Source organism: Labeo rohita, chromosome 14 (assembly GCF_022985175.1).
Source record: "Labeo rohita strain BAU-BD-2019 chromosome 14, IGBB_LRoh.1.0, whole genome shotgun sequence".
Taxonomy (NCBI): Eukaryota; Metazoa; Chordata; class Actinopteri; order Cypriniformes; family Cyprinidae; genus Labeo; species Labeo rohita.
In genome coordinates, this window is record NC_066882.1 from 21922434 (window position 1) to 21994522 (window position 72089).

Below are 72089 nucleotides of genomic sequence, written 5' to 3' on the forward strand. Positions count from 1 at the left end.
AATTGCTTTTAAAAAAAAAAAAAAAAAAAAAATTTTTTTGCATTATAAAGTGAAAGTTTGTAATCTCTGACTACAGTTGTGGTTATTGGGTAGTCTTCACAAACCATTAATTGCTTTAGAAAATGGTTTCTTCCGGTAAGAACAGGTGTGGCCATTTGTAAATTTGATGGGTCTGGCTTCCGGTGTCATCCGTGTCCAGCTATTTTTAGCTGTACAAAACTCGTTTTGCTGCTTGATATTGCAAATCGTTGTGTCTTGCTATGTTACTTTAATGTATTATCTTAATTATTAAAAAACACTGTTTTGTAGTGCAAACAGTTTTACTGTTTACGGCACATTTGTTATTCCTTTCATTATTTCTCTATAGCAGCTAATGAACCGGAAGTCTCACCCATTGTGTTACTTCCACGTTAACGACCAAGGTGGATACAATGTTTCTTTTTTAATTAGCATTTAGAACCATTGGTATGTCTTACCATACTATTTTAATGTACACAAAAAAAGAACCTTTTTTGTCTTAATGGTTACATAAAGAACCATTAATATCTGAAGAAACTTTGTTTCACAAAAGGTTCTTTGTGGCGAAAGAAGGTTCTTCAGAGGGTAAGAAATAGATGGTTCTTTAAAGAACCTTTGAATGTTTTTTTGTGGAACCATAAATGGTTCTTCCATGGCATCCCTGTGAAGAACCTTTTAAAGCACCTTTATTTCAAGAGTGTATTATCTTAATTATGAGCACACTGGTTTGTAGTGCAAACAGTTTTACTGTTTACTGTCCATTGTTATTCTTCTCGTTATTTACTTATAGCCGTTAATGAACCGGAAGTCTCACCCATAGGCTTACTTCTGCGTCAAAGCATAAGGTGGATAGGTCCCATCCACAACAGTTGCTTCATATAACATATGTTAAGTAAATAACAATATAACATAATATGTCAGTTAAAATTGTAAATGGGTATCATTTACACGTACTCACGTCTTTCGAAACCATGTTATTTCCTTACATTTTGTGGAACAAAAACGTTGTTTATAGCAAAATGTCCAAGATGCTGTTTTCCATACTACGAAGTGAATGGTGACATGACTGTCAAGCAAGATTGTCATGGTAAGATTGTTATTTTTTTGTAAAATTAAATCAAACCTATCGTCAGAATATTTAGATTTGAGATTTCCCTTTAAATTCCGTCCTTCCGCAGGAAAATATAGTCCCGGTTGGCATAGGGTCTCTGGGCGCTGCGCAGTGATATAGTAACTAGGTGAACAGGTGTTTCGCGTCATAGCCGTTTCTACAATGTAAAAATGTTTTGTATGATAACCTTCAAGTGTAATTCACATGTTAACTGGTTTGATTCGAGTCAAAAATATTAATAAACATGACGGAATGGCCTGGACCACATTAGCTTAGACATACTCAGGTGAGATTTAGCTTCTTAAAGAAATAATCTAGCAGTCTTAATTGTTTATCGCCGCTATGTATCAATGAATCCACACCCAGAAACGAAACTAGCCGTTTTATAATGATCATCCTGTCTGCTTTTTTACATGAGAATGTCTCCTTTATAAAAAGAACCCAAAACAACTTAAGAGGGAAAGCACTCATAAACAGACAGGGGGAGTCGGTTAATAATTGTCTACCTCGCGATGCGCGAGCATTACACCTGTGCGGGTTTGCGCGCGAGCAAAGTCTGCGCGTCAGGAGGAAAAAAAGAAAAGTTCCACGAGCGCGACGGTGACGCGCACCGAGAGTTGCGGAGCGTGTGAGTCCTGAAGGGCAAATAAGAGACTGGAGAAAACGACCTTATCCAAATCAAGGTGCATTTCTCTCATTCTAATTTCATATAGGCGCAATAGTATTCCATTGCTCATGTTGACAGTATAGATTATGCATATGTCGAACATTTTAATTATAAGATCTTGTCTCTGACAAGCAAAGCGTCATCATGGGTTTTGGTGGGCATGATTTCACTGGTGACCTACAGTAGCACGGGATGCGCCGCACAAAGCTGGTCTGAAATGCCAGACGGGAGACACAGAGACCTTCAGGAGGCTCATAACATCGATTCTTGAGGATATATTTATTTGTTACCGGATATATTTCAAAGGACCGTAAGGACGCACTCTAGTGCCGCCGGGAATTTTCCTGCGAGGGAGCCGGTATAAATGAAACGCACGGAATGCATGGAAAACTCTCCTGTGAAATAACATATATTGTGATTTATTTTAGCTAGTTATTTATAAGAAAAACGCCCTACGACTATATAAGCCTCTCAAAAGCCTGATTTTTATCTCAAAGAGTCCGCGTTATGTCTATTTGTTCATTTACCTACTTTAAAACTTGAGATATTTCATTTTTGCCGTTTTGTTTTCTCGTTAAACCATGACAGGTATGACAATTGCCTTGTTTTTTGAGAATCTACTGAGTAAATTGTCATTGCTTGGATTAAAGATGTTGGATTCGGATGTGAAAGTGGAATAATCATTCATTGAGAATTGACAACTGTAAGGACTGGACGTTGGACCTGCTATATATTATTTACGCAACTATTTCTGACTTTTCTTGGTGAACTCAAACAATGGGGATCAAGCTGAGAGTTATTCTGGGAATGTTTCAGTTCGTCTCACTTACCAGAATACCAACACAGTGTGCCAAAACACCGGTAAGAACATGTTTTTTTGTTTGTTTTTTTTTTTTTTTTTTTATTATAATAGTTAATAAGATTTTATTATTATTATTTAAAATATTAAACAGTAGGATTACTTATTTTTATTCAGCCATTTAAAAGTGTTTTCTTTGTTATAATAGCAATCTTTAAGTCTTTACGCTTAAATGTAATTATTTAACTACTGGTCTGGCTGTCTTTTATCAAACACTTGATAAGTATCTTTTAATTCCTCACTATTGCTTGTAAAATGCACTTTATAGAGCTGAGTTAATGCACAACACTCTTCTGGGCATTTTATGTGTTGAAATAACCTGACGGTCATTGACGTTTGGCAGGATGGGAAAGGTGATGCTTTTAAACATGTAATGCAAAAGCCACTAATTAAGTGATCACTGTACAGTATGTTTTGTCTTTAGTGTTGTCTTTGAACCCATTCAAGCGAGGTGAGAGTGGTAAAGAGCACATCATGGGGGTGTGGCCTTTATTATAATATTAATATAATGTGGTGCATTATAATAATATTAATAGACTAATATTAATAATATAACAATATAATGCTAGAATATTTTAAGATTTTTTAATATATATATTAGTTAAATACATATAGTCTAATGTGCTTTTAATAATATTATTATTAAAATATAAAATATATTATTTATTTAGTATGATTTTTTAAATATATTGTACATTCAATTTATACCTCATATAGTCCTAGTGGGTGTTAAATGTTGTGCGGTTATTAAATTCTAAATCAAATTTGAATAATTTATTCTAATAAAATATATGTATTATAATATGTACGTTTGTCCCAAACGATATTTATTTATTTATTTATTTATTTATTTATTTGGCTGGGTCTAAGAAAGATAGACAGTGACGCACTTCTTTTCTTATCTTTATCTTCACTTACACAAGCTGTTGTCAACATTACAGCCATCAGGCCAGTATACGACACCTTTTGTTAGCACCAATAGCGTTGCGAGATAAATACAGTAGCACATGAAGGCAGGATGACAGAATGCACTGAATTTGCGCATCTCCGTTATTCGTAAGCGCAGCGGTATGTGGTCGGTGTACGTGTGACCAGAGCTCTGCTTTATGGATGCATATCATAAGTCTTCGTAATGATGCAGCTCCACTCATCGTTTGTCCTGTTGTGTTTAGCCGAAACTTCGGTTATTTATTTTAGCCTGCAGTTTGGCTCTAGTATATTTAATTTGATGATGCTGAAGATGCTGTGAAATGTAAACCTTCCGAATGTTGCATTGCATTACATTGCATGCTGCCAGTCTTGGTGTAAGTGCACCTCAAATGCATGGTAAGGTATGGCATGATTTTCAAAACTCTTAGACTGTGACCTTTAGGTTTCTCTGTGTCAGGTGCACAGTGATGTTCAAGTTGCTATTGCCAGGTGGGCAGTGATCAGGGTTGCCAGGTCCCAGACAAATTTTCAGCCCAAAGCTGACTCAAAACCCACTCAAAAAGAATAAAAACTACACTGGACTTAAATAGTTTTCACTCAGAAATTACTAGTAAATTTCACAGTACTACAAAGAAATTGCTGAATGATATTACTCTCTTACTGAAAAAGTTCTGATAATTCGCTGTGAACCCACTATTTCCTAACAATGTGTTGATTAATGTAGACCAGGGGTCACCAAACTTATTCCTGGAGGGTCCTGCAGAGTTTACCTCTAACTTTCCTCAACACACCTGCCTGGAAGTTTGAACTATACCTAGTAAGACCTTGATTAGCTGGTTCAGGTGTGTTTGATTAGGGTTGGAGCTAAACTCTGCAGGGACACTGGCCCTCCAGGACTGGGTCTGGTGACCCCTCATGTAGACAGTCGTTGTTCTAATTACTATGTTTAATAATAAAACATGTATACATATTTTGGTTTACAAAATTTATTGTTGAATCAGTTAGTCATGTTAGCACTCGGCTAACTTATCTGCCATTATTGTTATGTGAAGTGTTTACAGTTTAGAAACTAAAGTTTTGCTGTGGGCATGATTTGCTTGCATTGTATACGGAAAGACCAATCACAACAGACTTGGCCAGCTGACCAATCAGAGCAGAGCAGGCTTATAGAAGGGAGGGGTTTACAGACCTTAAGCTCAGAACTCCTTCGAACAAATCATTGCAAAATGATTCTAATATTAAATGTATATTCTGAGAAAATTACCTTAGATGCACTTAAACCTGTTGTAGGAGACTCCAACACAATATTAGGACACTTACCGTATGACCTGCTCTTTAATATCCCACATACTGTTTTTGTTTCATTCACTCTTCGTTCCACAGTCAGTCTTGTTTTGTCCTCAGACAGCATCATTGTGCAGTTAACTGCCAAACTCAGTTAACCTGCTTTAAAATTCAGTTCCTGATGTGGTTGAAACTCATGTGATCTCTAGTATGAGGTGACATCAAACATGCCCCCCATAATATCTCCTTATACTTGCAGTACTTAGGTTGCCAGATATTCATTCCAAGGATTAATACACATAAAGTAAAGATATAAAACACAGTATATAATAACAAGATCTATTTTCTACAGATTAACTTTTTGCAGCTGTCGTTTTAAAGCCGAAAAAACTTTCCTGCAACTGCATTTTTAAAATGGCCCAAATGTGCAGGAAAATCACAACCCTGGCAACACCGGCAGTCTGTGATGTCTAGCATTTTCTGTTTGCAATCCAGCATGTGCAGTACAGTCTAGAAAGCTGAGACCACTAGTGAAAATACATCTGCTTGCATTTTTTCCCCATCAAGTAACATTATCAGCATAATAATGTAAACGAGTGGAAATTAAACAATATAGGTGAATTTCAGAATCAGCATCTTAGTATTTGGTTTGTCTCTTTTTGCTTAAATGACTGCAGCACTATAGCTGACATGAACAAAAACTTGATGATTGTAGTCTTTAGAATGATTCAAGATCATTTAAACCGCGTCTTGTGTTTCAGTGAAAGAAAACAAACTGTTTGTAGAAAGAATTTCTCATGTTTAAAGGGATAGTTCACCCAAAGATGAAAATTACCCCATGATTTACTCACCCTCAAGCCATCCTAGGTGTATTTGACTTTCTCGTTTCAGACGAATACAATCAGAGTTCAGTTTAAAATGTCTTGGCTCTTCCAAGTTTTATAATGGCTGTGAATGGGTGTTGAGATTTTGAAGTCCAATAAAGTGCATCCATCCATCATAAAAAGTACTCCACACGGTTTGGGGGGGAAAAGGCCTTCCGAAGTAAATCGATGCAGTTTTGAATTAAAAATATCCATATTTAAATATTTTTAAACCGTAACCTCTAGCTTCCACTAGCTGTCGTACATGCATTCATGAGAGAGTGGTGTTCCAGCCGATGATGTAGGACATAGACAAACGCGGAAGCGCAAAGGGGAAAACAAAACAAAGCTCCGGTCACAAATTAGAAGTACAAAATGAGGATTTGTAAAGAAACGATTTCAATATAAGCGAGGAAGAGACATATTCTCATGAGAGCTTACGCTACGCTGCGTCCTACATCATCGCAGGACATCACTTACTTATGAACTAAGCTAGACATTATGCTTTATAAAGTTTTAAATATGGATTATTTTTCTTACACAAACACATCAATTAGCTTCAGGAGCCCTTATTAACCCCCAGAACTGTGTGGAGTACTTTTTATGATGGATGGATACACATTATTGGACTTAAAAATCTCAACAGCCATTCACTGCCATTATAAAGCTTGAAAGAGCCAGGACATGTTTTAATATAACTCAGATTGTATTTGTCTGAAAGAAGAAAGTCATATGCATCTAAGATGGCTTGAGGGTAAGTCAATTTTTGAGTAAAAATTGTTTCAAAGTAACAATCCTACACCATTTTTTCAAATGTCCAGAATCGTGAATATTTTTTCTGTCATTTTACGTCAGTTTTTCTCTAGATTTAATTCTTGAACATCCTAAAGCATTCTATTTATTTTCAGGTTTAAATAAAAAAAAAAAAAATCCCAGATTTTCCATGTGGTCTCAGACTTGGATCAGCTATAGCACTGCCTGATACCCGCTGTTCACTTTGAAAACCTCAATTCTTAATGCTCGAGCTCATTCACAGACGCCAGACTGACCCACGGGCCACAGGTGGAGGGGGATTGTGGGAGAGCGAGGTGGCTGAGCCAATGATTGGTTCTCAAACTCAAGGGCTCTTAGAAAGAGAGGGCTGACGCAGCCAAATCCAGCCAACTGCTGCTGCAAAAAAAAGCTGGCAGTGCTGTGATTTTCAGTGTGTGTGCATTTCAGAAAGTGAATGTTAATATGTGTGTGAAAGTGTGTGTGTGCCAGTCGCCTTGCCAGCTCTGAGCTGGCTGCTGTATTTCACAATGGCATAGAGGCAGGAGGTAGATGAGGAATTGACTGCCTCAACCCTCATATTGCAACACAGTATCTCCAGACACCTCCTTGCACGTCAGCACCGTGCAGTGATCCTGTTTTCTGATAAATATTGCATTTAATTGCATTAAAACTTTATTTGATGCCGTCGTTTCGGAGCAAATGCACGGAACACTTAGCTGTGAAGATATAATCTGAAAATGCTGGCCAATATCAGTGTAAAATCACCTATAATGCGATTGTCACACATGCTTAGAAAAACTACCCACACAGCGAGCAGTCAGACATGGTGCAAGGAAGCCATGTATGTGTATGTTGTTTGCGCTGCAGTGCAAAGTCTGCTTTCTCCCTCAGCGGTGACCTTGTTCCAGTGCACGGACCTCGCTGTATGAGGGGCGTGTTTGTGTGAATGTGTGCTAACATCCACCTTTATGCTGCTCTGGCACAAACAAACACTAGAAAAGCATTTTAAGGAATGTTTTCAGCATTATTTTCACTGAAATCAGCTCTTCATAGCACCATATAGAGTGTGTGCTTTTGTTATTGTCTCTGCTGTATGTTGTGTCTGACGCTTTGCCTGTGTCCTTTCCTCTAGTCAGACCACTGGATGCCAACAGAGAGCCACAAATCTGGAGAAGGTACTGAGCCTTGCTTTCTTTTGTTATCTAATCCTCATAGGTGCACTACTGATTTATGTAATATATAATAAAACAGTACAATAAAATTAATCATTCTGGTTCTCAGTGCTCATGGCAAAATGCCTTTGTGGCAGCTACTCTGTCATTGCATTGCACCCATAAAGGCCACCCACAGTTTAAAAAGTTTTTCTTTAAAGATTCAGCAAGGATGCATTCAGTTAATTAAAATAATATTTCCAGAAATACAAGCATATATACAGTAGTCAACATTTGAAGTGGATCAAAAAAGTTTAGGTATTCTTTTTGGTTTTAGGACAAATTTGATGAAAGATCCACTTCAAATGTTGACTACTGTATAAAATATATTCAAATAGGAAACAGTTTTAAATTATATTTATATTTAAATTATAATAAGATTTCACAATTTCTTAGTGACTTTTGAACAGTAGTGTGTTAACCTTGATTTCAGCAACTATTTAGGCCCAGTCCCAAATGGCACACTTCATGTGCACTTGCAGTCTTGTGGCCTCCATGTGCGCTTGTCTGTTAAGTCCACGAGACCACAGGATGTCCCATTAGTCAATTTAGCTTTATGAAGGGTGCTCGTGAGTGTCCCCTTTGCAGCCGCTATGCTTCCTCGATGTGCACTTCTGCTGCACTAAGGCAAGATCCGCAGCAGACTTCTGCCCAACAGTTAAATATTTTTATAATGCAATAGGCGTTTGTAATTTGGCCAGGATGCAGAGGTTACACCTCTACTCTTTTCAAAAGACATGGGATTTTTTTATGACCACAGAGAGGCTTAACCCTGTATTGCATCAGTGGACAACCAGTCTTGGGCTACAGGATGATATGGCTGCTGGCAAACAAACGTTGGTTTTCACGAGCCACAGGCGTTTGCACAGTACCAACATCCTACGTCATCCGCCCAGAGCTGTTTCCATGTAAAACAGTGAGCGCAAGCTTGATTAAAGTGATTATTACGTATTAAATATGGATCTTTCTTACAAAAATGCATCGATTTACTACAGGAGGCCTTTATTCACCTCCCGAGCTACGTGAGGCACTTTTTATTATGGACGAATGCACTTTATTGGACTTGTTTTGGACTGATGAAGAGAAACACCTGCCCAGTTCATTATAAAGCTTGAAGGAGCCCAAACAATTTTTAATATAACTCCAGCTGCATTCGTCTAAAAGAAGTCAGTCATATACACCTAGGATGCTTTGAGGGTGGGTTAATAAGTGTGTAATTTTCATTTTTGGGTGAACTAACCCCTTAATATTTGAAGGATTAGTTCACTTCCAGAATAATTTACTCAGGTTTACAAGGTTTTTGAGGAAAACATTCCAGGATTTTTCTCCATATAGTGGACTATAGAAGAAATAAGGGTCTTATTCAACAAAATGATCAGTCATTTTCTAAAAAAAAAAAAAATGTAAACCATAAATAACCATAAATGCTCATCCTGCATTCGCTCAACTTCACGCATTACATAGTCACATTGGACAGGTCACAAATACATTTGTGGTTCCGAAGTATACATATATATATATATATATATATATATATATATATAGTTTGTTTTTTAAAGAAAATTACAATCGTTTTGCTAGATAATGAGCGTTTCACTAGACCATGTAGAGCCCTTTGAAGCTACATTGAAGCTGCACTGCACCTCAACCCACTGTTCCACATTGAAGTCCACTATATGGACAAAAATTCTAGAATGTTTTCCTCAAAAACCTTAATTTCTTTTCAACCGAAGAAAGAAAGACATGAACATCTTGGATGACATGGGGATAAGTAAGTGATCAGAATGATCATTTTTATTCTGGACGTGAACTAATCCTTTAAAGGAATGTTCTGGGTTAAATATAAATTACACTCTATAAACAGCATTTGACATGTTGTCAGTTACTGCAGGAAAAAATTAAAAAAGAAATCTTCAATGGCAGTATACTTACTCTACATTTGATGGTGTTGCACCAAGATAAATGTTAAAATACATACTGTTTTAAAAGCACAACCACTTTATACATGTTCAGATGAGACTGGCTCGAGAGAATCACTTTGCACGGTTATATCCGATATTTCAACTCTTGTCCTGACCGTGTAATGCTTTACGCACAAAGATACCAGGAACAGATTGAGAAAATCAACCACCAGGAATTCTGTTGATAACACATCTGCACAGAACGGACATTACGTCAATAATTCAGATTCTTGCATCAATATTTATGTGTATATATAATGTATAATCTATTTATGTGCATGTATAGTGTCGTTTTAAATTAATGATAAGGCAGGTTGTCTAATTAACCTTCCAGGATGCATTCATTTAAATGCATTACAATAGCATGTCACAGATTCTGTGCAAAACCTGGAACGTTCCATAAAGAGTGAAGAGTTTTCTTATTCACTGTTATTAATTTATTCTCTCTCTCAGTGGTGAGGTGGTTGGATGTGTATCAGAAAAGTGGATGTCATCCCAGAGAGACACTGGTGGAAGTTTGGCGGGAGTATCCGTGGGAGACAAATCACCTCTTCCTGCCGTCGTGTGTAACACTGCGCCGCTGTGGAGGCTGCTGCTCCGATGAGGCGCTGGAGTGTGTGCCATCAAAAACACACACACTTGTAATGGAGGTACACACACACAAACACACCAATGCACCTAATGCAGAGTTCACACAGGTGCAGTTCATCACATTAATTGCAGACGTTTCACAAACATTTGACATCCAGTGTCTTTTTTTATTAATAAATGGCATTTGTTTTGATATTTTGTTATCTAATGGCATTCATGCTTTCTTAAATGTGGCTGAATTGTCCATTGTTCAAAAGTTTGGGGTTAGTGAAATTTTTTAATGACTTTAAAATCTCTTTTGTTCACCAAGGCTGCATTTATTTAATTAAATAATACGGCAAAAACAGTACTATTGTGAAATATTATTACAATTTAAAATAACTATTTTCTATTTGAATGTAAGTTAAAATATAATTTATTCCTGTGATTCAAAACTGAATTTTTAGCATCATTACTCCAGTCTTCAGTGTCACATGATCCTTTAGAACTCATTCTAATATGCATTTATTTTTGAGATGTTTAATATTTAAAAAGTATTATGTCTTTTAAGAATTCTTACTGACATCATACTTTTAAAAGGTTAATGTACAGTAAAATGCTCTTCATTTCACCTCACAGAAACACTCATAGAAACCTTTCACACATACATGTACTATTTTACATTCACATGCTTAACGTGGTGGTATGCAACACTCATATTACACACACACTTGCATATATATGTCAACAATGACAGATTTTGAAGTACCTCCACGCAGGAACACACCCCGTTTAATGCAAGATCTCAAACCTCTCGACTTATGGTGAATAAAACATCCAGAAACACACACACACAGAGGACACACAGCATGAGTTATTCATACATATTCAGTGTGGGTAGATGAAGTCTCTAGTGTAATGGATCAGGTTGGATCCTGGTCACGTACTGTATAGACAGATTGAGGGATAAAAGATGGAGTCATTACTATGCAGAACAGATTGTGCATCTGTGTGTGTGTGTGTGTGTGTGCATTTTAACGCTGACTCTTGCTCTGTTGAACTCCACAGCTCATGAGGACCTCATACATGAAGCATGAACTTGTGCAGCTGCCTTTTACTGAACATAACCAGTGTGAGTGCAGGTGAGATACATGCTCACACACACACCCAGCAATGTCAATAAGGTCAACATACCATAGACTTATATTGTTTTAATATAATGCTATTTTTATGACTTACAGACTAACCTAAACCCTAAGGGGCAGTGCACATAACATGCTCTCATGTTTAGAAAATTCTTAAAACTGCGGTTCATGTGACACCAAAAACTGAAAAACAGTAATGCAGCATCAAAGACTAATGCATCTAAGCAGAAATTTAAAAACGGAAAGGAACATGAGAACGTGTTCTGAGTGAACGGCCCTTAACCCTAACTAAACAAAATCATTTTGCATTTGTAGAATAATAAAATAAATTATATGTACAGCTAAATCCTGATAATTACTAAACTTGAAGGTATAGTTCACCCAAAAATGAAAATTAACCCATGATTTACTTACACTCAAGCCATCCAAGGTGTATATGAGTTTCTTATATTAAAGTGGTCATCGGATACAAAATTCACTTTTACATTTTGCTTGAACATAAATGTATGTTGGCAGTGTGTGAACACAACTACCCTATAATGATAAAAATCCACCCAGTGCTTTTGTATTGAAATCCCAAATAATAATAATCACTTTCTCAGGTCAGGCAAAAGAAACACAACTTCAATCAAAGGAAAAAAAATTGAGAGCGACTGATATCGGCAGTCAGAAGCGAAAACAATGTAAAATTTACCGTCCTTTCCATAGATGCGGCATTAGAAACACCTTTGCAAAGCGTTAACTAGTTTTTTTGTAACTTGATGAAAAGGTACTAAAATACAAAGCAGTATTATAAATGTATGTGCATTTTTTTTTTTAATTTAAAAAATGAAAAACTTTCAAGGTTTTATAATGATGATGACCATTGAAACGCGACATCACAGTCTTGTGAAAAGGGTCCATTGATTGACTCGACCATTTTAACACAAACCCTGAGTGAGCTGTCAACTGTCCGCTATTTTTTCGATGCCTGAGCAGGGGTGGACAAGAATGGCTCCTTTGCTCCTCATTGTTTTGTTCTCTCCACTGCATGTCTGCGTTCCGCGGTGCACTTATGTCCTATGTCACCCACTGGAACGCTACTCTCTTGTGTATGCGAGTACAACAGTTAGTGTAAGATAGCAATTATGGTTTATAAAGTTTTAAATATGGATATTTTTCTTACAAAAACACATCGATTCACTTCAGAATCCTTAATTAAACACCAGGGCTGTGTGGAACACTTTTTATGATGGATGGATGCACTTTATTGGACTTCAATGTCTCAACAGCCATTCACTGCCATAATAAAGCTTGGAAGAGCCAGGACATTTTTTAATATAACTCTGATTGTGTATTCATCTGAAAGAAGAAAGTCATATACACCTAGAATGGCTTGAGGGTGAGAAAATCATGGGGTAATTTTCATTTTAGGGTGAACTATCCCTTTAAGAAAAAGATTTTGAAATTGTAAACAAATATGCCAAGTATGCAGAGGTTTTTACACACTACCGTTCAACAGTTTGAGGTTAGTTTTTTTTTTTTTTTATTAATACTAATAAATTAATACTTTTATTCAGTAAGGATGCATTAAACTGATGCATTAAGGATTCATTAAAGAGACATTAAAGACATTTTTATAGTTACAAAGTGTATGTACTGACAGTTCTTTTGATATTTATTCATCAAAGAATCCTGAAGAAGTTTTATTAAGCAGTATAACTGTTTTCAACATTGATAATAAATCAGCATATTAGGATGATTTCTGAAGGATGTTGTGACACTGAAGACTGGAGTAATGATGCTGAAAATTCAGCTTTGCATCATAGGAATAAATTACATTTTAAAACATATTAACATAAAGAACGCTTGTTTTAAAATGTAATAACATTTCACAATATTACTGTTTGTAACTTTTTCATTAAATAAATGCAGATACTTCTTTAAAAAAAGCATTTTGGAAAATCTTACTGACCCCAAGCTTTGAACGGTAGTGAAACATGGAGTAAAACTGTTAACGTTTACAAATCATTGTTTGATTAAAAAGCAGTTTACATGGTCTTATTTATTGTCAGGAAATATTTACTATATTTTTGAACCATTATACCCTTAAAAAACACTCAGAAAGAAGGTTGTCACATTTTGCCAACTTGTGGGGGGAATTTTGTCCCTTAGGAATAGCTAAGTAAACCCACCCACCCACACACCGCAATCTGACTTTCAGATCACCCCTCACACATACAAATGCACTTCCACCCTGTTTGTCACATGGGGAATGACCCCATCTCCCCATGGACTACTTCCTGAACCCAGTCACAGAAAGTCGTCACCCCCGAAACACTCTTCTTTTGGGCCGTAGCCGAGCTGTCAACATCAGCTCTTTATCAGGTCATTGTGAGGTTCTCCTCAAAAGCCTTTTCAGAGGTTGTGGGGTTCGGATTAAGGCCAGGGGTGGAGCCGAGCATTCGGTAAGAGCATTTACATGCGCTTGCCTCTCTATCCTCTCTTTGTAATACTGATCTGCCCCGAACAAACTGAACTCAGCACTGTTGACCAACCCTGAGTTACTTAAACACCCACGCTAACCACACAGGCAACCAGCCAACATTATTAACTGCATCCAGTCTGACTGTTCCACCAAAGCTCACGTTATCATGCGATAAAACATTTATCTTACTCATAAAGTTTATACTCTCACATGATAGAACTATTATCTTATGACAAATGTATATGCACAATCAAATACTGCTAGAATGAACACCATTCTGATCTACATTATCTCATGTGGAAGTATGTAGAGTAATAAATACTCATTTAGATCTCACAGATGGTTGTTATGTGGTTGCTTAAGCGTTTTGGATGGACACCAGGATGTTCTGGGTGGTTGCTTACTGGCCCAACTACTTAAAGGAGTAGTTCATCTGAAAATGAAAAATTGCTAAAAATGTAGTTATCCTCAGGCCATTCAAGATGTAGATGAGTTTGTTGAAACGCAGCATTACATCACTTGCTCACCAATGGATCGTCCAGTGAATGGGTGCCGTCAGAATGAGAGTCCAAACAGTTGATAAAAACATCACAATAATCCACTCCACTCCAGTCCATCTGTTAATGTCTTGTGAAGTGAAAAGCTGTGTTTATAAAAAACAGATCCATCTTCTTAACTTTACGTTTTTATCAGCTGCTTTGACTCTCACACTGACAGCACCCATTCACTGCAAAGAATTAATCGGTGATGTAAGTCACATCACGTAAGTCATTTAAATGATGTAATGCTAAATTTCTCCAAATCTGTTCCAATGAAGAAACAAACACGTCTACATCTCGGTTGGCCTGAGGGTGAACTACTTTTTTTAAAAATGTAATAGAATCACTAAAGCCAAGAACAAGTTTAGAAATCTGTTCAATTTAAGTTAAATGTTCTGTTTTGCTAAGGTTAATAGAAGACACTAGTTTGTATGTCACGTGACTGTATGAACATATTCAGATGTTTTGCTTCACAATTATTAAGTAATAATTAGGGCTGTCAGTTGGCCCCACCCACAGACCTGTATGTCATCTTATATTTCATATAGCTGACTGTTGACAAGTATGATGCAGGGAATCAACTCCATAAATGCAGTTATGCCCTAAAATGCAAGATATTGGTGCAAAATTGGTTTTGTCTTACTATATATATTACAAATCACACAATATCACACAGGCAGCAAGAGCAATATGACACCAGTGCTGATTTTGTCCTGATCATGAGCTTAAATGTGATTTTATACAACAGTTCAGTAAATAAGAAGTTGATATCGTGTTATATTTTAAAAGTACTATGTGCTTTTGCTCAATTTTGAAGCCATAGTAGAAATCTGAATGAATCCGCGTTTTGAACGAATCGTGTGAATCAATGAATCAAAGGTCCATTCATAAAGAGAGCCATTTACTTCATTCCTGAATAATTCAGCTGTTTGAACGAATCGAATGAATGAATGACTCATGCTGACAGATTCAGTTTATTATTTATAGTATAATTTCATTAATAATAATAATAATAATAATAATAATAACATTAAAGGGACAGTTCACCCCAAAAAATAAATTCTGTCATCATTTACTCACCCTTGTGTCATTTCAAACCTTCCTTTGTGGAACATAAAAGAAAGTATTTTGAAGACTGTTGGTAACAAAGCTATTTTGGTTACTATTGACTTTTATTGTATGAACAAAAACTACTGAGATGTTTCTCAGATTATCTTCTTTTATGTTCCATAGTTTACGTTATGTTCCTAAATGTTTATGTGAAATACATTCTGTGTTGAATCAAATAAAATATTTATTTCTAAAGCTACAATTTGTAATGTCTGCTTGATACTTTCTCATTTAACATAATACAGCGTTAAATAATCTTTTGTGGGTTTTTTCACAGTCTAATTTATTTAGCAATTAATTAGATTAATTAATCGAAACATCATGTAATTCATTAGATTAAACATTTTAATCGTCTGACAGCCCTACTAATAATATGACTTAGTAAACTGCAAAACATTTTGTAAAGTAATCATATTACTCACCCAATTCAATGTGATTTTATGCCTCATTGGCACTGCAGCAACACAAAATTAGATTTTGTTTTCATTGTAATTGTAAAATAACTTGCACTCAGGGTGGAAATAACTTATGCTCCCCTTTTTTATTATTATTATTATTCAGCAGCGCAGAACAAGTTAATCCCCAAAGTTAATACTTAGTGTTAGGGGTTTATTTAAAATGATAAACTATGAACAATGATAGTATTTGAATATCACTATGTGTACACTATGATAATGTTTGATCTTTCTTTTAATTGTAAATGTCATTATCATTTTGTTTCTACTGTCTGTCTTTTCCCTACAGGCTAAAAGCAAATCTGTATGCAGAACCAACCAGGTAAGTTGTTTATTTGGGTTTATTTGTGTGTGTGCAAGATAGAGAGAGATATGTAAAGGTTCACCAGCAGTGTGAACAGTATTTGCCCGCTCTTCCCTTTGCCCCACTGCTCACACACACACATTAACTCCATGGAGATGGTTGCATGGTGAGTTAATTGTGTGTGAAAGGCAGAAGTGGTTCGGTCTGTTCTGCCCTTATACTAGTTTACGCTGACCCTAATGTTAAAGACAACAGCTACTGCTTTTTCTAAATATCTCGTCCATAGTGCAGTTTAAGATTCACTAGACAATTACACAAAGAGAAAAGAAATTGCACTCCTCTCTCCAGTGAGCCACTTGATTTGAGACATCATTCATGTCTGTTGCACAAACTGTGTTGGATGAAGTTTTATATTTAGTCTTAGGGGTTTGTTCAAACCGCTAGTGATACTTTTATGCCACTATTTTGATATGTGTGTGTCCTGACATCAATATATGCTAATTATAACCAATAGTGGTATTAGAACTGTGATGGGAGCAGGCGGTAATTAATTAAAAATGTATTTAAGTGGGACGCAATGTGAGAACTTGGCATTGGTCCTCATGTTCACACTTCCTTTTGCTGTGAAACCAGTTTTTACAAGTAGTTCTCCACTTTTATTGCCAACGGACATCCAGTCTGTTCATTTAAAGTGGATTTTTTTCAGTACAACTTACATTAAGACTAAAGAGGAAAAAAGAAAAAGAAGATTGGCATGGGACAAAATTAAGAAGTTGTTAAAATTCCCAGTGAGTTCTTCCTAGTATATGTTAACAGACAAAGATACCTTAGTAATGGCGGGTATATATTGTACGATTTAGACAAAAGACGATCAACGTGAAACAACTGTTTTATCGTGGCTCCTAAACGGTGGTCCCACAGCATACAAATACGCATAATTTAATTTGCATTTAAGTATTTGTTGTCGTAAAACAAAAAAGGAATCTCTGACTTCTAAAAGACTCAATCAGTTGCTTTGGTGTGTGTGTGTGTGTGTGTGTGTGTGTTTGTGTCCAGCTGGCGTGCGTCTTGCACTCTTGGAAGGGAGTCAGAACCTAGAACCCTCCTTTGTTGGGAAACGGAACAGAACATTCATTTTATTGCTTAATTAGGCCACTGGCCCCTGAGGAGCCTCAGAAAGACCAGGACTAAAGAGTCACAAGAATTAAGACTTGATAAAGTCATCTCAAGACACTGTGAATATATTCTCTGAATTAGAAATGTAACATACAGTTATATTTTTATGTTGACATAAGATGTTTGTGGAAACACATTTTTGCTGAATTGAGTCATGGTGAAGTTGTATTTTTTTTTAAATTTATTTCTATTTATTTCTATTTAATATTTATTATATTTTGTGTTTGTTTCAGGCAAGGCCCACAGACAACAAGAAAAGGCAGAAAGCGACAAAGGGGGAAACCAAAGCGAAAGAAACACATGGGGAAAAAGCTGTAAGTTCATCACCTGTTACACGAAAATGATGGTAACACTTTAACATTAGGTAATGTATTAACTAAAATGTACCAACAATGAACAATACATTTATTACACTATTTATTAATCTTTGTTAATGTTAGTTAATAAAAAAAAAAAAAAAAACAGTTGTTCATTGTTAGTTTATGTTAGTTCACAGTGCATTAACTAATGTTAACAAACACAACTTGTGATTTTAATAATGCATAGTAAATGCTGAAATTAACATTAACTAAGATTAAAAAATGATTTTCTTCTTAATTTCAAGTAAAAATATAGGAATGTTTTGTAAATCAAGATAAATGTACTTGAGAAGCAAAATTGTGTAAAATATTAAGACATATTTTAAAGAAGCTTCTTTTGCTCACCAAGCCTGCATTTATTTAATCAAAAATACAGCAAAAGAAGTAATATTGTGAAATATTTTACTATTTAAAATAAGTGTTTGCTGTTTGTTTTAAATTGTAATTTATTCCTTTGATCAAAGCTGTATTTTCAACGTCATTACTCAAGTCACATGATCCTTCAGAAATCATTCTAACATGCTGATTTGCTCTGGGGGGTAAATTATAGAAATTAATACTTTTATTTAGCATGGATGCTTTAAATTGCTCAAAAGTGATGATGAAGACATTTATAATGTTACAAAAAAAAAATCTATTTCAGATAAATGCTGTTCTTCTGAACTTTCTGCTTATCAAAGAAACCTGACAAAATTCTACTCAGCTGTTTTCAACATAATAATAATAATAATAATAATAATAGAATAGAATATTAGAATAATCAGAATATTAGAATGATTCCTGAAGGATCATGTGACTGGAGTAATGATGGTAAAAATTCAGCTTTGAAATCACAGGAATAAATTAAAATTTAAAATATATTCAAGTAGAAAACATTTATTTTAAATGGTAAAAATCTTTCAAAATTTAAATGTTTTTGCTGTACTTTGGATCAATTAAATGCAGGCTTGGTGAGCGGAAAAGATTTCTGTAAACTGTCCAAAAACTTTTGACTGGTAGTGTATATCCTGTATTAAATTCATTAACCTCAGTGACGAATTGTGTTTAAGCAAACATCTTACAAAATGTAGTGAGGTTTATGCTTAATACAAGAAAAAAGGAATGATATTTATATTGTACTCAATTTTGCTTGACAAATAAATCATATTTTCAGGCTGCATTTTCAAAAAAATATTAATAAATTTTTTTTTCTATAATTTTATTTAAAATTATTTAAAAGTTCTTTAGTATTTTAATTTCCACCTTAAGGTACTTCAAATAATACCATAGTACCTTTTTTGTCATTGTGGAAATTGCTATTGATAGACATTTAATTGAAGCAGGGAATTGCCGGATGCTTAATATAAGATTCATATTTGCTTTGCCTTTATTTATTTAGTACCATCAGTATTATTAAATATTAAAACCTGTTTCGAAGCAACAATGTTGTTGAGTTTCTGGTCAACACGAGCTGAGGTTTTCTTCGAAATCCCTCTGTTTTCATACGTGCCGTATTGCACGTTTACTCATGCAACATTGACTTCCACTCAGACAACAATTAATTAATTCTGGTCAGGGAAAGAATTCAACAGTTCCTCTCATTCCTTTTCTACTTTTGCTTTTTCGTCACTGGTTTTTTGGTAAGGGCAAGTGGAGGGTGCTTCTTTTGGATGGTCTTTCCCTCCCTGCTATCCATCATCTACTCCTCCATGGATAGAGTCAGTGGCAAGTGTGAAATCAGGCTAATTTGGCAGCCAGAACGCCCCTCCCTTTTCCTCGGGCCTCCCCTCCACCGGCTCTATCAGCCTCTCAAACTACTTCCACACAAAGATTGATATTCTTCCTTAATTAACTCCCAGCCATAGACTTTGGTTTAGTAAAAAAAAGGGGGGAGAGGGGAAAAAACATCCCCATCGGCCCACCATCCCATCAGAGATGTCACAAATGAGACATCAAAGAACTGGCGACCACAGACACTATCCAGAGTATATCTGCAGTGCTGTCCAAAAAGAAGATCAGGGCTGGTGCATGATCAGAATGCATTATGGGTCTTTTTGTGCTTGCTACTGAATTTAATTTGAAGACTAATGTGGAGATGCAGGCTTGGGTCTGGTTTTGCAAAGTTAATGATTGCAAGGACCGACGTGCTCTTTGTCCATTGTTGCGGTTTTACATAATTCTCTTGGAGCTGGGTTTGTCAGAACCAGTATTGTAATCAGAATTGTGTTACTCAATGACTTGGAGGCTTTTCTTACTATTTTAAAATTCCTCATGACTTTAGGACCTCTTCACAGTTTTCACAACTTGAAACTGAACTCAAAAATAGTTTACTGCAACCTCAGAAAAAAGGTACAAAAGCTGCCACTGGGGCGGTTTAAGGTACATATTAATACCTTTATACTACACATCCATGCCTTTGAAAGCAAAAATAGCAAAATGTTTATGTTTGGTCCAAGGTCATGCACTCTTTATTTCACACCAACAGCTGATTTTCTTTCTTCTCGTGCCAACAGGACTCTCGTGCCAACTACACCCCCTCCTCCTCCACCTCCCACTCTACCGCCTAGCTCCGCCCCTCCACCACCTGCCAGAGAGGCGTGTCCACCATGCCCCGCCCGCAGGATGACATCACAGCCTCCCTCTTGTGAATGCAGGTGTACTTTGAGGGAGGTGAGCTGTACAAAGAGAGGGAAGACACTTAACCAGCATAGCTGCCGGTAAACACACACACACACACACACACACACACACAAAGATACATACAGTATACAACCTATTCAAATGTAGCTCATTGTGCTAAAAATAGACTGCATACAGTGGCATGCCCTCCATTTGGGAGTTTTTGCACAAGGATGGAGTTTCTCCATCAGTGGCACAATCCTTTAGAAATCATTCTCATATGCTGATTTATTATCAGTGTTGAAACAGTTGTGCTGCTTAATATTGTGTTGGAACCTGTGATACTTTTTTCAGGATTCTTTGATGAATAAAAAGTTAAAAAAGAATAGTGTTTATTCAAAATATAAAATATATCTTTTCTTTAAGTTTTTACTAATAGTTTTTGTCAGTTTAACACATCCTTGCTGAATAAAAGCATTAATTTCTTTCAAAGAAAGGAAATTTACTGACTCCAAACTTTGAACGGTAGTGTATATTGTTACAAAAGATTTCTGTTTTAAATAAATGCTTTTTAACATTTTATTCATCAAAGAATCCTGAAAAAGCATCACAGGTTCTAAAAAAATCTTAAGCAACACAACTGTTTTCAACACTGATAATAAATCAGCATATTAGAATGATTTCTGAAGGATCGTGTGACACTGATGACTGGAGTAATGATGCTGAAAATTCAGCTTTGCATCACAGGAATTAATTATATTTTAAAGTACATTACAATAGAAACCCACTATTTTAAATTGTAATAAAATTTCACAATATTACTGTTTTTTCTGTATTTTTATTAAAATAAACACAGCCTTGATGAGCAGAAACATAAATATACATAAATATATATTTATTTATTTCACAATTTTGTCTTCCTTTTCAAGTAAAATGGACTAAAACTATTAATGCTTTTTATGTTTTTTATATGTAATTTTTTAAAACAGTCAAATTCTGTACAGAATGAGAATGCCAAACTATTTCTTGGGAAGTGAGAATGCATTAAATTGATCAAAAGTGACATTAAAGACATTTATAATGACACAAAAGATTTCTGTTTCAAATAAATGTTCAATGTTTATTTGAACTTTTTATTCACTCACACAAACATACACACGATATATATATATATATATCAGAAGTTGTGTTAGACTTTAACGTTGTCCGTCATTTTGACAGACAGGGTTGTAAAAATTCCGTCAGGAATAAATTCTATTTTAAAGTATATTAAAATAGAAAACCACTATTTCACAATATTACTGTTTTTTCTATATTTTTATTCAAATAAACACTGCCTTGATTAGCAAAAACGACTTCAACATAAATAAATATAAATATATATTTATTTCACAATTTTGCCTCTTTTTTCCCAACAAATCAGCATATTAGAATAATTTCTGAAGGATCATGTGACAGGAGTAATGATGCTGAAAATTCAGCTTTTCCATCACAGGAATAAATTACATTTTAATATACTAAAATTTAAAAAAAAAAGTTATTTTAAATTGCAATAGTAACAAATAAAATGGCAACCAAAAATCTTCCAAAATCATTTAAAAATCCATTACCATTGTGGTAAAAATTGTGTATGAAAGGCTTGGAGTAAAGTATTTTTAACATGAGTAATCTTATTCCTCTTCTCATTCTCTTTCAGATGTGAAACCCAAAGCGAATAGTGAAATCAATCCACCCGTATAATCCACAGATCAAAGTTTGCACAGCTTTGAGGAGGTCAAAGGTTTGCTTATTCTTTTGTCACAGACTCTGAAGTTTGGGTCTCACCCAGAAAGAAGGTTTGCGTTTTGGGAACAAACCACAGACCCACCCCCCTGGCCCATCTGGCTATGTCCCACACACCATTACGGCAGTATTAGATCCATACTCATTCCCTCAGCACTGTATATCCATATGTGTACGGAATGTCATCAAATCCTATCGTTGAAGCTTTTCGTCATTATGATCCAAACTTCAGACCACCTTTAAGCATTTGACACTGTATTATGGACATTCAGCAGGTCAAGCGTATCGCTGGAATATTGAGTGCTCTAAAAGTGAACGGCAGAGTTCTTTATCCAAAACCAATTTTGGGATTTTGTTTAGCTTCAATGGATCCTCATAAGCACGGACACACAGCTAGTGTGATGCTAAGGACGACGAGTGCGATGAGAACTTTCAAAGGGAAATCTGAATAAGGAAGGAGTCCTTTTTTCTACCAAACTACTTAAAGTGGAGAGTTTTTGATGGGATGGATGTTGACAGACCTTCAGTGTTGAGAGAACTCAAGTGTTTGGCTACACAAACAGAGTATCTCATCCTCTGAGAACATCCCTGACGTCTCCTCTGACCCTCCGCATGTGATAAATGGACGGGTGGGTCGATTAGACGGATCGACGGGTGTCTGTGTGGTCTGAATTGTGAATAATAAGGATCTGTGCGTCTATCCTAATTTATTCCTAGCCTCTATAAGTCCATAATGTGGCTTCACAGACTGTATCAATGAGTCTTTTTGTGTTTGTTTGATTTGCTTTTTGTTCGGTTCCTTCCTTTGGGAATTGAAAGCTTTTCCCACTGGCTAGCCAGTGAGAGGAATGTCAATCGTATAGAAACCTGGCTATATTCCATTGGTGCTCACCAAACACAAGTCTTCTTTCTCCCACACCCCCGATCACACTCATTTTTCATCTCTTTCTTCATGCCTTTTCACTTCGTCTGTCTCTTTTTCATTCCTTTTTTCCCTCACACACACAGTCATGCATACACATACAAATGCAAGCAGGTAAATATAAGCTTTTCTGTGTTGATACTGAAAGAAGAATTTATTTTATCTATCTTATTCGTTTTGTAAAGAATACTAATGTTATTGTAGTCCATTTTGTCTTAAAGAATGTTTCCTTTTGTGTATCTCTGTTAATCCAACCTATAGAGTCAGGCTGGGTGGGCGAACGTGTGTTGAAAATGAGTAAAGAAGCTCTGAGAAAGTCGTCGGGAAAAGGGAAATGCCCATTCTGTGTGTGTTAAGTCAGTCTTAATCATCTCACATCGTTGGGAGTGTGATGTATTTATTTTTTATATTGAGATGCATTTTGTATTACGCTTTGCAATGTTTCTTTCGGGACATTTAATCTGCTGCGACTGGTGATTCGAGAATATTTAGTATTTTTGGCTGGTTTCTTTAGAATCATGCAGCTCGGATAATGTAGCTGTCAGTCGATGTTTAGGATTGTTCGTTTCCATCAGAGGCCGCGAACGTGAAAGAATCACTTGTTTTATTAATGGTGGTCATTTAACCAAATGCTTCTTTCCACCATATATGTAGCAATTATTCAATGAAATGATTTTCAAGAGCAAGGCTGACCTCACTTGGAGTGATTTCTCAGATTGTTTGTTTAGTCATTATCTGCAATAATGTAAATTATTAAGATCCCTCAGCACCCTTTCGCTCTTCAGACTACCAGATATAAGATATCCGTGTGTTATCTGCATTCCCGAACTACTGATCTTTCTTAAAGTCAACATGAAATTTCATTTGAAATCCATTTTACCTCAATATATGATGTAGTTTTAATGAAACTGGTCTTCAGTGAGAACAATATGTAGGGCGGCAATAGATTGAATGGTGCAATGAAAAAACTTTTCTTAGAAATAATTTTCACTCAGAAAGTCCTAGTAAATTTCACAAATAATTACAATGGCAAGTAACACATTGGGCCTCATACATGAAACTGGCGTAATTATATGAGTAAATGCGGAGTAATTTGCACATAAAACAGACATTCCCGAAAACTATCCTCCGGATTCACAAATGCTCCGTAAACATCAGATTTGATAGTTAAACGTGTATGTTAATGAATTCTAATCATTCGCAAATAGTGTGCACGTGCACGCTCGTTCACGATCAGCATAATCCGCCTATGAATTACGCAAATTATGTGACCAGTAATGCAGTGGAATCTTCTGGACTCCCTTACAGTGGCTCCAGAATATTCCGTAAATGCAAAAAAGACTAACATGCCCAAAAGTAAATATTTAAATAACGTGTGTCCACCAAAGTGTTTAGCCAGCTGAACAAAAAAATCCAGGCTTTTGAAAACTAGTGATGCAAAGTCCGATTTATTTATTTTTAGGACAGTTCGGCTCAGTGAACTGGTTCAAAAATTTGATTACACGGTTACATCATCAATATGTCACTATGCATTTCTTTTCAAACAACTCGGTGTTGTATCAATTAAACATTCAAATGCGCACCTATCTCACATCACTGATACACAAACACTGATACAAAATAGACAAAATACAAGACAAATTGAATTTATTTGGGTGAATACAGCATAGTTTACAATATTACATACATTTTAACTCGTTTAACAAGCATTTTAGACATAAAAAATGTAACATTTAAAAGTCAAATTTTAATTTTAGTGTTTTCAAGCATTCTCTGTAATTGCTTTTTACCGAAATAGTGCTAATTCTCATGCCGGTGTGCTGCCGAAATCTGAGCCGGTGAAGGGCCTTGCGTTTCACTCGTAGCTGAAAGATGCCGTGACTCCAAAACCTGCCCGTAAACAAACAGTACTGACATTAGAAAACCTATTTTAATATCAAGCTAAATTAAATTCAGTACAATAAGGGATAAAATCCATTTATTTTATGCAAGGCAAAAGGTGTTTCCATCATGTGAAGTGACCGCTGACTGACATCTCATCCTTGTATGTTGTGTTGCATGAAATAGTATAATCTACAGCACAGTAAAGATTTTATAAATGAAATAAAATGTATACAAACCTTTATTTCGCTGAAGACGTGTACCAAATCGGCGGCGCTGAGAACCTCTCTCTCCTGTAGAGGACTCAAAAAGACTGTAACTCAGCAACTGGGTTATTTCATCAGAGACAGGCTCAACCCAGCGGTTTGGTAGTAAAAAATAACCCAGTGTTAGAAATGACCCAGCAACTTAGTTACAGAAAAACTACCCAGCACCTGTAAATATTAAAAATAACCCGATAAAATGACCCAACAAGTTAAAGCATTTGGATAAAAAAAAATAACCCAGCTAGAGTGCAGTATATTTTGCCTGTTATTAAAGAAGCTTAGTGTCAGTAACTCACCCGTCAGGATCCTCGGTAATCATCTGCAAACTTTCAAACTTTTCTGACATTTCGTTGAACTGGCTCATTCAGTTCTTTTTTAGTCAGACGTGCTCCTTCAGTTATGCGTCTTGCATCATCAACTCGGAACTAAATGTTCGATTCAATTTTGTGAACCGGATCAAAAGAACGATTTGTTCAATAATCGAACATCACTACTGAAAACAGCCAGCTGGTGGTGCTTAAAAAAACTTTGGTGGCACACTATTTTTTTCCAGTTGCTTTCATTGCTATGATCCACAGCAGTAACTTATTACTAGTATCTCATTTTGAAGAATATTACTGAATATTAAAATAAATTAACCAGCAATACTAACTTCTCTACTGCTGTTCGGTCATTGTACAAGTAGGATGGTTGATCGGTGTAGTATTTGTCCTGCCCCTCCTCCACTAATTGGACGGCTGATTAAAAAAATGACATTTACACTCTAAAAATAAAGGTGCTTCATGATGCCATAGAAGAACCTTTTTTCTCTAAATGGCTCCATAAAGAACCTTTAACATCTGAAGAACCTTTCTGTTTCACAAAAGGTTCTCTGTGGTGAAAGAAGGTTCTTCAATTATTAAAAGGTAAGAAAGAGATGGTTCTTTAAAGAACCTTTGACTGAATGGTTCTTTGTGGAACCAAAAATGGTTCTTCTATGGCATCGCTGTGAAGAACCTTTTAAAGCACCTTTATTTTTAAGAGTGTATGAGCACTGTGTTTTACCCGCTGAGCGCTGTGTTTTTTGGTAGGGTGTAGGTGTACATTTGTTTTGTACCAACTAACGTTTTGAAAATACAGACATTTTCTTGAATAGTGTTTCACTCAGCCATACTGGTGGCACAGAATGTAAACAATGCCACTGAAGTGAACAAAAAACATTTGTAGTACTATAGACTGCAAAAAATTATAACAAATCGAGGAGAAATGTGCAAAAAACCTGGCTGACCAAACTGAACCATGATTTCCAGGGCAAGAATCTTAACAACATTTATGATTGTTCTTATCATTTCCAGTCAGGTAGGTAAAATATTAGGCTAATATCTTAATTAATACAGCTTGTATGTGTATCTTTACCACCTATTAACTTTAGTTCGTCAAAATATTGTGTCCTTCTCTATTTGATATAGCAGTGTCCACACGCTTTTTTCTGTGGTTTAGACAACATAAATTATCAGAATAACATATTCAGTAGTATATTAACCCTGCAATCCATGCTGCTGTTTAGCCTACATCCGAGTATCTCCAATATGCCCGCGTATCCGGATAACTGACCAAACCATGATGTAAGTGCAAACGCACATTTTATGTATTCTTTTATGTCAGAACGGCTTTAGAACGATTTACACGCACACAAAAAATCGTTCTGCTTGTGTTTCATGAATGAGGTCCAAATAATTTGTGAATTTTTTATGTAGAAAAACTGAAATAGTATTTTCTTGTAAAACATCAACTGTTTCATTTACTACTTCGAAAAAATAAATATATTGTTTACATTGTGAAAAGTGGGTGTTCTAAAACAAAACATAACTAAACCTGAATGTTAGCATCATCAATAGCTCATATGGCCTAAGTGGCATAAACGGGAAAGGAAAGTTGTTTCAGAGACAGGGTACACTGTAAAAAATAAAAAACACAATTTGTTGAGTCAGCTTAAAATAATTTGTTACCCTGCTGCCTTAAAATTTTAAGATCAGTCAACTAAAATAAGTTTAGTCAACTTGAAATGTTAAGTTGTACTAGGTAACAACTTAGACATTTGTGTTTGCTAAACTTAACAGATGGGTAAGTAACCCAGCTGCCTTAAAATTGTAAGTTGATTCAACTCAAATATCCAAGTTGTCACTTGGTGTAATTTAACATTTCAAGTTGAATAAACTTGTTTTGAGTTGACTGAACTTAAAATTTAAAGGCAGCCAGGTTACAAATTATTTTAAGTTGACTCAACAAATTGTTTTTCACAGTGTAAGTTATTTTTAATGTGAGATACGAATGCAGATATTATGTTCTTTAGATTGACATGCATGTGCAAGACCATAAATGCGTAAATGCACGTAAATAGGGTTGATTTTGAGTTCATGTTGACTTTACGGTCTTTTCGGTGTGAACTGGTCAATATGATGTCCTGTTTCCTCGTCTATGCTTTCCTTTAAACCTATTGCCGCTGCGAAATGTTCCGTGTGAAATATCCTGTGCTTTAAACGTAGCATTTTCTCTCTCTCAACAGTAACATATATCAACTACCTCTGTGTCTGTATAGTTAGCGTAACTACCACATTAGAAATAGGCTATAGAACCGTGAAAATATATAAAACACATACACAGAATGCATACCATATGAATGTACCGACAAAACTTCAGTGTTTCCATTCTCCTCTGTGTAAAGATATTTCCAGAATCCTGTCGCTTCGTTCCGAGATTTTGTGCGTAGAACTGTATCTGATATCCGATATGTATCCAGGTAGATCAAAACCCACCAGAACCCAACCTGTACCACAGTCTATACATGATATAAGCTTTGAGTGTTTGTTTGAACGTAATTAATAATGGTTATTGCTGCTATACCATTTGTGCCCGATTCTCTTGTGTGTGAACGTGTGTATAATATTTGTTACAGAGAGACATATCCTGCTCTGCTTTATGTCTACAATGTGTATGCATTCAAACGTAGGTCTGATCACACATACAGTATATACAAAACACAACAGCCATAAAGCAATGTGCTATATATTAATATAAATAAAGTGAAATGTCTTATTTTTGAGATAGTTTTGTGGTGATTTGGTAATTCTCAAGTGTCACTTGCAAAAGTATCACAGGGTGAATTTCACAAAAACATGTCTGAGATTGAATCTGTTGTGGAAATATGGTCTATAACTGGGCATGTAATATGATTTGATCTTGTAGTAGCATGTAAATATCATGGTATGTGTGTATGGTAATCTTTCAGTACCATTACTATATACATATCAAAGTACTATAATGTATCTGTTACCGTCACTGTACCATGATAATGTATTTTTTTTCTGTAGGGAAAGCACATATTTGCTTTAGTCTTTGTTTTGGTTTCAATTCAACCTCCCTGTTTTGTGTCGTTCACCCCCTCCTTTCTCTTTTCCTGCCGTTTAACGGTAATGAAAGACAAACATTGTGATAATTATCACCTGGGCCTGGGAGTCTCGGGCAGAGGGCCGCCAGCACCGTAATGATGTGAGAAATAATATTATCTCTCTCCCTCCTCTCGCTTGACTGCTGCTGAGTCAGACTCGCTCACACACACAAACGCACACTGCTAATGCTAATGCCACCTGCCCAGTGGCTGTGGAAGAGCACAAACCTTACCTGATATCTCTTATCTGATGATTCACTGATACTTGTTTTATTCTGTCTTTGTGTTCTCTAGGCTTTTAACACGAGTGATACAGCCAAGACATGCTGCTAAAAATACATGCAGTGCTACCAATGAATCATTCATTCCCACACTGAAATGTCTGGCTCATATTCCAAAATAAAATCAAACCAAGTAAAACAAAATAAATAAATCTTTTGCATGATAAAGATATAAAGTCTGCTTTTATAACACTAAAATGTTTCTGTATTTTAATCAAATTAAATAAAATAAAATGAATAAATATTCTGGATGAAGAAAATAAAGTCTGCTTTTATAACATTAAAATTGTTCTGCATTTTAATAAAATAAAATAGATATTGACTATATTTTAGATAAAATAAAGTCTGCTTTTATAACTACCATTTTTTCTGCATTTTAATAAAATACAAAAATATTCTGGATGACAAAAATAACGTTTGCTTTTTAAAAAATTTTCTGTATTTTAACAAAATAAATATTTTGTATGATGAAAATAAAATCTGCTTTTATAACATTAAAATTGCTCTGCATTTTAATAAAATAAGACATTAAATTAAATTAAATTAAATTAAATTAAATTAAATAGATATTTTGGATGAAGAAAATAAAGTCTGCTTTTATAACACTAAAATTGTTCTGCATTTTATTAAAACCAAATAAAATAAAATGAATAAATATTTTGGATAAAGAAAATAAAATCTGCTTTTATAACATTAAACATTTAACATTGTTCTGCATTTTATTAAAAGAAAAGAAAAGAAAAGAAAAAGAAAAGAAAAGAAAAATGAAGTCTTCTTTTAAAACATTAAATATTTTTGTGCATTTCAATAAAATAAAATATTTTGGATGAAGAAAATAAAGTCTGCTTTATAACCAATAACATTTTTGTTTGTTTTGCTGTAGAAAACAAGGCCTATTTCTTCTTCTTCTTTAAATGTAATAACAGTTAACCAAAAATCCTAAAACAGATTATTAAAATTAAAGACTCTACTCATAAATTTAGACTAAAACAAGGCATGCTGTGTCATATTATAGACTCAAAGAAGGGGTTTTATTGGCCTGTGTTTCCTGACAGTTTTGTAAAGGTCAGATTTTATCATGCTGAGCGGCAGTGGCGCTTTTATTCACTATCTGGTCCCCTCATCACATTCTCAAATGGGATTTCGCATTAATAGAGAACCAGACATCTGATTCCAGTGACATTATCAAAATAGAACATCCTCTCCAGGGCATCACCTGCAGCGAGACGCAGAAGTGCAGAGTTCTCATATAAATATTTCACAGCATGTTTGATGACTGTGCAGTGAAGTCGTGTGTGTGCATGCACCAGTCTGCCTGTATGGGTTTAAAGGGTCATGAAACCCCGTTTCAGCACTGGTTAGTTCTCACCATAGTTTTAAAAAATGCTGCAAAAGTGGGCGTGGTGCACTGCTGTCAACTTCAGGTTCAGACAGTTTCATTTCGCTCCCATTGAGTTAACAACACAAATAAATGCACAGACATTTGCACTCTGCATCTACACCGCTTATTTTGCGGCATTTACAATTATTTTGATAGGTTGCCTTAAGGAGTTGTAAAAACCGCTATTACACTCACCTTATGAATGAATCGCGTTTGTGCCGAACTCTACTTACAAAGCTCCTTCGAACCATTAACGTTTTTCTCAGTTATTGTCATAGACTGTACAAGAATATTGATGTAGTGTCCGTGACGTCACCCGTAGGTTTCTGAAGAGCATTTTTGAAGCTCTTATTGGGCGGGAGTCGGCCGTCGCCATCTTGGAATCGCGTCACTGCACGTCACTCCCGGATAATCGAAAATGGGCAAAGAGGCGGGATGTGGGTGGAGCTGGTTGCTGAAACCACGCCCGCCAAGCGTGACGGTGGTGACAGCAGCGGCAATCCACCTGTCACTCAAGTGGCCACGCCCTAAATTATTCAGAACTTTAAGGCTTAATATAATTTAAACGGATGAGTTATAAAAAAATTCACCCCCCCTCACAGTTGACATGAAGGGCAAAATTAACTATATAGACCAAAACCACTTTTTGTACCAGGCTGTAAACATATTTTTTTTTCTGCTGTGAAGTTGGGCATTTTAACATAGGGAGTCTATGGGATTGACTCTTTTTTTGCAGCCTGTCTCTAACGGCCAGTCGATGAATTGCAGGTTTAGTCACTTCCGTGTTGGCTTCAAGAGGGAGACCGGGAAGTTGCCGCTTGGTTATTGTACGCAATCTCACAGTCTAAAGGCCCGTTCACATATCGCGTCTTTTGCGCGCTCAAGTTCAAATGTAGACGCGCGGCAGCCGCGCTCATAACGGAAGCGACGCGGTCGCGAAAATAAATTTAGTAGCAGAGCTACAGCAAGTGATATGTAGTACTGGAAATCCGTTTGTCCTTTGATGAAACTTCGGCGTCTTCATTGAGAGCGCGGGTTAACGGCAGACGCCACGGGAGCGCAAGCTACAAGAGCGCTTTTGGAAAGGAGGAAAAATCGACGCGCCTAGCGGTTTCCACGCGTTTTTAGGCGCCATATGTGAACAGCCCCGTGGCATCTGCCGTTGCTAAGCAACCATGACCCGCACTCTCAATAAAGACGTTTCATCAAAGGACAAACGATTTCCAGTACTAAAAATCACTTGCTGTAGCTCTGCTACTAAATTTATTTAAAAATGTACAGCTATGATCAGCTGTTTCTTCATCTTGGCTGAGCTTTCAATAGATGTATCCTTCGCTGCCTTCGATTTCCCACAATTCTGTGCGTGTGCGTCATATAGGCTATATAAATAAAGATAATCTAGTGAAATTAGACTTGTTACTTTATATAATAGATGAGATCTTGACCATGATATTTTTTATGAATCGTAATAGTGTAAAAAGCATAATTAATAATATTGTTTGTAATAATAGTATTTAATAAAATGTTAAAAGGGTTCAAATGAGTAGTGAATAAGAATAATATTTACAATATACTACCAATAATAACAAAACAGCCACTAATAACAATGACCTGTTCTTCAATATTATTGCATCAGTGCTTTTATTTATTTAAGCAAAAAGTAGCTGCCAGTCGTCTTCTCCAACGCACAGACCTTTGGTGGGTAATGACATTGAGGTCTTTATGTATTATTAAAGCATTTATATACAGCTGTATAGACCATTTCGCTAGATGTAAACAACACTGGTCCAGAAGCACTTCCTGTTTTTTTGTTTTTTATTTTTTATTTTATTTCACATATACAAATACATCTTAAAGGTGCTAATGTAACATTTTCATCCAGTCAAATGTTATGTTGGTTGTATTTTTTGTGATGTTTGTGTAAAGTTAAAAAAAAAGAAACAGGAAGTGTATCGGGACCAGTATGTTTACATCTGACAAAATGGTCTATAAGATTGTTTTTCTACAAAATCTACAACTTAACCGTTAGGTAACCTAGCAACGGCGTCACCTTCTGCTGCCTCTGAAGTCTGTCCAAAACTGTTTCTAGAGTTGCCTTCGCAGCCTTCGAAGTCATATTTACTGCCTGATAAGGCAGCGAGGCAGCAAGTCAGCTTACTAGGCTTTCGGATGCAGCCTCTATTGTTAGGGGAAAGGATGAAGCTAATTGGTTGAATCTTGTCACATGACCCACGGTGCGCTTGCGGCATTCTGAAAAGCTGAGATGTTTTCATCTCGATGCGGCGCGGACGCGCCTGAGAAAACGATCGCGTCGCACCGAGTGCGCGTCGCGACCGCGGCTGCGTCCGAAAGCTCTAAAATGCTGCCTTCGAAGGCAGCATTCCAAGGCAGGAAGGCATCAAGGCATGTCCGAATTCTAATTCTGCTTCACTTCCTGTCTCCGGAGGTACCTTCATCTGATGGAATTTTGAAGGCAGCATAGACGTATCCTTCGCTGCCTTCGATTTCCCACAATCCTGTGCGTGTGCGTCATATAGGCTATATAAATAAAGATATTCTGGTGAAATTAGACTTGTTACTTTATATAATAGATGAGATCCTGACCATGATATTCTTTATGAATCGTAATAGTGTAAAAAGCATAATAAATAATATTGTTTGTAATAATAGTATTTAATAAAATGTAAAAAGGGTTCAAATGAGTAGTGAATAAGAATAATATTTACAATATACTACCGATAATAACGAAACAGCTACTAATAACAATGACCTGTTCTGCAATATTACTTGCATCAGTGCTTTTATTTATTTAAGCAAAAAGTAGCTGCCATTCTTAGTCGTCTTCTCCGACGCACAGACCTTCGGTGGGTAATGACATTGAGATCTTTATGTATTAATAAAGCATTTATATATAACTGTATAAGATCGTTTTTCTACAAAATCTGCAACTTAACCGTTAGGTAACCTAGCAACGGCGTCACGTTCTGCTGCCTTTGAAGTCCGTCCGAAACTGTTTCTAGAGTTGCCTTCGCAGCCTTCGAAGTCCCTGCCTGAAAAGGCAGCGAGGCAGCAAGTCAGCTGACTAGGTTTTCGGACGCAGCCCGCGTCGCTTCCGTTATGAGCGCGGTTGCCGCGCGTCTACATTTGAAATAACGAACTTGAGCGCGCAAAAGACGCCAAATGTGAACGGCCCCTTAGACGAAGCGTCTTCTCATAGCATAAGAACGCGCAGCCTCATGAATAATTACAAGACACCAACGCGTCATCGATGTACTATAGTCCATTGCCACGTCACAAAGTGTGACGTCAGCACAATGTAGATTTTAAACCCGAAAGATAAAAAAGAGCAAAAAAGCTTAAAATTAACCAGTTTTGTCCAACAATTAAAATTAATGTCATATGTGATGTGCAACACAAACATCTCTGCTCATATCTCAGAAAAACTAGTGTGGGGTTTCATGAACCTTTAAATCCAAATTCAATGTTAGCCTGTTTCCAAATGTGCGTGTGTGTTTGCTCCGAGTGTGTGTGGACTCATTTTGAGGCTGATGCTGGCCTACCTGTCTGTCAGGGCTCAGCGCCAGGACTAAATTTAGCAGCCCGGCTGCAAGATTACGAAAAACGGGAGAGGGAGAAAACGCAGAGTGACTCATGCGTCCAGAAGATGGAATACATTTCTGTGCCACTTTCTGTCTTTCTCTCCCTTCCTCCCTGTCTTCTTATAGACGTTATAGACATGATATTTTCCAGGGCCGCCCTCTTCCTCTGTCAGGCTCAGCGCTTTTTTTCATTTCCAGCTAAAAACACAGTTGTTTTCCTGCTGTTGCGTGTGTGAGTGCGTCGGTGCCCAAAACGGCACTAATGATAAAACATCAGTCGTGTTTTCCTTGCGTCTCTTTGTTGAAGCAGCTGTGTTCTAGCAGGCCTGGATGCTATCTGGACAACATGAATATGTGTGCGTTGTGATGTTATCTGGCAGAGACGACGACATTGTCTGCCTGTGTGTATGTGTCAGCATGCAAGAGATAAATGTAAACCTCCACATTTAGGTGATTAAAAGTGGTTTTCGAATGTGTTTTTGTGAGCGTTTCTGCTCTGAGGGAACACTGATGCTATTGAATCATGTCTCAAATGGGCTGAAAAAAGCTGTGTCATCAATCTAAGACCAAAATAATGCAGATCCTGAGATATGTTGCTTGGTTTGTTGGATTCAAAGTGAGGAGATAAGAAGCACAAAAAGCTCTTATGCTGAGAGGACATCAAACAGGTTACATGCTGCTTCATGTTGAATCGCTGAGAGTATGTGTAGGTCAGTGTTTTCCTACACTGTGGAGACCAAATGTTCAGTAAAATCTGAATCATGAATTTACATTATGGGAATCAGCCAAGGTTACAAATAGATTAGGAAATATGTTAAATGTTTTAATAAAAATCTAAATATGTCTGTGTGAGGGGTAAGGGGTGGAAAATAAGAGTAGCTTAGAATAAAGAAAAATAAAAGTCAGTCAAACATCCCGATCGCAAAAACAAATGAGTGTGTGCTTTTTCACAGTTACGTTTTAAAAGCTTTTTTGACCACTTTTGCACTTAGTAGTCTTTTAATTTTTAAAATCACATTCACCTCAAAATCATTCATTTAATGGTTTCACTGTTTCTCAACTTTAATTCTTTAATTTAAAAGAAATGTTATTCTTTTGGCGACATCTGCTGGTCGTGTAGTGCTTTGAAACGTTGCCTTCAAAAAAATGTTGCATATGTGAATAAACCACGAATATTCGCCATAAAATGCACTTTCACAAAATCAAAACTAATTAATATAATAATAATCATCATCGTAATTTATTATTATTATTGTTATTATTATTAAAATCAATCAAACAAACTAAAACATAAATAAACAAATAAATAAATAGATAAATAAATAAATAAAAATTTTGCGTGTATCTATAAACCACGAATATTCGCCATAAAATGCACTTTCAGAAAACCAAAAACGAATTATTATTTTAATTAATGAATAATATTAATGATAATAATAATAATAAAAATAATAATTACTGCTGTTATTATTATTATTATTATTATTATGTAAATCAAATAAAAAATATATATATATTGGACTAGAACATTAATTAATTAATTAATTAATTAATTAATTAATTAATTAATAATAAATTGTTGCATATGTCTATAAACCACGAATATTCTCCATAAAATGCACTTTCACAAAGCCAACACTAATTATTATTTTAATTAATTAATAATAATAATGATGATAATAATAATAACAATAATCATTGTTATTATTAATATTATTATTATTATTATTATGTAAATTATTTTTTTTAAATGCAAATAAACAATCGGACAAACTAAAACAGAAATAAATACAATTGTTGCATATGTCTATAAACCATGAATGTACTCTATAAAATGTACTTTCACAAAACCAAAACTAATTATAATTTTAATTGGTAGTAATAATAATAATTATTATTATTATTGTTGTTGTTGTTGCTTTTGTTGTTATGTAAATAAATGTTAAAAATAAAAATAAACAATTGGCCAAACATAAAAAATAAATAAATAAAATTGTTGTTTGTAAACCACAAATATTTATAGACTATTATATGGAATATAAAATGCACTTTCACAAAACCAAAACTAATTATTATAATTATTATTGTTTTAAATAATAATAATAATTATTATTATGATTATTATTATTATGATTATTATTATTATGTAAATAAATCTACAAATAAAAATAAACAAACTAAAACAAAAATAAATTCCATGGCTCCAACACTATTCTAAATATTGATTATTTTAGTTCTAATTAATTGTTGACAGATGACCTGTGGTTTGGGAGTATTAAAAGCATCAATAGATTGATCCATGAATTAAATTTATAATAATAATAATAATAATAATAATAATATTGTTGTTCTTGTACAAAAGTCACTGTGTTAAATGGCAGCCCTAAGTAGAACTAAAATAAGTGTAAACTTATAGCATATAAAACTAATTTAAACAAGAAAAAATTACATTTACTACATTACTACATTTATACAGTAAAAACTAACTAGAAAACGTAAAAAACAAATGCTAATTAAACATTACATCAAATTAGAAAATAAAGTTTCAAGACTTACACTTGACATCCTTGCTTTTTTTTTTCGTTTTTATTAAATGCTTAAACAAATTTACATATGAATCAAGACTTCCAAATAGACAACTTAAGACATGAGAAACAGGGGTTATAAAACTTAAGGTACGGCACTTGAAAAAAAAAAAAAACGGCAATTACAGGGTACTATTTTCAGATAGCTTTAACTTGTCAGCAAACATAATTGCATACTTAGATTTTTATTTTAAAAAAATCATTAAAAATTCAGCCATAAAACTTAACATCCTTGCTGCACATCCCACGAAACTGATCATCTGCGTCACAAGTCACGCTTTTGCAAAGTGGCAGTGAGCGTGCGCAATCGTGGACGTGGCAGTGACGTTACGCACACCGGAAGCGGTAAAGGCTGGAAGTGAAACCCCGACCTCCGAAACATCGACAAGCCGGGAATACTGGAAAAAACGACGAAATGATACAATAACCGTGAGTAAACGACTATAAATGATGCCAGGAATGTGTTAGCTAGTGGTTAAGGTTCATTTAGAGTGATTATGGTTCAAAGTAAGACAGAAATTGTCGAGTTTTGGGCCAATTAGCGCTCAGAGAACTGCGTACTGCTGGACTGAAGACGGTACCCGTCACTATACAGACATAAACAAACCTGTGAACACCTTAAAAGATAGAATTAGTATTTAAAACTTGCAAATAAAAGCTTGTAATACATCTTCGCGAAGATTGAGTTGTCCTTCATTGATTTGTTATTACACGTCTGTCTGTCAGACAGAATATTCTAGGTGGCCTATAATCCGATAACATGTGAGTTGAGTTTACCTCTCTGCTCAGCTGACTGATGGTCTGGTTATTTGTAGACACTGTCTACAGTAGATTTTCTTGTTAATTTTATGAAGAGGGGTAAGCTGAGGTGTTGGAATCAGTATATGAGCAGATCTTTCATTTGTCAAGTATTACTTGATGTGGGAGTGACATTTAGACAAGAGTGTTTACCTACTTATTTTACCTGGATTCAGAGCAGCAGTGTACCTAGAGACTTGTATTTGACACCAAGTATTTGGAAATCATTGTTTATATAAGTGAATTAGTTCTAAGCAAAGTTTGGTTTCATTTGGTTTCATATTTTGGCATCAAGCATAATAGTATTTATTTATAGTATTCTGAAGGGATAGTTCACCCAAAAATAAAAATTCTGTCATTTATCAAAACCAGTTTGACTTCCATAGTATGGGGGGGGGGAACTATGGAATCTATCCATCAACTGTTTGATTAACAACATTCTTCAAAATCTCTTCTTTTGTGCTCAGCCGCTTTTAATGATGACACAATTTTCATTTTTGGGTGAACTGTCCCTTTAATTGTCGAAATACTATTTAAAACATTGTTTAGGCTCTCCTTGGCTTTCATAATCAAAGTTCAGGTGATTGATTGAATCATTCTGTGATCCTTAGATGATGTGCGGAGTCACTGAAGAACAGTCAGCTCTTCCAAGCTCTTAGTGACATCTGAAGTCTGAAGTGTTTGCTTTTGCCTCATAAAGACGCCAGCGGAGAGTTTCACAGCAGCCGGATCGCTTTAGACTCACTGTCAAACATACACATCCTGATATCGTTGAGGGAAAGAGGTTCTGCAGCATTATCATGACGTGTCGGGACCGAACACTTGAGTTCCAGTCGGCGTGCAAGTCACTGCAGGGGAGACAGTTACAGGTATGACGATATTAAGAAACTGTCTTTTGATCACCAAGCCAGCATTTATTTGATCCAAAGTACAGCAAAAACAAATGTGAAATATTTAAACTATTTAAAACATCTGCTTTCTTTTTGAATATATTTTAAAATGTAATTTATTCCTGTGATCAAACCTACATTTTCAGCATCATTACTCCAGTCTTCAGTGTCACACGATCCTTCGGAAATCATTTTATTATGCTGATTTGCTGTTCAAGAGACATTTATTATTATTATTATTATGAGCATCATCAAAATTTAGAATAGTTGAGTAAATTATTTTAGGATTCTTTGATGAATAGACAGATCCAAAGATCAGCATTTATCTGAAATAGGTAGCTTTTGTAACATTATACACTATACCATTGAAAAGCTTGGAGTCAGTGTAATTTTTTAAAAATAAGAAATTAATACTTCTGTTTAGCAGGAATGCTTTAGATTGATCAAAAGTGATGATAAAGACATTTATAATGTTGCAGAAGGTCTCTATTTCAGATAAATGCTGTTCTTCTGAACTTTCTATTCATCAAAGAAACCTGAAATATTCCACTCAGCTGTTTTCTTCAGCAGTGATTTCTGAAGGAGCATGATGGACGAGTAATGATGCTAAAATTCAGCTTTGAAATCACAGATATAAATTACATTTTAAAATATATTCAAATAGAAAACAGTTATTTTAAATAGTAAAAATACTTCAAATGTTTAATATTTTTGCCGTACTTTGGATCAAATAAATGCAGGCTTGTTGAGCAGAATAGACTTATTTAAAAACATTTAAAATCTTACTGTTCAAAAACTTGAACTGAACTGGTAGTGTATTTTTAGCTTTTCATGTTACACTTGTTATTGCCTCAGTTTACTCCTTCAGGCCATACACGATGTAGATGAGGGGTTTTTGTTGTTGTTTGTTTGTTTTATTGGAACAGTTTTAGAGAGATTTAACATGACATCACTTGCTCACCAATGGATCACCTGCAGGTAAAGGCTAACGTCCAAATTACAGCCAAACAGCTAATAAACACATCACAGTAATCCACAATTGTGATGTTTTTATCAGCTGTTTGGGCTCTCATTCTGTCGCCATCCATTCACTGCAGAGGACCTGTTTGGTGAGCAAGTGATGTGATGATGCATTTCTCCAAATCTGTTCCGATAAAGAAACAAACTCATTTACATTTTGGTGGTCTGAGGGTGAGTAAATTTTAACCAAATTTTTAATTTTGGCTGAACTGTTCTTTTGATTTCCTCTTGTCAATATGAGATGTTGTCTGTTTTGATACATAAAAAGGAACAATTTTTTATTTTTGGAAACAAAGATATTTCTTTTTCTGTCTTTTCAGAATGGGACTCACACTAAACCTGCCATTAATGCTCTTAAACAGCGCAGTGACTTCACTCTTATGGCCAAGTAAGAGTTCAGATCCATATTTTTGTTTGATTTTTTTTTTTTTTTTTTTTTTTTTTGGCTTCAGTGCAATTGCACCTTGTCCTGCTTCCTGGAAACTTTGCCTTCCTGAAATCTTATTTTGTTTCTCTGTAACAGGAGAATTGGGAAAGACTTGAGCAACACATTTGCCAAGCTTGAAAAGCTTACAATTTGTAAGTAACATGTCAGTCATACTAAATCGATTTAAGGTTGCCCTTATTTCATTTCTTATTAGACTCTCATTGGTGGTGGAAGAATGTGTATTTTAACAGTTCTAATGCTTGTCCATGGTTACTAATAAACTAGGTGGTTCCCTAGTTTATTTTGTGGTCTAATATGATTGATTTGGTCTGGTGTCATTATGAATTTTTATTCTCCCCTCACTCCTAGTGGCCAAAAGGAAGTCTTTGTTTGATGATAAAGCAGTGGAGATTGAGGAGCTCACATACATCATTAAACAGGTTAGTAATGTCTGTGTTGTTATTCATCATGTCGTGTAATGGATACAACCATATAAATCATGTGAAATTGTATTGATATGAATCTCATTACTTGCTTTTTTTACATTACACTGACGTTGATGTTGCCTGTAGGAGCGTTAGTATCTGTGTTTACCAGAATCCTTCAGCTCAATACCATATGTGACACTGGACAACAAAACCAGCCTTAAGGGTCAATTTTTTTGAAAAGTTAGATAAATAAGTAATTTGAAAGTTAAATAAATAAGCTTTCCATTGATGTATGGTTTGTTAGGATAGAACAATATTTGGCAATATTGAGATACAACTATTTAAAAATCTTGAATCTGAGGGTAAAAAAAATAATAATAATAAAATAAAATATTGAGAAAATCACCTTTAAAGTTGTCCAAATTATGTTCTTAGCAATGCATATTACCAATGAAAAATTAAGTTTTCATATATTTACGTATATATTAGATATATATGTCTCATACAGTGTATTGTTGGCTGTTGCTACAAATATACCCTTGTGACTTATGATCTGATATATGCCGTCTCTCCCTCTGTCTGTGTTTCTCATCAGGACATCAACAGTCTGAATAAGCAGATAGCGCAGCTGCAAGATCTCGTACGATCCCGCAGTGGGCAAAATGGCCGCCACATCCAGACACATTCCAACACTATTGTTGTCTCCCTGCAGGTAAAATCTTTCCTGCAATGCACAGATATTCAGACTCTCCAGGAAGTGTTATCTCGAATTTCCCTTGCTTTAAACAGTGTGGATGGCTGATCTCATTTTGATTGACATGAGATGACTTGACTACCACACCTTTCATTTTCCTGCTGCGATATAGTACATGCTGCAAACAATCTTATCTGTGAATGTTTGTGTTGCAGTCCAAGCTGGCATCAATGTCAAATGATTTCAAGTCAGTCTTGGAAGTGAGAACAGAGGTGGGTTTTTGTTTTATTATCAGTCCCACACTTTTATAACATCATTAGTTCCGTGTCAAGCAGTTGTTTGGCTATTAAATATTTAATCAGATCCTTGTGCATTGTTCTAAGAAACCTCCTGCTTTTTCTTTTGATTTTCAAACTAGTGCCGTCTTTTGTTTAAATAACTTTGTTTTAAAACAAGAAGACATTTAGTTTGGTTGCAGTATGTGAGTATTACTTTTTTTTTTTAACTGAGGCATGTCTGTCCTGTTTAGAATCTGAAGCAGCAGCGCAGCAGAAGAGAACATTTCTCCCAAGCCCCTGTCTCAGCCTCTCCTCTACTCGCCAATAACTTTAGTATGTCACCTCTTTAGTACTGTTTTCATTTTATTTTCATTTTGTGGTTTACACATTTGAAATATATTACCTCTTTAGGGTAGTTTATAGTAATGAGTCAAGCTGTTATGCTTTATGGATAGTTAATATTATAATATAAAAGTGTTGGGCTGTGCTAGTACAATCATTCACTACAAGGGACATCAGCAGAAAACCACTGGAAAAAATGTACTCATTCTGTATAAAAATTTTCTACATAGCAAACTGCTTAAAACTATGAAATAATGGTAGTATACACTACCAGTCAGAAGATTTTTAATGTTTTTTTTTTTTTTAAGAAGTCACTTCTGCTCACCAAGCCTGCATTTATTTTATCTGTATAAGTACAGCAAAAACAGTAAAATTTTGAAATGTTTATGCCATTTCTATTTGAATATATTTTAAAATGTAATTTATTCCTGTGATCAAAGCTAAATTTTCAGCATCGTTACTTCAGTCTTAGTGTCACATGATTCTTCAGAAATCATTCTAATATGCTGATTTACTGTTCAAGAAACACTTATTATTATTATTATTATTATTATTATTATTATTTTTAGTATTAATATTTAAAACAGTTGAGTACATTTTTTCATGATTTTTTTGATGAATAGAAAGATCCAAAGATCAGCATTTATCTGAAATAAAAAGCTTAACATTATACACTGTACCGTTCAAAAATCAGTATCTTGATCAAAAGTTATGATTTAAAATAATGTTACAAAAGAGTTCTATTACAGATAAATGCTGTTCTTCTGAACTTTTTATTCATTGAAGAATCCTGAAAAAAAAATTATTTTTTGAGCAGCAAATCAGATTTTTAAAAATTATTTCTAAAGGCTCACGTGACTGGAGTAATGTATAATGATTAATAATTATAAAAATTCAGCTTTGAAATCACAGGAATAAATTACATTTTAAAATTTGTTCAAGTAGAAAAGTTTTTTTTTTAAATAGTAAAAATATTTTTCAAAGTTTACTGTTTTTGCTGTACTTTGGATCAAATAAATGCAGGATTGATGAGTAGAAGAGACTAAAAAAACATAAAATGTTACTGTTCAAAAACTTTGGACTGGTAGTGTGCGTATGTTATGTAGTGACTAAACTTTGTAATCAAATTTATACTTCCATATATTTGAGATTTCCTCTTGCAGAATTTTTGTATTAACAATCTGCACATTTGTTGAACTAATTTGTTGTGTTTATAATTATTGTAATTTTTTTTAAATAACATAATTAAGGATATTATTTTGTAATTCTACAGATATATTATTATAATTAATATATATATATATATATATATATATATATATATTATATTTCTATAATTTAAATATTTTATTGAATTTATTATTTGAAAGACAGAAGTTTTCACCTTGTCATATTCCTCAAATTATTTCATTTCTTGACTCTCACAGATAGTTCAGTTCTGATGCAGGATGAGTCTAGGAGTCTTGGAGGTGAGGTGGCCATCGACATGGACTCTAGAGCAAATCCTCTCCAGCTGCAGCTCATCGATGAACAGGTATCAGTCTCAGGAAATTAAGAATGGATTTCAGTCTAGGCTGTTTGTAGTTTGCATATGATAAATGTTGAATATCGGATTTAATCAAATGTTCTTTTGTTATGTTTGCATAGGACTCATATATCCAGAGCCGAGCGGATACCATGCAGAACATCGAGAGCACCATTGTGGAGCTGGGTTCCATCTTTCAGCAGTTGGCACACATGGTCAAAGAGCAGGAAGAGACTATTCAGAGGTCAGACAACCACACAAACACATACACACCACATGAATCAACATACTGCAAAGCCACAGTCTCAACAGTACAGTACATTTTTCAGATACATACAAACCACACTCAAACACTTACAGTCCCAATAGTATTTTATTTAAGTCAGCATAGATGTCAGTGCGAGAGTTTCACTTGAATTTACGACTAAAAGTTGATGTGCGTAAACTAAAAATTCTATTTAGTAATATGTGTGCAAATGAAAAGTCTTAAATTCAGGGTTTTTTTTTTTTTTTTTTTTTAAACCAATTTATGATATTAAAATGTCTTAAATGGTATAACAGAAGTTCTTCTTATCATTAAGACATCTTAAGTTTGGAGAAGACAAAAACAGTAGTAGCTTAATGTGATTATGACACTTCAAAAGGTGATTATTTAATAAATAAAAAGCGAATGCTGCCCGTTCCAAGTAAAATTGCATGCTCTAGCGTGTCCTACGTGCTCACAGTTTCAGAGCAGTTCACAATTAAGTAATATCCCACATTTACGTTGTGTTATATTGTAATATGCTGTAGATCAGGGGTGCCCAAACTCCTGGAGGGCTGGTATCCTGCAGAGTTTAGCTCCAACTTGCCTCAGCAAACTTGTCGGGAAGTTTCTTTTATGCCTAGCAGAGATTTTTTTGGAGATGAGAGGGTCTGTTTTACTTACAATTGGAGAAAGTGTAACAGATAACTTGGATCTCGCGTCCCTTAATACAGGGTGTCCGCGGGGTTGTAAAAGGTAGTAAAAGGTAGTAAATGAAATTAGCCAAAATTAAGGGCATTAAAAAGTAATAAACGTCGTTTGACGAGGTATTAAATTTTCGAGCCCATTTTTTTAGATAAATTTAAATTTGTGTTAAATGCAGGCCTTTCTTCTAAAATTTGCGTGGATTAATGTATATGTTGAGAGTAGGACCTGAGCGATATCATGTGAGGTGGTGTTCGTTCGCGCGCGCGTCGGCGCCGCTGAAACAAACTGGGTGCCCGGCTAGTTCGCTGCCAAACATGTAAGCGAGCTCGCTTCCGTTCCGTAATTAAATTAATGTAACCTGGGTGGGGGTGAATGGCGTCAAATCGCATATGGAATCAAATAGCCACCAAGCTAGGATGCGCGGACGTAGCGAGCATCTTCCCATATCAATGTTCTGCGCTACGGCTGCATCAACGACCTCAACATCGACTGCTCTCCCGATGCAAACCACTGCCAGCAGTAGTCCTAGCAGCATCGTCAACAGGTGCGTGACAGACATTGCGAGCTGAGGTGCTGTGGTGTTTAGACCTATGGTTTAGACCTAGCAACTAGAGCTGTAATCGGCCTTAAAAGTTAGGCCCGACAAGTATACAGTAGTCAACATTTGAAGTGGATCAAAACCTTTCATTAAATTTGTCCTAAAACCAAAAAGAATACCCGTTCTTGTCTTAGGACAACTTTGATTAACTTTTTTTTGATCCACTTCAAATGTTGACTACTGTATTTTGATTGACAGCTTTTTAAAAGCCCGAACCCGTTTACAGCCCAACATTATTCAAATGTGCGCAAGCACACCGCTCTTTTGCCTTTTGTCAAGAATGAGTCAATTATACATGTTTTAATATAATTTATTAATGACTAACGTAGGCTATAAGCCACTTGGAACTTGGAACAAAGAAATAAAATAAGTCCTCTGGAACATCGTAACATCTTAGCACTCTAGGCCGCGATCACACCGAACGCGTTTTTGCAGCGAGAAGCGCCTTTTTTGAATTGTTTTCTATGGTCAGTGAGCTTTATGCGCCCTGTTTATGCGTCGCCGGCGCCTCGCGTTTTTGCCGGAGCGCTCTGAGCGCCTGAAGTTGAAAAAAAAGCAACTCTCGCGGAAAAGCGCCCGACGTCATCGCGGTTTTTTCCATTGTCCAATCGAATGAATGTGTGGTGTGGAACATTCCTTCTCTTGTGACGAAAGTTTTACCGACGCTTAAAAAGTCGGAGACTGCAGTGATGGAGGAGAAACTTTTGGTGTCTATCGCGGGTTACCCGGAGCTGTATGTTTTAAGTTTTTTGCTGATATGACAGTTTACTTAACAGCTAAAAACCAAAGATTTTATAGCGCTTGCGCTATAATCCTTTGATTAGATTGACAGGACGGCTTATTTGATGGTTGCCTAGCAACATATAAAACCGCAACGCACTGCTCTTTTTTTTAAGTCACCAGAAAAAGGCAGTGCGGTGCGCCTCGCGTTTTTAGAACTAAAAAACGCGTTCGGTGTGATCGGGGCCTAAATAGGCATACACTTAGCCAACGCGCCAATAAAAAAGACTTTCTTATATTAAATTAAGATAAGTTCTAAATTAAGATGGGGTTTTGGCAGTAACTAAATTAAGATAAAGGCTCCGCGGGATTTGCTTCGCTACTTTTCTCCACAATCCCGCCTCAACGCGAGAGTGAATAGCAACTGAAATGTAATAATTTCAGTAATAATTTGTAATAATGCCAACATTAGCCTATATACTCTGTCTACATTATGCATTTAAGACTCAATTAATATTTTGTTATAATTGAAAAACCCTTACTCACCAAGATTAGGGTACATATTTTTGTGGAGGAAAATGATTGAATCCACTGTAGTTTCAGTGTGGTCCTGCGCTCACTGATGGTGCGTCCAGCAGCGCTGAACACCCTTTCACTGCTGCTGTGACAGGCCGGGATGCACAGTACTGATCTGGCAAATTTTGCCAAAACGTAATCACCAGAGGCATGCCTCCGTTTCACCTCCTCAACATCAATTTTCGCATCTTTCTCGCGCTAATCGAAACGCATCACATGACCGCTCATTTACCGCGCAAGCCCGAGCCCGTGTACAATTATATAAATTAAGCCTGAGCCCGACCGAACCCGTTGGGTTCGGGGCAAAGATCTTCAGCTCTAATGCAATTGTTACTTTTTGACATTGATTAAAACTATGGACAAAGGCCCATTGTGACATCTTGATTAATCCCTCTGCTTTACTTAAATGTATCAGCTTGATTTATTTTAATAACACCTGTGCTTACTGCACCGCCACCTCTTTTTTAGATTGCTCACACATCAGACTTACTGACTAATGATCTATGAAGAAGATGTCTCCTTCCTCTTCTGTCTTTATTTCTATTCTTATATCTGTGGGCAGTTTTTGAGTCCAGTGTTGATGTTAAGTTATAATGACCTTGTTACATTGTGATGCAGTATGTTATTCCATTTGGAAAGATATTTCATTTACGCCACTACAGTTACAGCTCTAAGTCGCGCTGGTATTAAAAATTTTTTTTGAAGGTATTAAAAAAGGTAGTAAAAGGTATTAAATTCAACTCAAGAAGTTCTGTATATACCCTGTAATAACCTTAATCACATTACAGCCTTGCCGCCATTGAATTTTAGTCAAAGTTGATGCAACACTCAATCGCCATTTATGGATACCATAGGAATAAATGAGAAGTGGTGTAAGCTGAATCCCGCTTGTCACAAAAAAGTCAGTGACTTCTCTTATAAAACAGCATTTTTTTCGTGGTAAACTCTAAAAATAGTTCAATCCAAAAGTATTGTTTAGTGTAAAACATGTTGAAGATGAGCAGATAGGCTGTCGATTCATTAAATAAGCCATTTCCTCTAAAAAGCTATATAAATAAATAAACATTCAGCATAGTAAAGCCCCTCTTTCATTGACATACATTAAAAAAATGGCCTGTGGTCTCCTTTCCCATGTACTGCCAGATCGGAAGCGTTAGCTTTAGCCATTACACTTTTTCGGCTAATAGTTGCAGGCTTGCCTTCTAGTGGCTTTGATGCCTAGTAAGAGCTTTATTAGCTGGTTCAGGTGTGTCTAATTGGGGTTGGAGTTAAACTCTGCAGGACACCAGCCCTCCATGACCGAGTTTGGGCACCCCTGTTGTAGATGGTTGTAAGAGTGCATATTTTATCTCCCTCATCTGTTTTAAAGAGCAGCTGGAAGTAATAAAGACATTTCAAAATAAGAATTATTTGATAAATGTTTATAACACCCTTAATGTGCTTCTACATTTTTCAAATATGGAGCGTGTGCCACTTGGGGAGAAAAGTAAGCGTCATGTCTTCGATATGTCATTAATATGTCCTTGTTGTTTAAGACTAATAATTGTTGTTGCACTTAAATTTGCATCTGTGGGGAAATGAAAGATCTTTTGTTAAGAAAAATGATGAATATATCTGGGTCACATTTTAGCCCAAAATCGAAAGAAAATTTAGCTCATTTTTAAAGAAGTCCACTTCCAGAACAAAAATGTACAGATAATGTACTCACCGACTTGTCAGTCATAAAGAAATTGTGTTTTTTGAGGAAAAAACGTTTCAGGATTTTTCTCCATAAAATGGACTGATATGGTCCCCTGAGTTTGAACTTCCAAAATGCAGTTTAAATGTGGCTTCAAACAATCCCAAATGTGGTTGTAAACGATCCCAGCCAAGGAAGAAGGGTCTTATCTAGCAAAACAATTGGTTATTTTTATTAAAAAAAATACAATTTAAATTATTTTTAAACTCAAACGCTCTGCCTGAACTCTGTGTATTCTGGCTTAAGACAGTTAGGGTATGTCCAAAAACTCCAATCGTATTTTCTCCCTCAACTTCGAAAATCATTTAAAAATCATGCTACATCACTGCAGAAGTACCGACCCAGTCTATTGAAAGTGAACATGCAAATAAGGTCAAACACCCTTAACAAAAAAGGTAAAACAGCGATATAGGACAATTTTCAAGTTGAGGGAGAAGTTGTTTTTCGACATACCCTAACTGTCATGAACTGGAAAAAAACGGAGTTCAGGCAGAGTAAGACAAGATGAGCGTTTGATATTAAAAAGTATATTTAAAAATAAGTATTTATTTTTATATAAATGACTGACTGTTTCGGTAGATAAAACCCTTCTTCCTCCCCACATTTGGGATCGTTTCCGTTTCATCCTTCAGAAATCATTCTAATATGCTGATTTATTATCTATGTTGAAAACCGTGCTGCTTAATATATTTTTTAGAACCTGTGATACTTTTTTTTTCAGAATTCTTTGTAAAAAAAAAAAAAAAAAAAAGTTAGAATAGCATGTATTTAAAGGCTTATATTGTTAGGAAAGATTTCTATTGTGAATCAGTTTTTTTTTGTTTGTTTTTTTTTTTTGTTTTTTTTCAAAAAATCCTGAAAAAAAAAAAATCACGGGTTCCAAAAAAAAAAAAAAAAAAAAACAATTAAGCAGCACAGCTGTTTCCAGCAATGATGGTAAAAGTAATAAATCAGATTATTAGATTCATTTCTGAAGAATCATGTGACACTGAAGACTGGAGTAATGATGCTGAAAATTCAGCTTGGCATCACAGGAGCAAATCATATTTTAAAGCATATTAAAATAGAAAATGATTTTATTTTTTATTTATTTATTTTTTTTTTTGTAATGTTTCACAGTATTGTTGTTGGGTTTTTTTTCTGCCTATTTGACCAAATAAATGCAAGCTTGATGAGCCTAAAGGTCTTTAGACACTGAGTCTGAAATTCTTGTCCAAAATTTTTGCATGTTAAATAAATAAATATGTTGTGTCATGTTGTGTCAATCACTGTCGCCGAAACATTTGTCCATCATAAAAAAATTCAGGTTCAATTATTTGCATTTTTGCATCCGTAGCAAGGAAAGGATGACAAGTACGAAAATTCGGACTCAGTGTGCAATGACCTTAAGAGACTTAAAAATGTTTTAAAAAAAAAAAAATCCCAAATTTTTTAAACGCAGTGTAATTGTATAATTGTTGTTAAAGGCTGTAAAATCAAATTCATTGTCTGTGTTTCTGTTGACCACCAGGATCGACGCCAATGTGGAGGACACCCAGCTGAACGTGGAAATGGCCCACACCGAGATACTGAAATACTTCCAGTCTGTCTCCTCCAATCGCTGGCTGATGATCAAGATATTCCTCGTTCTCATCATCTTCTTCATCATCTTTGTGGTCTTCCTCGCCTGAGAAGGACTGACCCTGAGCGTAAGGAGGGATGAAAACGGAGCCAAAGGGTTTGAAGGAGGGAGGAACAGGCGATGGACTTATGGGCGAATGTGCAAAAAACACAAGTGGACTGGGCTGCAGGGGACTCTGGCTCCCGGGGGGAGGGAGGGTTTGGGGGGGGTTCTGATACTCATTGGTGGGATGAATTTAGTCAGAGTAACTTGAGTCAAATGTTAATTCTCTCACTGTCCCACTTCGACTATGAAGGGAAGTGAAGGATGATGGTGATGCTGATGAAGGTGGAACTGAGAATTTACTGTGTATTTAAACAAAGAGGGAGGGTGTTCTGATTCACTCTGTTCTCTTTAAGCTTCATCTACATCTGCATTAATATTTGAGCCTTCGTTTCTTATTAATAACCACATATTAAAAGAGAAGGCTTTTCCCAAGTGGTTTGATTCTCCAAACTGGTTTAGTTTGTTTTTCTCGCACAGTGTTATCCGTAATCAGCGATAACATTTTTACAGTAAATTAATTATGACCTTATTCTCCTTACAAAGTACACCTGACAATAATAATTTCCCCTTTAATCTTTATTAATGTGTTTTTATATCAAAGACTCATGGGTGAATCTCACAAAGAAATAACAGGGTCTTGTTTTACCCTAAAAATAAAGGGAAAATTATTTATTATTAATAATATAATTAATTGTATTTTTTATAATTAATTATATTTTTAAAATAATTGCAAAATAGGTGCAAAAATTATGTCTATTTTAGGACCATTACAGCAGTGTTTTTTCATGAAAACTAAGCTCGTGTAATGTGAAAAAAAAAAAAATTAAATGAATAAAAATAGTATCAGTTAAATTCAGTACAACAAACGCTGTTATATACTTACCAATATACTTATAAATGTGCAAATAAATGTATAAATTGAATGTTTTTCTTTCACATTCATAGAAATGTGCTTAGTTGTCATTGAAATAATGCCACAATGAAAAAAAATACCTTAATGGTCCTAAAAAATAGACTACGTTTTTGTTTTTTGGGTGGTGAAATATGAGTCTGATGTTTTCTAAACATTTTGATGAGATTCTTCTAGTGTTAAGGCCTTCCGATTGCAGGCCCAGTAAATATTGGGTCTGTAATATTACATACTGTTTAGAGACTTTCAGTTTCTTTTTTTTTTTTTTTTTTTTTTTTCCTTTTTTTGAGTTTGATTCTGCCAAATACACAAGGAGGAGTTAGAGGAATTTGCCTGGTCTTATGATTTTCGTGCAGGAGTAATTAAGGTGCGATTGAAGACCAGTGTTTTATACAGCACTATATAGATTTAAAAGATCCCATTGCGGTTTAAAGGGCCCAAAGAGACTCCAGATGGGTCTAAAGCTATAAACTCTTCATTCATTACATCGTGTTTCGTTCCAGGCCAGTGCAGAAGTCGTCATGTTTTTGTTGTTCTGGTAATGAAACCGATCGGTACTCTGAGAACTCGCTGGATGCGTTTTCTTCATTTGTGAGGAGGAACTTTGGCCTGGTGAACATATTGGCCTCCTCCACAATGAACTGAAGGTCAGCTCTTTCATGCTGTGATGCTGTGAATACTGAAACTGGAGTGGGAGCTGGTAGAGATTCACTCAGAAGCTGCGTTTTCAAGGTCAAACTCTCTAAATTGGTAAATCACAGACTTTCTTTAAATCTTTCCCACACACGCCACACAATCTTAAAGCAAACTCATGAACGATGTACAGTGTATTATTTAATGAGCACTTTTTATGAAGACTCCTGTTTTCAGGCTTTTTTTAGCTGAATGTTCTGCATCTCTTGTATGAACTGAACACTGTTGTAATGTAAGGACAAACAGTACATATTAAAACATCTGAGAAACTGATTATGGCTAATGTTGCTTTTATCGCTGTAGGTTTCAAGATTTTTGGGCGAGAATATGTCCAGGTCTGTTTGAATATATTTTAGAATGTAATTTATTCATGTGATTTCAAAGATGAATTTTTAGCATCATTACTCCAGTCACATCAGCCTTCAGAAATCATTCTAATATTCTGATTTGCTGCTCAAAAAATATTATTATTATTATGTTGAAAACAGCTCAATAGAATTATTTCAGGTTTCTTTGAATAGAAAGCTCAAAAGAACAGCATTTATATGAAATAGAAATCTGTTGTAATATTATAAATGTCTTTATCATCACTTTTGATCAATTTAAAGCTTCCTTACTAATAAAAGTATTAATTTCTATAATATAGAAAATTAATATAATTTTTTTATAGAAAAAAAAAATGATATTGACTCCAAGCTTTTGAATGGTATAGTGTATAACATTACAAAAGCTTTTATTTCAGATAAATGCTGATCTTTGGATCTTTCTGTTAATCTGTTTTAAATACTGATAATAATAACAATAATAATAATAATAATAATAATAATAATAAATGTTTCTTCAATAGCAAATCAGTATGTTAGATTGATCAGCATCATGTGACTGGAGTAATGATGCTGAAAATTCAGTTTTGATCACAGGAGTAAATTACATTTTAAAATATATTCAAATAAAAAAGTTATTTTAAATAGTAAAAATAATTCAAAAATTTACTGTTTACTGACTTTAAAAAAAAACGTACTGTCCAAAACTGGTGACTGGTAGTGTATTTCATACAAATTAACATTGGTTTAATTATCCCGTAGGGTTTTGAGGGCTTTATTATAATATTTTTTTTTTATTTGTATGGTGAAATGGTCAAAAAATACTGGATATTATTACTTAAAATAGTGTACAATTAACTGATTGTGTATTTGCAATAAAATATTATTTATTTATTTATTTTTTTATTTTTTTTTTTGATTCCCTTATTTTATAAATTCCCCCTTTTTTATTTTCCAGAAATATGACCTGGACATACTCTTTACAGGTTTTGTGAGCTTCACCCTCACAGTGAAAATATACACATTTATGCCAAATATTTACATTTATATTTACATCCAAATATTCAAAATATTTAAGCACATTACGAGGTAAAAAAAAAATAAAATATGACTAGGCAATAGGCGTCTTACATATGCCTATACCAGTGTTCTTTGGTTCGATTAACAAGTTAACAGTGTTTGTCTTATAATCTGAAAGCATAAGCTTTAGTCTTTCAGGATGTCCTCTTTTCTTGTTCTCTGCCTCCTACTTTTTTCTTCCTTTTCCGTCACCGATTTTCCTTGAAGGCTGTTTCCTTCAAGCTTTTCAAATCGTTCTTCTGTCTTTCTTCATCTCGTCTTCTCATTCAGCTCTGGGCTGCCTGCTCAAGAGGGGTGATCTCTGGCATGCTGAGGCTCCGTCCTTTCCTGGTGCGCATGGCGGTTGTCACCTCTTCGGCTACTTCCTCGTCTTCATCAGACCATGTGTTTTCCTCTTGCAGGTTGTTGCGGGAACCGCCAAAGCTTCCCTTCCCACGGTTCAGGGTGCGGAACTTGGATCGGAACGTGACGAAGGAGAGGCTCTTGCTGCGCTGTTTTTCCCAGCGGTTCACCCTATTCTCGAGCTCTGCGTCTCCCTGAAGCTCATCCAGGCAGTTTTTTAGGACGCTCCGGAAAAGTTTGGGAACCTCGTGCACCTCCGGCTCAAACTCCGACACTAGTTTCCTGAACCTTTCAAACAAACAACAAATATCAAAATCGTGTAAGAGGTATTGCGTGACTGTCACTGCACATTTTATTAGTCAGTACCTACTAGGGTTATTATATTCATACATTAACTAATGGAAGCTTTTTGTAAACTAATACAAATGGCTAACTAAAATTAAAATGAAAAAGAAAAATATTAAAATAAAAACTCAAACTACACTGTACAACAAGAAAATACTCTGGTCTTTCTACTTCAAAATTTTAATTCAATGTGTTATTTGCAGTTTCTTTGTAATTTACTGGCAATTTCTGAGTGAAAAAATGTTTCTACTAATATCTAATTTATAACCCTTCTAATTTTTTCAGTGTAGTAATAAAAACTAAAATAGTATCTTCATTATGCTAAAAAAATCGTTACCTGAAATTAAATATTTTTACTAAATAACTAAATCTTATTTTATTTCAACTAGTTGCAAAGACATCCCATTTTATTCAATTTAAAGATATACTAAAATAAAAGTAAAATCTTAAAAAATTAACCAAAAATTCATAGAAAAAAAAAATGAAATGCAATGCAATGCATAAAAAATGACAAGCTTTAACTGAATTTTAAAGGAAAGGAACATTTAAATAACTATAATATTTTTTTAAGAATTATTTTTGGTAGTTTTTGCCTTTATTAGGGTAGGATAGGACAGTTAGTTGACAGAAAAAGAGGTGGGAGAGAGAAAGGGGAGCGGGAGCGGGAAAGATCTGTGAGCCGGAACTCGAACTTGGGACCCCTAAAGCACAACGGCGCTATATGTCTGTGCGGTGCCGACGAGGCTATTGGCGCCAACATTATATTAATAATGTGTATTATATATAATAAATAATTCAAACTATTGCTAAAAACTTTTCTGAGAGTGTGTATTATCTCAATGATAATAAAATAAATGTCAATTGAAATAAAATAAAACATTAAATATTTTATTTTATATATTTTATTTCAGCTAGTTGGCAGGGTAAAAATTGGTAAAACTATTAAGATATATTTATTAAAAAATAAAAATCGCAAAAACAATAATTTTAACATTTAAACTGATAAACCTAATTAAACTATTAATAAAATCTAATATTTTCTCAATTATACTAAAAAAAACACTGATGCCTACCTGACAATGACCGGCCCGCACTGTTGAGGTGGGATCTGGGCGCAGAGGTCCTGCAGGTCCAGCACGTCTCCCGGCGTGAGCTCGTACGGGACGTGCGGCTGAGGGCCGGCAAGCCAGCTGTAGTCTGCGGAGGACGAGTTGCGGCGTTTGCGAGTCTCTGCTGCCTTCTCCAGCCGGATGCGCTCGGTCCGTTTCACCATGGCACCCAGCTCCAGCATCAAAGTATTGGTCACCAGCTCCTCTGGAGTGCGCTGGCCAGGAACCTTTGGCTCCAGGGAAAACACTACCGACCAGGGAAACATCTGTGAGAAAAACAACCATTCAAATTTAAGTTATGAAGTTCAGGTTTTAACATTGAGCACTTTTTGTTGCAAGTGATTACCAGGTCGGCAGACTTCATTATGCCAGAGACATTGTTAAACATCTATAAATTACATCATACTGTATTTGGTGCACCAATGCCAAGTCAAACTGATATCTATCTATCTATCTATCTGTCTGTCTGTCTGTCTATTTGTTGTCTGTCTTTCTATATATCTATCTATATATATATATATATATATATATACATATACAATTTTTGAAAATGTAATTTATAATATGATAATATTACTGTTAATGTAATATTTTATTATTCTAAATTATTATATTTAAAATGATTTAATACTATTTTGCTATTATTACTATTATTAATATTATGGATTAATAATTTGTCTATGTTTTTACTGCATTTATTATTTGGAAAACAGATTTTTTTTTTTTTTTTTTTTTTTTTTTTACCTTTTTGATTTGTCACATTATTTATAGTTTATATGTTTGCTCCCAGGTTCATGTTGCAGTGCTAAATAAAATTTAGCATTTGCAAAATAAAAATTAGGTGCTATAATATCAGAATGTGGCTATATACACTTTTCCCCACAATTTTCTTTGTGTTCTGCTCCTGTACTCAACTTCAGCTGAATGTCTGCACTTTCTTTTTTTTTTTTATAATTCTTCAAAATAATATCAAATATTTGCACCCTGGGAGTCTTTGCTATAGTTTGGATAGTTTTTATCCTTTTACTATGCAATTTACAGTTATAGTTAATTTATAATTATTCACACTTGAGTACAAGGGTACAAATAGAATAGAGCGGTATTTGCTCTAGAGTACATTACTGCCAATCTGGGATGCAAACTGTATATACATACATACACACACACATATATATATATATATATATATAGTGTATACTCAAGTTGCAAAAAAAGGATATTACCTTTCAAATAATGTGAGTTATATTCCTGTTTTAATGTCAAATGTCTTCAAATTGGTCCCCGAAGATGTAATGTAGCGCCAAAATATTAAAATCCAAGATTTGGTTTCCAGTCTAAGCACTGCAGATGAGACAGCTCTTCTTGGCTGTTTTAGACACTGTAAATGTGTGTGTATGTAATCCTATATAAATATGCAAGCTGGTATTTAGCTGTCTGATTAGCTCTGTGAACACTCACCTTGCATACGTTGTGGTCTGCTCATCCGCAGGAGCTGATTGCACAATATCTCCTCGTGCACATGTGTGCATGTGTGCACTGAATTTTCACTCAACCTAAGGCCGTCCAAGACATAGTTGAGTTTGTTTGTTCATCTGAACAGATTTGGAGAAATTTAAGATCACTTGTTCACCAATGAATTCTCAGCAGTGAATGGGTGCTGTCAAAATCAGAGTCCAAACAGCTGATAAAAACAACACAATAATACACAAGTAATCCACACAACTTCAGTCCATCAATTAATGATTTGTGAAGTGAAAAGCTGCATGTTTATAAGAAACAAATCCATCATTACAATGTTTGAACTTTACACTGCCGCTTCTAGCCAAAATAGTAGTCCATAATCCATAATTATAATTTCTCCAGTGAAAAAGTTCTCTCAGTTAAAATTCACCGTCATATGTGTTGGCTTTCATTGTAAACAGTGCTTGATGAGTGCATATTTTTCTCCTGATTCATACAGATTTTCACTGAAGAAAACAATATTATGGATAAAGGACTTGTGGACTAATGTTGGATATGTTTGCAACAGCTTTTCACTTCATTAGATGTTAGTTCATGTGGATTACTTGTGTATTATTAGGATGCTTTCATCAGCTCTTTGGACTCTCATTCTGACGGCACCCATGCACTGCAGAGAAACCATTGGTGGGCAAGTGATGCTAAATTTTTCCAAATGTGTTCTGATGAAGAAACAAACTCATCTACGTCTTGGATGGCCTGAGGGTTAATACATTTTCAGTAAATGTTCATTTTTGTTTGAACTATTCCTTGAAGTTCTGCTAGACACCAACAGGTGGTGACATCAGTTACTCAGAGGTGCTTATAAGAAGTTGTATAACCATTTCTACAAGCACACGCTGTCTTAATCATTGTGTATCTGTACCCAACTGTCTGCCACTGATCAGCTCCGAAAGAGGCAGAGAGAACAGGACTGTGGGTGCCGTGGATGGTTTCCGCTCTATTCAGCACTTCAGAGGTTTAATCTGCATATGTGTGATCACGGATTACAATGCACTCCTACACGTTTCTCAGAAACAAGGGCCATGGAGATGGACATAATCTGATTACATGCTGTTTATGCTGGTGTAGACGAGTGAGAGTGACCAGTGTTACATAATGCATGACTGATGTACTAGGTGCATCTTGTTTCTCTACTGAATTTCCGCAGGGTTTTTTATGCTTGTTTTCACCTTGAAGAGTTTTACAAAATAACACTGATTTAATATTTACATTTTTATATACTAAAATTTTTATGATGCCCACTATCCACCTTATTCTTTAAGCCTATGGGTGAGACTTCCGGTTTATTATCTGCTATTGGGAAATAACGAGAAAAATAACAATGTGCAGAAAATAGTAAAATTGTTTGCACTACAAACCAGTGTGTTCATAATTAAGACAATACATTAAACTAATATGCTAAGACACACCAGTTTGCAATATCAGAGCTGTTTTGTCAGCTAAAAATCGCTGGTCGCGGATGAGACCGGAACCCAGACCCATAAAATGTACAAATGGTCGCACCCGCATTTACGGTAAGAAGAAGGTGGATAGGAAATATTCAAATGAATCAATTAACTTAAATATAATCCTAACAATAAGCCAGTAATTATAAAATTAAATTAACATTAAATACACTTCTAAAGTAAAATATCCACACAAAATCATATCATGCTAAATCATAAATAGTAGCATACATATTTATGTTTCTGCGTAAATAATTGACAGATCTCTATAGTGTATACAGAGAAGCTAAACGTATATTAAACTCAGGGTTCTCACTCCTTATTAACCCGGCTAACAAAAATATGTTCCAGAAACATTTTGCTAACATTCATAAGTTATGAAAATGGTAAAGTTAAAAATATTGTTTTGGAAAAAACATTTTATAAACACCTTTTACTTGAAGTAAGAGTCACCATTTTAAAAGTTTATGGGTCTGGCTTCCGGTCGACGTCTAGCTATTTTTAGCTGACAAAACAGCTTGTTTTTCTGCCTGATATTGCAAATTGGTGTGTCTTACCATATTATTTTAATGTATTATCTTAATTATGAACACACTGGTTTGTAGTGCAAACAGTTTTACAGTTACTGCACATTGTTATTCTTCTCGTTATTTCCTTATAGCGGCTAATGAACCGGAAGTCTCAAGTTGGATAAATAACGTTTTTGTCCTAACGTCTTGACAACGTTATTAAATACCATATATAATTTGAAATTAACGTTGTATAACGTTGCTTTGAAAGCCTTGCCCAAACGTCAGCCAAAGTTGTGAGAAAGTTCCCTGTTAGCTGGGAACCAGCTAATTTCCAACCTAATTTTGTGTTTGCATTTTTACAAATCTCCATGATTTGTCTTTTTAGATCTGGAAACCACACTTAAGATAGTGTCCAACGTTTTTTTTCCTTATTTGCAAATAATGTAAATGTAAAATAATGTAATGTAAAACAGCCTGAGATAAAGTGTTTACATATTTTGTTTACTAACTAATTTTACGCAAATTATTTTTTTAATATGTAATTTGTATGTATGTATGTATGTATATATATTAAGCGAAATTTAGAAAAAAAATTAAAAAGCTTCTAGTCATTGACCTGCGGGTGCCACTGCACTTCGCGTTACCTCTCAAGGCCCCGCCTCTTTAGGAACGTCACGGACCCCCACGCACGCCTCTCGTCAAATCAAGTTCGGCAGTTTTCTGAGGGGCACGAGATACGGCGACCGCGTGCGCTCAGTTTTGACTGTTAAAAATAACGACAATCACTAAACCTTAAACGGTCAAACGCCTCACGTGTGACAGATATACATATCGGATATATTTTATTAATAGCCACGTAGACGGGGTTTAAACACCTCACGAATCGCTGTGTTTTTAAAAAAGATCAACATATCAGAAGTCCCGGTAAGTGATGCCACATTGTTTGATTTCACTGTAGCGTTTGGTTTTATCTGACAGTGTTTTGCTCAGTGGTTGTCTTTCTTAATAAACAAACTATTTTATTTATCTGCTGAAAGTCTTCAGATTCTAGCTTGCTCAAAACCCGCCAGCAAATGTACCGATCCTACTATGGCGAAGGAACATCTCATGAATATTAATTAGAGTCTTTTCACTGCCCTCATTCACGAAGGCTGCTTAATTAATATGCATGAGCCTAGACTTCGCCGTAGTAAGATTCATAAATTTCGCTAAGGTTTATTTTCGTAAATATACAGTGGATGCTGTAAACGTAGGCAGGATTGTTGTTGAACGTGTATAATCATCTCGGTAGCCAGCGTGGCTATTAACGCAGCCTGGCGTCAGCTGTGTTTAAAAGCACCATCTTTTATGCTTTGTAATGGAAATTAAGGTGCGTGGAGAGATCTGATTTGGATGTTAACAGTTTCACAGTTTCACAGTTCATAGAGATTTAAGGGCCGGATTTTCCTCATTCTTTTCTTTGAGCAATCCAGTTCTCACTGTTAGCGACTGAGAAGAGAAACCAAACACAGGAGGTTGAGGGTTAATGTAAATAGACACTTCACTATGTGTGTGTGTGTGACCGTGGGACTGTCCAAACCCTTGCTTTAGTGAAATTATGTAAGTTCCCTTCAAAGAATAGTTCACCCAGAAAATGAAAGTGTGTGTATGAAACATATATACAGCTATAATGAAAGTGAAATTGACCTGTCAAGCTCTGAAAATACAAATATATATGTGTGTGTGTTTTGACTACCAGTCAAAAGTTTTTGAACAGTAAGATTTTTAATGTTTTTTCTTAAAGAGGTCTCTTCTGCTCATGAAGCCTGCATTTATTTGATCCAAAGTACAGCAAAACCAGTAAAAATGTGAAATACGTTTTAACTGTTTTCTATTTGAATATTTTTTAAAATGTAATTTATTCCTGTGATCAAAGCTGAATTTTCAGCATCATTACTCCATTCTTCAGTGTCACATGATCCTTCAGAAATCATTCTAATATTCTGATTTGCTGTTTTAAGAAACATTTATTATTATTATTGTTGTTGTTACTATTAATATTATTATCAATATTTAAAACAGTAAATTTTTCTTTTTTCTTTGATCAGTAGAGAGATCCAAAGATCAGCATTTATCTAAAAATAAAAATTAATTATATTTATAGAATTATGTTAATTATAGAAATTAATACTTTATTAAGGATGCTTTAAATTAATCAGAAGTGATAAAGAAATTTATAATGTTGTAAAAGACTTCTGATTTCTGATAAATGCCGTTCTTCTAAACTTTCTATTCATCAAAGAAACCTGAAAAAAAAATTTGTCAACATAGTAGTAATAATAATAAAATAATAATAATAATAATAATAATAATTCAGCTTTGAAATCACAGGAAATTACTTTTTAAATGTAATTTATAAATTACTTTTTAAAATATATATTCAAATAGAAAACAGTTATTTTAAATAGTAAAAATATTTCAAATTTTCATTTTTTTTTTTTTTTTTTTTTTTTTTTTTTTTTTTTTTTTTTCGCTGTACTTTGGATCAAACAAATGCAGGCTAGGTGAGCAGAAAAGGCTTCTTTAAAAACATTAAAAATCTTACTGTTCAAAAACTTTTGACTGGTACCAAGTAAGTATTATAAAATTGGTGCATATGACTTTTTTTGCATCCGAATCTTCTGATGCCTTATGAAAATGTTGTGCACAAAACCAACTGAAATAACTCATGCACAAAAAAATCTTGACATCTGCTTTAGCTGAACTTTGTGAGTTCATTCTGCAAACTAATTGTTCTTTTCAGTCCAATAAATTCATTGAATTTATTGATCTGTTTTACAAAAGGCAGTTTGAATGATTCATGCACAAATCGGACTAGTCCCTGTTCTTTGTGATTGTATGAATAAAACCAGCCAGTACAATTGTCAGTATTTCCTTTTGTGTTACGTAGAAAATAACATGTCATACAGGTTTGGAATGACACAAGGATAAGTAAGCAATGACAGATTCTTCTGTTTTTGATTTAACTTGTGGTGTTTTGGCAGCAGAAGTCCCATAAGAGTGTTTCCATGAACACTCTGATAAACACACACACCCTCACCATCGCTGTGGTTTTCCTTTATATAAAAATTCGGGCGCAATGATTCGTTTTCCCTTGTCATAAGTGAATATCAAAAGTATGTGAACTGATATTTCTGGTCTGAAACAAGTACAGACAGCTGAGAGTGTCTTCCCCTGAGGCTGCACACCAGATCCTCGTGAACAATATTTCCAGATTTTTCTGTATCTCTTCGCTCTCAGCACTGGAAGATGAGCAGCCCAGCTTTCTGAAGCATCAGTCTGTAAGCATCTGCGGCGATGAGCTGGGCCGGAGACGACTGGACCGTGGGTCTGACGGGTCACGTCCTACAGAAGGTTCAGCAGCTTCAGGCTCAGAATGAGAAACTGAACAAGGAAAAACAGCAGAGGCAACTGCAGCTGGACAACTCGGAAGCGGCTTTGCACAAACAGAAGCAGAAGGTGAGTTATGATGGATGAATTTTAACCTCGTATCTGTCAGTCCAACAACAGAGTGCATGTTGTGCAACAGATTTATTCTCAGCAGAATTTAGAGGCTTTAGAAATTCATGTATCAAATATGATACAGTAGGCTTCATGGGGTTAACAAAGGCACTCAAGCTATGCAGAAAAGCTGCCTGGAAGGACACTGAATGGAAAGTTGGCTAAGAGTTCTAGCACAGCTGTAGCACAAACGGTGCGGGATGTGTTATGTACTATCTTCCTCTCTCTGTCAGCATGAGGAGGTGCGTGTGGAGCTGGCCGCGGTTCAGAGGGAGCTGGGAGGACTGCGTGAGGCCGCGCAGGTGGAGGTGCGGGCCAGAGAGCGTCTGTCTCACGACCTGCAGGTCAAAACAGGTCAGGTGCACTCGCTGGAGGGACAACTCGAATCTGCCAAAAAGCTGACACAAAACCTCACGCAAGAGATCAAACGGTGAGACATGCACATGCAAATCTTCCTGTCTGTTTACACACCAAACTGAACCAAATCATGTGACAATGATTGGCAGTTGAAATGTCATTTTATTCTTACTTTGATCTTTATATCGCTACTGTATTTATTTGTCTGTATTTAAAAATGAAGGAATGTTCCAATTTAGGGTTGCGCAAACATTTTTGATGTTTGAAATTGTTTGCGGACCCCAAAATAAGTGTTGTCAATTACTAGTCAAGTTCTGCCATCAGAGCATTAAGGTCTGTTATCAGTTACTCGCCCTTATCTTGTTTCAGACCTAGGTCCCTATAAAATCTGTTTTATTTTTTTCTCAAATTTTGACATTTTTTCACCCCAATTTTTTTTTTGTGTGTGTTTTTCTGAGTTCTGTTTGTTTGTTTGTTTGTTTTCCCCTTTTTTCATTTTAATTTTCTAGACTTGTTTTAATGGTTAAATTAAGCAATATTAATCAAAAAGCATGTGTAATTAATTGAAATCATTAAACTAAACAGCAATTTATTAAAAGTTTAACAAAAACTACATTTTTAAGGCCCTATGAAATGTGTATTTTTTTCCCCTCTAATTGAATTTTATTTTGACCAAATTCTGTGTTTTCCATTATTTTTCTTGCATTCCATTTTAATGGTTTAATTAAATTGTAATAATAAATAATTGATTCTATTAAAAAAAAACCAAAAAAAAAAAACAGTATTATTATTTTATTTTATTTCATTTGCTTATTCATAAATATTGTGTAGTGTATTTAAATTTTCCTGGTAAATAAATTCTGGTAACTAATTGAATTCTGATAGATATTCTATATAAATGGCAATTTATAAATTGCTTTAATAATAATTGTATTATTATTATTAGTAGTAGTACTATCATTACATGAAGTAATATATTTCTGTCACAATTTCTTCAAGGTAAACCAAACTTTTATTTTGACGGGTTGCTGTGAAGACCTTTAAGTTTATGTTTGCATATCAGAATCGGAAAGAATCAGAAAGAACTTTATTGCCAAGTGTGCTTACACACACAATGAATTTGTCTTGGTGACAGAAGCTTCCAGTGCATAGACAGGATCACAAGTGACAAGACACAGATAAACAAATAAACAAGTGATATGATATGACATTTGTTTTTTCTCACAAGAAATGATAAAATATCATGAAGTGACTCTCAGAAAAGTGCCAAAACTTATGTTTATGTGTTCATGTATTTATATATTGAGGCAGCAGAGGCTGAAAACACCACGAGCATCATGTGCTTCAGTGTGTGTGTAGTAAACAAAGCTACGTGTTTGCGTCATTCATTCGCAGAACATGCAGGATTCATATTTAAATAGAATTTTTGTGGCTTAATATGACCTTGTTTTGATCTGTTCATCCTAAATTCAAACCCACTATCCTAAAAAGAGATCCACCAATCAGAGAAGTTGCTATTGCAATAGAAATGGGAATATCGCACACTACTGTGTAAATCAGTCAAGCATACTCCATTTTTCTGCAGTATCTAACTGTATTAATAAGTGGATCACGTGACAGTCACATCATGCACTTTCATTGGTTGTTGCTGTGTGTTTGCATAAAATTTAACTTGCCTATATTGTGTTGCATAGCCAAGGGTCTCTGGTGTTTGGTTTACCTCATCACCCACTCTTATTAAAAATGAATGACTTCTGGTTGCTTTGTTACTGCACATCACTGCCAATATGAACATCTTTTAAAGAAATACTACACCCAAAAATAAAAAAGAATTGTACTTTTTATGTGGCATTTTTTTTTAGCTTTTTAGCGTTTATCATGCTCTTCCTTCATTAGCAGTCGTTCCAGCATCCTCGTTTTGCTTCCACAACTTTCAGCCCCACCCTGCTTCATGCTACAGTGACCTTAATAAGTCTTTAATACATTAGCCCATCCATGGACAACTTCCATGATTCCACACTCAGTCATGGTGTCATCAAACTACACCTTAGTTTCTTTGCTTGTTTTAAATATGCGCCCTCTAGTGGTGAAAATGTACATATTGTGCCTTTAAACCTAATACTGTTTCTTAGCAGTTAGAATCATTAACTAAAACAAATAAAATAGCTTTTTTATTGTAATGAGACCAAAATAGATGAAAGCCTAAAAAATCAGATTTTTTTCAGAAAATAAAAAATATTGTCTTGAACTGAATTAAATAAAATATTTAAGTTGAAGTACTAAAAGTGCAACGAAAAGAAAGTAAAATTAAAACTTAATTGAAAGTAAACAAATAAAAAAAACTAACCTAATAAAGATAAAAAACATATATTTGCTTAACCTAAAATTTGTTAAAATAAGAATAAGATCTGAAAATAAAAAAAATAAAAGCTAATTCAAAATATTAATGAATACTATAATGCTATACATGTAATAGTCAGTGTTTCCCACAGACTTGCACTCTGTGTGGTGAAAACAGTAGAGGGCTGATTGAAAATGCAAGTTAATTCTCTGCCAGCAGGAGGCGCTTTTGCAGCGGCAGAAATAGCCGCTGCCCTGCTCTTATAAATGCTAGTTTATCAGGGATTATATGAAAGATGAAATGAAAATAACATCGAAACTTTGTAAAGACAGTCGGTTCCCTTCAAAAATGCGTTCATTTAAAAACTGTGCCACATTTTGACTTTAAAACATGCAGTGCTCATGTTTATTCAAGGAAGTCAAAGCCTTTTGGAAAATCTATCTGTGGCGGTCAGGTTTGATTTTGAGGCAGGCCGGCACAAATAAATCAATGTATGCTAAACACTGATAGTAAAAGAACACCGGTGTGGCCCTCATAATGGGGACTATATCATGAGGTAAATAACAAAAGTCAGCCCTGAGGTGCTTTAGTGATTTCTGTAGCATCTCTTTTTTCTTCTCTGCATGTAGGCTTGAGGCGGAGCTGGAAAAGCTGCAGAAGGGAAATGGCTCTGGGGAATCAGTGTTGTTTTCCACACCTTGTTGGAACATGAGCTCTCCCTGGGACAACAACGGTAGCATCCCACACGCTCAGTCCATTTGTTTTTCTCACTTCTCTGTCTCTGGCTCTATTTCAAAGATTGCAAAATGTATCCCCTGATTAAGTAGGGGAAAGAGTGTTTGTTTTTCCGAAGGTCCCTAAGGACTGATTGCATTGTCTCTCACTGATTTCAACTTTGAGTGCATGTTTGTATGCTTCTGTGCATCTAGAAATCTCTATTCGTCATTATTCTTTTGCTGTTGTTAAAACTCTGCAGGTGGTTTCAGAGCAGAGAGTGAATCCAAAGCACAGCATGCCAGAGTAAGTCATGTATACTTTTAAAAGCAACCTCTTATGACGTTTATGAATGTACTTCCTGACTCATTTGTCTGTGTTCTGTCCGTTGTAGCAGCAGCTGCAGTTTGGAGACGTCCCCAAGCCCTCAGCGGGCGTGGCTTCCTCCCCGTTTCCACAGCAACCTCATAAATCCCCACCCATTCGGCGACACGTCCGCCAATCGGAGCCGTCCACCCCCTCCGCTGTGTTTCCATGGGAACGTGAGGATTTGTGGTCCACTCCCAAAGGACGACCAGCTTCCACAGTTTCATCCAGTGATGTCATAAACAAGAACAGTGACTCAGGAATGGAGGAAGCCTTGAGGAATGAGATCGATGGTGAGCTTTTCCACACACTATTGGGGTTTCAAAAGTTTTGCTCTGAAAAGCTGAATTTAAATCAGTTTTTCAGGCATCGCTGAGTAAAATGAAACCAGGAACCTTTTTATATCCAGCCCAGAGGCTTTAACAACACTCTTTATTGATTAAATACTAAAGCACAGACTGAGTTACATCTCTTATCCTGGGTTGTTTGAATCCAGGACATTTGCTTGTCTGTTCTGTAATAATCATACATAAAACCAGTCCAAAGTCACTGTTTACAATGTGTTGGCATGGCAGCCAATGAGATCAACCTCGTCAGTGGCATGAGCAGATTTGAGTAGTATTTGCATGTTTTAGGAGGGTGGAGATTTTTACAGCAGTCGTGGCTTTAGACTGTGAAGCTAATAAATTGGATGCATACCTACGTTTGCCTTAAGAATGTGTGTGTTTAAGGTTAGGGTAGTTTAAGGAAATGAAGTGTAGTTTTGTTTATTTTGTGCACCTCTGTTTGCCCATTTACAGAGGGAGAGTGTCATGTTTATTCATTGAATGTCAGGTGTGTTTACATAAGCATTCTGATTATTAGTGAGTGAAGTAGTCTTTCCAATAATAATAGTAGTTTCCAATAATAATATCCCAGTACAGGAGGCACAAAACTAAGCCATCTACAGAATCTAACCCATAGAATTTAAAAAACAGTCCTTAAAGTTTACAAAGAGAATCCAATCAAACAAGAAGAAAAAATATATATATACTTTGTCATTTAGTTATTGAGAAAAATAATCCAGTGTTAAATATTTGCGAGCTGCAAAAGTATGTGATTCTTTGCTTTTAGTATCTGTTGTGACCCCTTTTTGAAGTTTTTTTTTTTTGTAACTGCTGATTAGTCCTGTACAACGACTTTTAATTTTAGCCCATTCTTTAGTACAGAAACACTCAAACCCTGTGATTTGGTGGGTTTCCTCCTATGCACTGCTTGCTTCAGGTCCTTCCACAACATTTTAATTGGATTAAGGTCCGGACTTTGACTTGGCCGTTCCAAAACATTACCTTTGTTCTTGTTTAACCATTTTTTGGTAGAATGACTTGTGCGCTTGGGATCATTGTCTTGCTGCATGACCCACTTTCTTTTTAGATTTTAGTTCATGGACAAATGTCCTGACATTTTCCTTTAGAATTTGCTGGTATAATTCAGAATTTATTGTTCCATCAATGATGGCACGTTGTCCTGGCCCAGATGCAGCAAAACAGGCCCAAACCATGGTACTACCACCACCATGTTTCATAGATGGGATAAGGTGGTTCTTATGCTGGAATGCAGTGTTTTTCTTTTTATTTAAACCAAAAATTCTGACTTGTCCACATAATCTTTATCAAACTGCAGACAGGCAACAGTGTTTTTTGGAGAGTTGTGGCTTTCTCCTTGCAACCCTGCCAGACACACCATGGGTGTTCCTCGTTCTCCTGATGATGGACCCATGAACGTCAGCATTAACCAATGCGAGAAAGGCTTTAGTTGCTTAGAAGTTATCCTGGGGTTCTTTGCAACCTCTAAAACTGTTATACATCTTGCGTTGGGGTGTTCTTTTTTTGGTCTACCAGTTCTGGGGAGGGTTACTGTGGTCTAGAATTTCCTGTCAATTTTTAATTTTTTGGTCATATTTATGCAGAAATATATATATATATATATATATATATATATATATATATATATATATATATATATATATATATATATATATGATATAAATATATAAATATATATATATATATATGACCAAAAAAATAAAAAGTTGACATATATACACACACACACATATATATATATATATATATATATATATATATATATATATATATATATATATGTATGTGTGTGTGTATATATAAATGTATATGTTAGTCTAGACTGTTTTCAGTTAATGAACTAATGGACTGAACATTGTAGCACACCTTACATCCTATAAATCTCAATAAGCTTTGTGCTTTGTTACTTTTGATATGAAACAATGTCTACAGTATCTAAACAATAAATGCCGTTTTGGCACTGTTTAATGTGGAGTGACTGATCGCTGTAGCACTGTAGACGTGAGCTGATCATCTCCTTTTTAATACCAGTTACAGCACAAAATAAACATGTGACGGTTTGTTAAAAGAAAGTGTACAACTTGCTGAAGTCTGTATTCTGTCTCATGCAGTCGCTCAATCAGTTTTTCAGCTGCAGAAAGACGTCAATAACAGCTTGTAAACTGTCACATAGCTTCATATTTACCTCAGAAAAAACATATTCGGTGATCATAAACTTGTCAGTCATTTTTAAAATTATAAGGTTCCATCTGCATTCTGAGCTGCATTTTGAGATATTGAGCTTCAAAGTTTTTGCGTTCCATAGTTTTATAGTTTTATAGATAAAAACATTTTTGTTTTCTGAAAACAAAAAAAAGGCCCAAAATGTACACAGCTTACGAAATATACATCACATAATGTAAATAAGTTGTCAACAATTTAGAATTTAAGATGATATAATTCTTATAATTCTAAGGCGATGAACAGTATTTGAGAGTTGTTTGTTTGTTATCATGGTTTTGTGTTTTGTTGTATAGGTTAGCTTTATTTTTTTTATTTTTTAGATATGTTTACTTAATCAAAAAACCCCCGCTGCAGTTGGACTGAGATTAATTAGAATGCACAGTGAAAAAAACCGATTTTTGAAAATTGTTAAAAATTATATGAAATTATATTAAATACATTTTCATATATAAAAGGATGTTCAAATTTATTTGAAAGAAGTCGCTTATGTTTACCAAGGATGCATTTGATCAAAAACAGTAAAATGCAGCAGCATTTTATGAAATATTATTACAGTCCGTTTAAATCTTTTCATATTGTCTTTACTGTTTCTTTTAATCAATTTAATGCATCTTTGCTTAATAAAAATAATAAAAATATTAATTCCTTACTAAAAAAAAAACAACCTTACCCAAACATTTGAACTGTAGTATAAAATATGTATTTCTTCCTTTTCACACTAAGTCTCTGTTCTAAAATGTTATCAAGCATCAAAACATCATCACATACAGTCGATAAGATTGAGATCTCTATAGTACTTTTGAAAAATGTAATCGAAACATAAATTGTCAGCATTCAGTGTTGTTGTTCTTATCTTCCATTATGTAAATTGATAGACTGATAAAAAGCATTGTGCAGTTTGCAGAGCCTTGAGGATTTATAGTACTGACCATTGTTGCAGTGTAAAATGAATAAAATGAGAGGAGGGAATTGTACACACTGACACATGCTGGTCTTATCTATTGCCAGAATGGGGCACATTTGTGGTGTAGTGAGAGGGTGTGTGTATGTTGAGAGCGAGAGAGATCAGTATTACTCTGTGTGAGTGTGTGTGTGTGTGTGTGTGCGTGTGCATGGTATGAATGTTCTCCTTTGTTTTGTCTCTTTGTGCTGGTGAGTCATCAGTGAGGTCATCAGGGTTGGTCATCTCCATAGACAGCTGACACTGACAGCTCTCTGCAGCTCTGCACCACACTATCACTGATTCTTCCCAGTAAACTCTTCCCTTCCAATGGCCTCTGGATCCGGAATGTAAACTTTTCTGGAATGTAAGTTCCTCAAGAAAGGCTGTAATAAACTGTCACTCTGGCAGGTGGTTCAGAACGGTTATAAATGGTCATTTCCAACACTTTTGAAACATCTCATTTCTTATCTATTCTAAGCCAAGGTCTTTGCACCGAAAACGTTTACTGTACTATTTCATTAATCTCTGTGGCATTTAAAATTAAACAGGCTATTGGTAGCAAAATCAACCAAATTACAAATTATACATTCTTTTTTTTTAGGGAATATTTTATCAAGGAAAACTATGATCATTTTTTTATTGTAAGTAATGAGAATTTGAGAGGAAAGGAATTTCTCTGAAAATAATGTGACTATTTTAAAAACTATTTTTTAAAATACTTTTTAATTATTGTTTAATTCAAAATATACACGGGTATATTTTATTAAAAAATATTTCCTTGTCATTTTTAGGTGAGATATGACCAAGTGTTATTTTAGTACTACTGAGTTACTTTTAATTGGTTTTTTTTAAAAATGTGTTTTCTGTATTGTGTTGTTTTTAAAGTAAATCTGTTATGTTTTTGTCTTTATTTTTTATTTTTAATGTCTATATAATAATATTAATTTAATTGAATTTTAGTATTTTAGTATATCAGGTTAAACTAAATGAAATGAGATTAAGCCTTGGCAGCGAGCTGAAATAAAAGTAATGCTTTTTAAATATATTTTATTTTAGTTAAAGTTTTTATTTCAATTAATGAAATACAGTATATAGTAAAATTCAAACTGTGTTTTATAGAGTTATTTAACTCTAATAAACTTAATATAAACAGACATATAAAATATATATTTCTTTAGGCAGTTAATTAGATTGTGATGTCATTCAGAAATTTCATGAATATTAATAGCTTTTCATAAATGTTCTTGGTGGATTGAAGTGATAGTTTGTGCTGTGAATGTAAGCATTTGGTACATGGTACATCAAACACTTATTTCAAAAGTGCCAAAAATATCAGTCAGAATGATAGTATAAATAATTTAGTGACCGTCTGTCTCTCTCAGAGCTGCGTGGGCGTGTATCAGATCTACAGCGTGAGGCACAGCTGGAGTCTGAGCGCTTGAGGGACGTGGAGTCTCGCCTGGCTCAGGCTAACAAAGAGATCAGCACCAAAGAACAGAGCCTGATGCGCACACAAGACCAGCTGACCCGTGCACAGACCCGCATCACACAAGAGACTGACCGGGTAATTTATTTTATTATTTTTTTTAAATACATAATAATAATAATTGTCTGTACTATGCATTAAATGTTTAAAACATGTAATTACACCTGTGTGTGTAGGCCCAAACTTCTGAGCAGAAGGTCAAGCACCTTCAAGAGGAGCTGAAGTGTCAAAGGCAGAATGCTGAAACCAGCCGCTGCAATGCAGAGCAGCGCAGGAAAGACATGGAGCGAGAACATCAGAGGGTAAGACGGAGAACATAGACACTCTTGTGATTCACTGTTTCCTGCACTGCCCTGCTGCTAACCATACAGCGTCATTGCTGTTGTATTTTTAGCTCTGAGTTGTGAGCTTCCTCTCTTGGAATTGATTGTTTTGTTTCCTTAATAATAGCTATTTATACAATGTATGTTATTTCAGTGCAGATGTAGAGAAAATTGTGCCTTGAAGTTCTAAAGTGACTGGAGATGGTCATGATTTGTGTGTTGTAGGAGCTGTTGGAGCTGCAGAGAGAGAGACAGGCTCTGGAGAGACAACATCAGCAGGAGAGCAACAGACTCAACCAGGAGATCCAGCAGGCCAGAACACTTCACAACACGCTGCAGGCTCAGCACGACAAGGTACCAGGGCTGAGTAACTAGATGTAGCAACCCTGTTAAATGGACTAGAATAGTGTAATTGCTCAACCTTTATTTAACTAAAGTAGCTATGTAGTGAGTTAAAGTTATTTAGAAGTTGTGCTATTACTTTGTGTTTGCCCAGGCAATCAAAAAACAGCCAAAAATTTCACTTACTTTAAAGAGAGGTGCTGCACATATCTAGGCAAGCACCTAGGCTAGTAGAAAACCAAAGCAAAGTCCTAACATCAGTTCACTTTCACCTTTTAACACAGTGCTTTAGCAATCACCCTGTGAATAAATAAATATATATATGTAAAGCAGACGGGCTGATTTACAATGCATATTCATTCCCTGCCAGCAGGGGGCGCTTTTAGAGCGGCAGAAATAGCTGTTTCCCCAGTAACGACTGTACACAAAACAACGCTGTGTTCACAAACACTACTTTATCAGGCATTATAGGAAAGATTAAATGAAAATGACATTGAAGCTTTTCTGACAGCAGGTTTTCTTTAAAGATACATTTGATTAAAAAACCTGCATTGCGCTTTGACTTTGAAATGTGCAGTACTCATGTTTATTCAAGTCAAACCCTTTTGGGAAATTTATTTGTGGCGGTCAGTTTTAATATTGTGGCTGGCTGCCACAAATAAATCAATGTATGGGAAACACTGAGTTTTGAAGCAAATACTTAGCATAAGTTTTATGGTCTTTTAATTGCATCACACTGCTTGTGACCAGTGAAGACACGGTGCAAGGCAGTTTTTATATAAACTTTTTTTTATATATATATAATTGTGTTTCTACTCCAATTTGTTAAAATATAAACATTTAAACAGTAGTTGTCATAAAAGAAATTCATGATAAATTTATTGAAATCCCATAAATGAGACATCACTAACAAGTGAAGATATAAAGAATATGTAATATACTGCATATATTTATCAGAATGCTTTTTTCTAGAGTGTTTTTTCCTAGCTGAATATCATATAGAAGCCCATTTCCACCACTGAATAAAAATAAAAGGTAATGTTTTTTTTGTTTTTTTTTTTTAGAATTGTGAGATATGCGACACATAACCAGGCAATTCAGACTTTTTGCTCAGAATTGCATGATAAACATGCAATTGCGAGTTAGAAAGTATAAACTCGCAATTTTGATAAAAAAAAGTTAGACTTTTAGCTGACTTTAGAACACACAATTTAGTCAGAATTATGAGATCTAAACAATTCTGAGAAAATATCATTCTTTTTTTCCATCAGGACTGGACTGGATAATTGCAAGTTTATATCTCACAATCCTGAGGAAAAGAAAATCAACTTTGCCATTTTTACCTTATTTCTCACAATCATGAGTTTATATTTTGCAATTGTGAGTTTATCTTAGTATTCTGAGGAAAGTCAGAATTGCACGTTTTTATCATGCAATTCTGAGAAAAAACAATTCTGACTTTTTTCTTTCAGTTGCGTGATTAAAAACTTGCAATTCTGAGAAAAGATGTAAACTTGCAACCGACATATAAAAAAGTCCGAATTGTGAAATAAAAAGTCACAATTACCTTTTTAAAATGTTTATTCAGTGGCGGAAATGGGTTTGCAGGCTATCGAGTTACAGACATTATAT

The 72089-nt window shown here is 35.1% G+C and overlaps 4 protein-coding genes across 8 annotated transcripts in view; 3 read left to right on the forward strand and 1 right to left on the reverse strand.

Moving 5' to 3' along the window:
• Nucleotides 1-1631: 1631 nt before the first annotated feature.
• Nucleotides 1632-28334, forward strand: vegfba (vascular endothelial growth factor Ba). Of its 2 annotated transcripts, XM_051127600.1 has the most exons (9): nucleotides 1632-1812; nucleotides 2586-2657; nucleotides 7639-7681; nucleotides 10132-10328; nucleotides 11317-11390; nucleotides 16254-16286; nucleotides 17678-17758; nucleotides 20296-20499; nucleotides 22098-28334. In XM_051127600.1, the coding sequence occupies exons 2-9, from the start codon at nucleotides 2604-2606 to the stop codon at nucleotides 22117-22119; spliced, it is 708 nt and encodes a 235-aa protein (XP_050983557.1). In that variant the 5' UTR covers nucleotides 1632-1812; nucleotides 2586-2603; the 3' UTR covers nucleotides 22120-28334. The 2 variants fall into 2 exon arrangements, with proteins under 2 accessions (XP_050983557.1, XP_050983556.1); XM_051127599.1 differs by having other exon boundaries at nucleotides 1635-2657.
• Nucleotides 28335-36825: 8491 nt separating this feature from the next.
• stx5a (syntaxin 5A) lies at nucleotides 36826-51053 on the forward strand. Its single transcript, XM_051127434.1, has 11 exons — nucleotides 36826-36954; nucleotides 37935-38192; nucleotides 39554-39621; nucleotides 39757-39812; nucleotides 40030-40100; nucleotides 40684-40800; nucleotides 40998-41054; nucleotides 41312-41393; nucleotides 42830-42936; nucleotides 43050-43171; nucleotides 49022-51053. Exons 2-11 carry the CDS (start codon nucleotides 38124-38126, stop codon nucleotides 49179-49181), a joined length of 909 nt encoding a protein of 302 aa, XP_050983391.1. The 5' UTR covers nucleotides 36826-36954; nucleotides 37935-38123; the 3' UTR covers nucleotides 49182-51053.
• Nucleotides 51054-51965: 912 nt separating this feature from the next.
• zgc:162144 (RD3 domain-containing protein) lies at nucleotides 51966-55424 on the reverse strand. The gene is made up of 3 exons (XM_051127435.1): nucleotides 55203-55424; nucleotides 53944-54245; nucleotides 51966-52813 (listed from the first exon to the last, which is right to left on the reverse strand). The coding sequence occupies exons 2-3, from the start codon at nucleotides 54243-54245 to the stop codon at nucleotides 52450-52452; spliced, it is 666 nt and encodes a 221-aa protein (XP_050983392.1). The 5' UTR covers nucleotides 55203-55424; the 3' UTR covers nucleotides 51966-52449.
• A 2736-nt stretch (nucleotides 55425-58160) lies between these two features.
• Nucleotides 58161-72089, forward strand: part of si:dkeyp-115e12.6 (centromere protein F) — a 38042-nt gene continuing 24113 nt past the window's right edge. For 3 of the 4 annotated variants that reach the window (XM_051127417.1, XM_051127414.1, XM_051127415.1), the window contains exons 1-9: nucleotides 58161-58381; nucleotides 60737-60955; nucleotides 61231-61427; nucleotides 64325-64428; nucleotides 64672-64715; nucleotides 64804-65068; nucleotides 69689-69870; nucleotides 69969-70094; nucleotides 70341-70469. In XM_051127417.1, coding sequence (XP_050983374.1) covers nucleotides 60794-60955; nucleotides 61231-61427; nucleotides 64325-64428; nucleotides 64672-64715; nucleotides 64804-65068; nucleotides 69689-69870; nucleotides 69969-70094; nucleotides 70341-70469 — 1209 coding nt within the window. In that variant the 5' untranslated portion in view covers nucleotides 58161-58381; nucleotides 60737-60793. The remainder of the gene's footprint in view (nucleotides 58382-60736; nucleotides 60956-61230; nucleotides 61428-64324; nucleotides 64429-64671; nucleotides 64716-64803; nucleotides 65069-69688; nucleotides 69871-69968; nucleotides 70095-70340; nucleotides 70470-72089) is intronic. The other variant, XM_051127416.1, reaches the window with a different exon arrangement.

What these genes read in the sequence shown, in the direction of transcription:
- vegfba (XM_051127599.1), top strand. Translation starts at nt 2,574, where the DNA reads ATGGGGATCAAGCTGAGAGTTATTCTGGGAATGTTTCAGTTCGTCTCA. An exon ending in CATAACCAGTGTGAGTGCAG is followed by an intron (nt 11,391 to 16,253) that starts GTGAGATACATG and finishes TTTTCCCTACAG; the next exon opens with GCTAAAAGCAAATCTGTATG. An exon ending in CTTAACCAGCATAGCTGCCG is followed by an intron (nt 20,500 to 22,097) that starts GTAAACACACAC and finishes ATTCTCTTTCAG; the next exon opens with ATGTGAAACCCAAAGCGAAT.
- stx5a (XM_051127434.1), top strand. Translation starts at nt 38,124, where the DNA reads ATGACGTGTCGGGACCGAACACTTGAGTTCCAGTCGGCGTGCAAGTCA. An exon ending in TCACATACATCATTAAACAG is followed by an intron (nt 40,101 to 40,683) that starts GTTAGTAATGTC and finishes GTTTCTCATCAG; the next exon opens with GACATCAACAGTCTGAATAA. An exon ending in TGCAGCTCATCGATGAACAG is followed by an intron (nt 42,937 to 43,049) that starts GTATCAGTCTCA and finishes ATGTTTGCATAG; the next exon opens with GACTCATATATCCAGAGCCG.
- zgc:162144 (XM_051127435.1), bottom strand. Translation starts at nt 54,245, where the DNA reads ATGTTTCCCTGGTCGGTAGTGTTTTCCCTGGAGCCAAAGGTTCCTGGC. An exon ending in TGCGGGCCGGTCATTGTCAG is followed by an intron (nt 52,814 to 53,943) that starts GTAGGCATCAGT and finishes TTTGTTTGAAAG; the next exon opens with GTTCAGGAAACTAGTGTCGG.